Source organism: Patagioenas fasciata, chromosome 23 (genome assembly GCF_037038585.1).
Source record: "Patagioenas fasciata isolate bPatFas1 chromosome 23, bPatFas1.hap1, whole genome shotgun sequence".
In the NCBI taxonomy this organism is placed as follows: Eukaryota; Metazoa; Chordata; class Aves; order Columbiformes; family Columbidae; genus Patagioenas; species Patagioenas fasciata.
The window spans coordinates 8,061,586-8,133,431 of NC_092542.1; the positions used below are offsets into that span (position 1 = coordinate 8,061,586).

The 71,846-nt window shown below is 60.1% G+C and overlaps 2 long non-coding RNA genes across 2 annotated transcripts; both read right to left on the minus strand.

Moving 5' to 3' along the window:
* Positions 1-1,951: 1,951 nt before the first annotated feature.
* On the minus strand, positions 1,952-51,390 carry LOC139825514 (uncharacterized). Its single transcript, XR_011735601.1, has 3 exons — positions 51,226-51,390; positions 50,385-50,444; positions 1,952-2,059 (listed from the first exon to the last, which is right to left on the minus strand). It is a non-coding gene; the product is annotated as an uncharacterized lncRNA (long non-coding RNA).
* A 4,363-nt stretch (positions 51,391-55,753) lies between these two features.
* On the minus strand, positions 55,754-56,802 carry LOC139825488 (uncharacterized). The gene is made up of 3 exons (XR_011735550.1): positions 56,686-56,802; positions 56,278-56,418; positions 55,754-55,830 (listed from the first exon to the last, which is right to left on the minus strand). It is a non-coding gene; the product is annotated as an uncharacterized lncRNA (long non-coding RNA).
* Between the last annotated feature and the right edge of the window lie 15,044 nt (positions 56,803-71,846).

The following is a 71,846-nucleotide window of genomic DNA, read 5'->3' on the forward strand; positions in this document are numbered from 1 at the left end:
TGTCTCTATACTGACTCATGGATGGGAGCAAATGCCTTGTGGGGGTGGCTACGGCAATGGAAGAAAAGCAACTGGCAGCGCAGAGGTGAAACCATTGGGAACCACGCTGTGGGAAGACATTGCTGCTCGGCTGGAGAGCCTGCCTGGGGAAGTTGGTCATGTGGATGCTCATGTGCCTAAAAGTCGAGCCACCGAGGAACATCGAAACAACCAACAAGCAGATCAAGCTGCTAAGATTAAAGTAGCTGAGGTGGACTTGGGCTGGCAACATAAAGGTGAACTTTTCCTAGCTCGGTGGGCCCATGGTGCTTCAGGGCATCAAGGTAGAGATGCAACATGAAAATGGGCTCGTGATCGAGGGGTGGATTTAACTATGGACACTGTTTCACAGGTTATTCATGAATGTGAAACTTGCACCGAAATCAAACAAGCGAAACGGTTAAAGCCTGTATGGTATGGGGGGCGATGGTTAAAGTGTAAGTATGGAGAAGCTTGGCAGATTGATTATATTACACTTCCACAAACACGTCAAGGTAAGCGTTATGTACTTACAATGGTGGAAGCAACCACTGGATGGTTGGAAACATCTGCCGTACCTCCTGCTACAGCCCGAAATACCATCTTGGGCCTTGAGAAGCAAGTCCTTTGGAGGCCGGGTACGCCAGAAAGAATTGAATCAGACTATGGTACTCATTTCAAAACCAGTATTATAGACAATTGGGCCAAAGAACATGGTATTGAGTGGGTGTATCATATTCCATATCATGCACCAGCCTCTGGGAAAACTGAAAGGTACAATGGTTTGTTAAAAACTACACTAAAGGCACTGGGTGGTGGAGCCTTTAAAAACTGGGATTCACATTTAGCAAAAGCCACTTGGTTGGTCAACACCAGGGGATCAACCAATCGAGCCGGGCCTGCCCAATCAGAAATTCTATGGACTGTAGAAGGAGATAAAGTCCCTGTAGTACACATGGAAAATATGTTAGGAAAGGCAGTCTGGGTTCCTCCTGCATCGGGCACAGGCAAACCTATTCGTGGGATTGTTTTTGCCCAGGGACCTGGCAGCACCTGGTGGGTGATGCTTAAGGATGGAGAAGTTCGGTGTGCACCTCAAGGGGATTGGATTTTAGGTGAAAATATGCAATGCTGAACTGTACGATGTGAATTGCCGCACTAACAATGTTTAATAAGTGTCTTTCAGATCAAGACAATGGTGATGAAACCAGCGCTGGCTTCTTCGAGTGGCGCCCGACACCTTCTTGGAAGTTGGTGTCCTTAACCCACCAACAGGGGTCATGAGATGCACTTGGACCATTTTCCCTGCCCTGGGAGACTGTGGTGACAAAATGAACTTAATGAACTTTTCAAAGGATGGTCCACTGATTAATTACTCCTGTGTATATATGTACATATGTATATATATATAGTAGTAGTGATTAATTAGATTGTATTGATAGATTGTATTGATAAGGTTTAAGTATTCAGTGAATGTCATATGATAAGGGGTGGAATGTCCTGGTTTTGTTAAAAACAAGTTTCTCTTTTAGTGAATTTGCCTGTCAGCCAAAGCCTTCATGTCAGCTGCATTTTCCTGGAGAACCCGACACATGTTTTGGTTAAACCCAGCAAGGGAATGCAAACTTATTGACAAGCACGGATGGACATCTCGCGAGAGGGGCAACGAGAAACTGGTGATCGAGAGACTGACCAACGGTGAATAACATTCCATTCACGTGAATACTTCATATAAAAGTGGGAGATCACGAGGATCTCGCCCCTTTTCCCTTTCTCCCTTTTTTCCTCATGGCCGACATCAGGAGAGGACCTTGCTGGTCGTCCCTGCGAACGGAGGCCAGTGAGAGACTGAATCCAGCTCCGGTTGGCTGCAGAGTCTGATCCAGGACTTTGGGTGCCTGCCCTGCCGTTGCTCAGACTTACAAGATGGGTTTTGTATATTTGTATTATTTTCTCTGTTCTCATCAGTAGCATCGGTAAAACATCTTGAACTTTTCCAGCTCTCTCCCCTCTGTGCTTCTTCCCCTCCCGATCGCCTGTGCTGAGTGGGAAGGGGGGAGAGGGAGGGGCAAAAGGGGGAATTGGGGGGGGGAGAGGAGGTTGACAACACATCTGCCAGGGTTTGATTGTCACCCCGCAATCCTAACCCTCGACAGGGAGAAAGGGGGTCCTGGGATGTCACAATGGGCCCTGGGGACAAAGGGCGGTCGCCAGGATATCACAATGGGCTCTGGTGACAATGGGGTCCCCAGGATGTCACAATGGGCCCTGGGGACAAGTTGGGGTCCCCTGAATTTCACAATGGGCCCTGGGGACAAAGAGGGCTCCCCAGCATATCACAATGGGCCCTGGGGACAATGGGGGGTCCTGGGACGTCACAATGGGCCCTGGGGACAAGGGGGGGTCCCCAGGATGTCACAATGGGCCCTGGGGACAAAGAGCGTCCCCAGCATGTCACAATGGGCCCTGGGGACAAAGGGGGTCCCCACGGTATCAGAATGGGCCCTGGGGACAAAGGGGGGTCCCCTGAATGTCACAATGGGCCCTGGGGACAATGGGGGGTCCTGGGATGTCTCAATGAGCCCTGCGGAAAAGGGTGGTACCCACGGTGTCACAATGGGCCCTGGGCACAACGGGGGGTCCCCATAGTGTCACAATGGGTCCTGGGGACAATGGGGGGTCCTGGGACGTCACAATGGGCCCTGGGGACAAGGGGGGGTCCCCAGGATGTCACAATGGGCCCTGGGGAAAAAGAGGGGTCCCCTGAATGTCACAATGGGCCCTGGGGACAAGGGGGTGCAGAGGATGTCACAATGGGCCCTGGGGACAATGGGGGGTCCTGGGATGTCACAATGGGCCCTGGGAACAATGGGAGTCCCCAGGGTGTCACAATGGGCCTTGGGAACAAGGGGGTCCCCCAGATATCACAATGGGCCCTGGGGACAATGTAAGGTCCTGGGCTGTCACAATGAACCCTGAGGACAAGGGGGGTCCCCAGGATGTCACAATGAAGTCTTGGGACAAAGGGGGTCCCCAGGATGTCACAATGGGCCCTGGGGACAAAGCGGGGGTCCTGGAATCTCACAATGGGCCCCAGTGACAAAGGGGGTCCCTATGGTGCCACAATGGGCCCTGGGGACAAAGGGGGTCCCCTGGATGTCACAATGGGCTCTGGGGACAAGGAGGGTCCCCAGGATGTCACAATGGGCCCTGGGGACAAAGGGGGTCCCCACGGTATCAGAATGGGCCCTGGGGACAAGGGGGGTCCCCTGAATGTCACAATGGGCCCTGGGGACAATGGGGGGTCCTGGGATGTCACAATGAGCCCTGCAGACAAGGGTGGTACCCACAGTGTCACAATGGGCCCTGGGCACAAGGGGGGGTCCCCATAGTGTCACAATGGACCCTGGGGACAAGGGGGTGCCGAGGATGTCACAATGGGCCCTGGGGACAATGGGGGGTCCTGGGACCGCACAATGGGCCCTGAGGACAATGGTGGGTCCCCTGAATGTCAAAATGGGCCCTGGGGACAAAGGGGGGTCCGCAGGATGTCACAATGGGCACTGGGGACAAAGGGGGTTCCCCAGGATGTCACAATGGGCCCCAGGGACAATGTGGGGTCCTGGGATTTCACAATGGGCCCCAGTGACAAAGGGGGTCCCCTGAATGTCACAATGGGTCCTGGGGACAATGGGGGGTCCTGGGACGTCACAATGGGCCCTGGGGACAAGGGGGGGTCCCCAGGATGTCACAATGGGCCCTGGGGACAAAGAGGGGTCCCCTGAATGTCACAATGGGCCCTGGGGACAGGGGGGTGCAGTGGATGTCACAATGGGCCCTGGGGACAATGGGGGGCATCCAGGATGTCAGAATGAGTCATGAGGACAAGGGGGGGTCCCCATGGTGTCACAATGGGTCCCCAGTGGCAAGGAGGGGTCCCCATGGTGTCACAATAGGCCCTGGGGACAAAGTGGGGTCCAAGAATGTCACAATGGGCCCTGGGGACAAAAGGGGTTGCCATAGTGCCACAATGGGCCCTGGGGTCAAAGGGGGTCCCCATGGTGCTACAATGGGCCCTGGGGACAAAGGGGGGTCCTGGGATGTCACAATGAGCCCTGGGGACAAAGGGGGTGTCCCCATGGTGCCACAACGGGCCCTGGGAGGAAGGGGATGGCCAGGATGTCACAATGGGTCCTGGGGAAAATGGGGGGTGCCCAGGATGTCACAATGGACCCTGAGGACAAGCGGGGGTCTCCATGGTGTCACAATGGGCCCCAGTGACAAAGGGGGTCCCCTGAATGTCACAATAGGTCGTGGGGACAATAGGGGGTCCTGGGACGTCACAATGGGCCCTGGGGACAAGGAGGGATCCCCAGGATGTCACAATGGGCCCTGGGGACAATGGGGGGTCCTGGGACGTCACAATGGGTCCTGGGGACAAGGGGGGGTCGCCAGGATGTCACAATGGGCCCTGGGGACAAAGAGGGGTCCCCTGAATGTCACAATGGGCCCTGGGGACAAGGGGGTGCAGAGGATGTCACGATGGGCCCTGGAGACAATGGGGGGTCCTGGGACATCACAATGGGCCCTGGGGACAAGGAGGGATCCCCAGGATGTCACAATGAGCCCTGGGGACAATGGGGGGTCCTGGGACGTCACAATGGGCCCTGGGGACAAGGGGGGGGTCCCAGGATGTCACAATGGGCCCTGGGGACAAGGGCGTGCCGAGGATGTCACAATGGGCCCTGGGGACAATGGGGGGTCCTGGGATGTCACAATGGGCCCTGGGGACAAGGTGGGGTCCCCAGGATGTCACAATGGGCCCTGGGGACAAAGGGGGTCCCCAAGGTGTCAGAATGGGCCCTGGGGACAAGGGGGGTCCCCACGGTGTCACAATGGGCCCTGGGGACAATGGGGGGTCCTGGGATGTCACAATGAGCCCTGGGGACAAGGGTGGTACCCACGGTGTCACAATGGGCCCTGGGCACAAGGGGGGGTCCCCATAGTGTCACAATGGACCCTGGGGACAAGGGGGTGCCGAGGATGTCACAATGGGCCCTGGGGACAATGGGGGGTCCTGGGACCTCACAATGGGCCCTGAGGACAATGGTGGGTCCCCTGAATGTCAAAATGGGCCCTGGGGACAAAGGGGGGTCCGCAGGATGTCACAATGGGCACTGGGGATAAAGGGGGGGTCCCCATGGTGTCACAATGGGCCCAAGTGACAAGGAGGGTCCCCACGGTGCCACGATGGGTCCTGGGGACAAGGGCATCCCCCAGATGTCACAATGGGCCCTGGGGACAATGGGAGGCCCCAAGGTGTTCAGAACGAGCCCTGGGGACAAAGTGGAATCCTGGAATGTCACAATGGCCCCCAGTGACAAAGGGGTTCCCCATGGTGCCACAATGGGCCCTGGGGACAAAAGGGGTCCCCAGGATTTCACAATAGCACTGGGGACAAAGGGGGGTCGTGGGATGTCACAATGGGCCCTGGGGACAAGGGAGATCCCCATGGTGTCACAATAAGCCCTGGGGACAAAGGGTGGTCCTGGGACATTTCAATGGGCCCTGGGGACAAAGGGGGGACCCCAGGATGTCACAATGGGCCCTGGGGACAAAGGGGGGTCCCCATGGTGTCACAATGGGCCCTGGGGACAAGGGGGTCCCCCAGATATCGCAATGGGCCCTGGGGACAAAGTAAGGTCCTGGGCTGTCACAATGGACCCTGAGGACAAGGGGGGTCCCCCAGATGTCACAATGGGCCCTGGGGACCAGGGGGGGTCCTGGGATGTCACAATGGGCCCCAGTGACAAAGAGGGTCCTCATGGTGCCACAATGGGCCCCAGTGACAAAGGGGGTCCCCTGGATGTCACAATGGGCTCTGGGGACAATGGGGGGTCCTGGGACGTCACAATGGGCCCTGGGGACAAGGAGGGCACCCCAGGATGTCACACAGGGCCCTGGGGACAATGGCGGGTCCTGGGACGTCACAGTGGGCCCTGGGAACAAGGGGGGGTCCCCAGGATGTCACAATGGGCCCTGGGGACAAAGAGGGGTCCCCTGAATGTCACGATGGGCCCTGGGGACAAGGAGGGATTCCCAGGATGTCACAATGGGCCCTGGGGACAAGGGGGTGTCCCCAGGATGTCACAATGGGCCCTGCGGACAAGGGTGGTACCCACGGTGTCACAATGGTCACTGGGACAAGGGGGGGTCCCTATAGTGTCACAATGGGTCCTGGGGACAAGTGGGGTCCCCTGAAAGTCACAATGGGCCCTGGGGACAATGTGGGGTCCTGGGATGTCACAATGGGCCCCAGTGACAAACGGGGGCCCCTGAATGTCACAATGGGCCCTGGGGACAATGGGGGGTCCTGGGACGTCACAATGGGCCCTGGGGACAAGGAGGGATACCCAGGATGTCACAATGGGCCCTGGGGACAATGGCGGGTCCTGGGACGTCACAATGGGCCCTGGGGACAAGGGGGGGTCCCCAGGACGTCACAATGGGCCCTGGGGACAAAGAGGGGTCCCCTGAATGTCACAATGGGCCCTGGGCACAAGGGGGTGCCGAGGATGTCACAATGGGCCCTGGGGACAATGGGGGGTCCTGGGATGTCACAATGGGCCCTGAGGACAATGGTGGGTCCCATGAATGTCACAATGGGCCCTGGGGACAAAGGGGGGTCCGCAGGATGTCACAATGGGCACTGGGGACAAAGGGGGGCGTCCCCATGGTGTCACAATGGGCCCAAGTGACAAGGAGGGTCCCCACGGTGCCACGATGGGTCCTGGGGACAAGGGCGTCCCCAGGATGTCACAATGGGCCCTGAGGACAATGGGGTTGCCCAGGATGTCACAATGGGCCCTGGGGACAATGGGAGTCCCCAAGGTGTCAGAACGAGCCCTGGGGACAAAGTGGAATCCTGGAATGTCACAATGGCCCCCAGTGACAAAGGGGTTCCCCATGGTGTCACAATGGGCCGTGGGGACAAAAGGAGTCCCCAGGATTTCACAATAGCACTGGGGACAAAGGGGGGTCATGGGATGTCACAATGGGCTCCAGTGACAAAGAGGGTCCTCATGGTGCCACAATGGGCCCTGGGGACAATGGGGTCCCCTGGATGTCACAATGGGCCCTGGGGACAATGGGGGGTCCTGGGACGTCACAATGGGCCCTGGGGACAAGGAGGGCACCCCAGGATGTCACACCGGGCCCTGGGGACAATGGCGGGTCCTGGGACGTCACAGTGGGCCCTGGGAACAAGGGGGGGTCCCCAGGATGTCACAATGGGCCCTGGGGACAAGGAGGGATTCCCAGGATGTCACAATGGGCCCTGGGGACAAGGGGGTGTCCCCAGGATGTCACAATGGGCCCTGCGGACAAGGGTGGTACCCACGGTGTCACAATGGTCACTGGGACAAGGGGGGGTCCCTATAGTGTCACAATGGGTCCTGGGGACAAGTGGGGTCCCCTGAAAGTCACAATGGGCCCTGGGGACAATGTGGGGTCCTGGGATGTCACAATGGGCCCTGGGGACAAGGGGGTGCAGAGGATGTCACAATGGGCCCTGGGGACAATGTCGGGTCCTGGGACGTCACAATGGGCCCTGGGGACAAGGGGGGGTCTTCAGGATGTCACAATGGGCCCTGGGGACAAAGAGGGGTCCCCTGAATGTCACAATGGGCCCTGGGGACAAGGGGGTGCAGTGGATGTTACAATGGGCCCTGGGGACAATGGGGGGTGTCCAGGATGTGAGAATGAGTCCTGAGGACAAGGGGGGGTCCCCATGGTGTCACAATGGGTCCCCAGTGACAAGGAGGGGTCCCCATGGTGTCACAATAGGCCCTGGGGACAAAGTGGGGTCCAAGAATGTCACAATGGGCCCTGGGGACAAAAGGGGTTGCCATGGTGCCACAATGGGCCCTGGGGTCAAAGGGGGTCCCCATGGTGCTACAATGGGCCCTGGGGACAAAAGGGGGTCCTGGCATGTCACAATGGGCCCTGGGGACAAAGGGGGTGTCCCCATGGTGCCACAACGGGCCCTGGGAGCAAGGGGGTGCCCAGGATGTCACAATGGACCCTGAGGACAAGCGGGGGTCTCCATGGTGTCACAATGGGCCCCAGTGACAAAGGGGATCCCCTGAATGTCACAGTAGGCCCTGGGGACAATGGGGGGTCCTGGGACGTCACAATGGGCCCTGGGGACAAGGAGGGATCCCCAGGATGTCAGAATGGGCCCTGGGGACAAAGAGGGGTCCCCAGGATGTCACAATGGGCCCTGGGGACAAAGAGCGTCCCCAGGATGTCACAATGGGCCCTGGGGACTAGGGGGGGTCCTGGGATGTCACAATGGGCCCTAATGACAAAGGGGGTCCCTATGGTGCCACAATGGGCCCTGGGGACAAAGGGGGTCCCCTGGATGTCACAATGGGCTCTGGGGATAAGGAGGGTCCCCAGGATGTCACAATGGGCCCTGGGGACAAGGGAGTGCCGAGGATGTCACAATGGGTTCTGGGGACAATGGGGGGTCCTGGGATGTCACAATGGGCCCTGGGGACAATGTAAGGTCCTGGGCTGTCACAATGGACCCTGAGGACAAGGGGGGTCCCTAGGATGTCACAATGAAGTCTTGGGACAAAGGGGGTCCCCAGGATGTCACAATGGGCCCTGGGGACAAAGGGGGTCCCCACGGTATAAGAATGGGCCCTGGGGACAAGGGGGGTCCCCTGAATGTCACAATGGGCCCTGGGGACAATGGGGGGTCCTGGGATGTCACAATGAGCCCTGCAGACAAGGGTGGTACCCACAGTGTCACAATGGGCCCTGGGCACAAGGGGGGGTCCCCATAGTGTCACAATGGACCCTGGGGACAAGGGGGTGCCGAGGATGTCACAATGGGCCCTGGGGACAATGGGGGGTCCTGGGACCGCACAATGGGCCCTGAGGAAAATGGTGGGTCCCCTGAATGTCAAAATGGGCCCTGGGGACAAAGGGGGGTCCGCAGGATGTCACAATGGGCACTGGGGACAAAGGGGGGGTCCCCAGGATGTCACAATGGGCCCTGGGGACAATGTGGGGTCCTGGGATTTCACAATGGGCCCCAGTGACAAAGGGGGTCCCCTGAATGTCACAATGGGTCCTGGGGACAATGGGGGGTCCTGGGACGTCACAATGGGCCCTGGGGACAAGGGGGGGTCCTGGGACGTCACAATGGGCCCTGGGGACAAGGGGGTGTCCCCAGGATGTCACAATGGGCCCTGGGGACAATGTCGGGTCCTGGGACGTCACAATGGGCCCTGGGGACAAGGGGGGGTCCCCAGGATGTCACAATGGGCCCTGGGGACAAAGAGGGGTCCCCTGAATGTCACAATGGGCCCTGGGGACAAGGGGTTGCAGTGGATGTCACAATGAGCCCTGGGGACAATGGGGGGTGTCCAGGATGTGAGAATGAGTCCTGAGGACAAGGGGGGGTCCCCATGGTGTCACAATGGGTCCCCAGTGACAAGGAGGGGTCCCCATGGTGTCACAATGGGTCCCCAGTGACAAGGAGGGGTCCCCATGGTGTCACAATAGGCCCTGGGGACAAAGTGGGGTCCAAGAATGTCACAATGGGCCCTGGGGACAAAAGGGGTTGCCATGGTGCCACAATGGGCCCTGGGGTCAAAGGGGGTCCCCATGGTGCTACAATGGGCCCTGGGGACAAAGGGGGGTCCTGGGATGTCACAATGGGCCCTGGGGACAAAGGGGTGCAGAGGATGTCACAACGGGCCCTGGGAGCAAGGGGGTGGCCAGGATGTCACAATGGGTCCTGGGGAAAATGGGGGGTGCCCAGGATGTCACAATGGACCCTGAGGACAAGCGGGGGTCTCCATGGTGTCACAATGGGCCCCAGTGACAAAGGGGGTCCCCTGAATGTCACAATAGGTCCTGGGGACAATGGGGGGTCCTGGGACGTCACAATGGGCCCTGGGGACAAGGAGGGATCCCCAGGATGTTAGAATGGGCCCTGGGGACAAAGAGGGGTCCCCTGAATGTCACAAAGGGCCCTGGGGACAAGGGGGTGCAGAGGATGTCACAATGGGCCCTGGGGACAATGGGGGGTCCTGGGACATCACAATGGGTCCTGGAGACAAGGAGGGATCCCCAGGATGTCACAATGGGCCCTGGGGACAAGGAGGGATCCCCAGGATGTCACAATGGGCCCTGGGGACAAGGGTGGGTCCCCAGGATGTCACAATGGGCCTTGGGAACAAGGGGGTCCCCCAGATATCACAATGGGCCCTGGGGACAATGTAAGGTCCTGGGCTGTCACAATGGACCCTGAGGACAAGGGGGGTCCCTAGGATGTCACAATGAAGTCTTGGGACAAAGGGGGTCCCCAGGATGTCACAATGGGGCCTGGGGACCAGGGGGGGTCCCCAGGATGTCACAATGGGCCCCAGTGACAAAGGGGGTCCCTATGGTGCCACAATGGGCCCTGGGGACAAAGGGGGTCCCCTGGATGTCACAATGGGCTCTGGGGACAAGGAGGGTCCCCAGGATGTCACAATGGGCCCTGGGGACAAAGAGCGTCCCCAGGATGTCACAATGGGCCCTGGGGACTAGGGGGGGTCCTGGGATGTCACAATGGGCTCTGGGGATAAGGAGGGTCCCCAGGATGTCACAATGGGCCCTGGGGACAAAGGGGGTCCCCACGGTATCAGAATGGGCCCTGGGGACAATGGGGGGTCCTGGGATGTCACAATGAGCCCTGCAGACAAGTGTGGTACCCACGGTGTCACAATGGGCCCTGGGCACAAGGGGGGGTCCCCATAGTGTCACAATGGGTCCTGGGGACAAGTGGGGTCCCCAGGATGTCACAATGGGCCCTGGGGACAATGTGGGGTCCCCTGAATGTCACAATGGGCCCCAGTGACAAGGGGGTGCCGAGGATGTCACAATGGGCCCTGGGGACAATGGGGGGTCCCCTGAATGTCAAAATGGGCCCTGGGGACAAAGGGGGGTCCGCAGGATGTCACAATGGGCACTGGGGACAAAGGGGGTGTCCCCAGGATGTCACAATGGGCCCTGGGGACAATGTGGGGTCCTGGGATTTCACAATGGGCCCCAGTGACAAAGGGGGTCCCCTGAATGTCACAATGGGCCCTGGGGACAATGGGGGGTCCTGGGACGTCACAATGGGCCCTGGGGACAAGGAGGGATCCCCAGGATGTCACAATGGGCCCTGCGGACAAGGGTGGTACCCACGGTGTCACAATGGGCACTGGGCACAAGGGGGGGTCCCTATAGTGTCGCAATGGGTCCTGGGGACAAGTGGGGTCCCCTGAAAGTCACAATGGGCCCTGAGGACAATGGTGGGTCCCCTGAATGTCAAAATGGGCCCCAGTGACAAACGGGGGCCCCTGAATGTCACAATGGGCCCTGGGGACAATGGGGGGTCCTGGGACGTCACAATGGGCCCTGGGGACAAGGAGGGATCCCCAGGATGTCACAATGGGCCCTGGGGACAATGGCGGGTCCTGGGACGTCACAATGGGCCCTGGGGACAAGGGGGGGTCCCCTGGATGTCACAATGGGCCCTGGGGACAAGGAGGGATTCCCAGGACGTCACAATGGGCCCTGGGGACAAGGGGGTGTCCCCAGGATGTCACAATGGGCCCTGCGGACAAGGGTGGTACCCACGGTGTCACAATGGGCACTGGGCACAAGGTGGGGTCCCTATAGTGTCACAATGGGTCCTGGGGACAAGTGGGGTCCCCTGAAAGTCACAATGGGCCCTGGGGACAATGGGGGGTCCCGGGACGTCACAATGGGCCCTGGGGACAAGGAGGGATCCCCAGGATGTCACAATGGGCCCTGGGGACAAAGAGGCGTCCCCTGAATGTCACAATGGGCCCTGGGGACAAGGGGGTGCCGAGGATGTCACAATGGGCCCTGGGGACAAGGGAGATCCCCATGGTGTCACAATAAGCCCTGGGGACAAAGTGGGGTCCTGGGATGTCACAATGGGCCCTGGGGACAATGGGGGTCCTGGGACGTCACAATGGGCCCTGGGGACAATGGGGGTCCCCACGGTGCCACGATGGGTCCTGGGGACAAGGGCGTCCCCCTAGATGTCACAATGGGCCCTGGGGACAATGGGGTTGCCCAGGATGTCACAATGGACCCTGGGGACAAAGGGGGGTGGGCAGGATGTCACAATGGGCACTGGGGACAAAGCGGGGGTCCCCATGGTGTCACAATGGGTCCCCAGTGACAAGGAGGGTTCCCCATGGTGTCACAATAGGCCCTGGGGACAAAGTGGGGTCCTAGAATGTCACAATGAGCCCTGGGGACAAAGGGGGGTCCTGGGATGTCACAATGGGCCCTGGGGACAAGAGGGGATTCCTAGGATGTCACAATGGGTCCTGGGGACTAATGTGGTCCCCACGGTGTCACAATATGTCATGGAGACAAAGAGGGGTCCCCAGGATGTCACAATGGGCCCTTGGGACAATGGGGTTCCTGGGATGTCACAATGGGTCCCCAGTGACAAAGGGGGTCCCCAGGATGTCTCAATGGGCCCTGAGGACAATGGGAGGTCCCCATGGTGTCACAATGGGTCCCCAGTGACAAGGGAGGTCTCCACAGTGCCAGGATGGGTCCTGGGGACAAGGAGGTCCCCAGGATGTCACAATGGGCCGTGGGGACAAAGAGGCTCCCCAGGATGTCACAATGGGACCTGGGGACAAGGGGGTCTCCAGGAACTCACAATGGGCTCTGGGGACAATGGAGGTTCCCCAGGATGTTCACAATAGGCCCTGAGGACAAGGGGTGGTCCCCATGCTGTCACAATGGGTCCCCAGTGACAAGGAGGGGTCCCCATGGTGTCACAATAGGCCCTGGGGGCAAAGTGGGGTCCAAGAATGTCACAATGGGCCCTGGGGACAAAAGGGGTTGCCATGGTGCCACAATGGACCCTGGGGTCAAAGGGGGTCCCCATGGTGCTACAATGGGCCCTGGGGACAAAAGGGGGTCCTGGCATGTCACAATGGGCCCTGGGGACAAAGGGGGTGTCCCCATGGTGCCACAACGGGCCCTGGGAGCAAGGGGGTGCCCAGGATGTCACAATGGACCCTGAGGACAAGCGGGGGTCTCCATGGTGTCACAATGGGCCCCAGTGACAAAGGGGGTCCCCTGAATGTCACAATAGGCCCTGGGGACAATGGGGGGTCCTGGGACGTCACAATGGGCCCTGGGGACAAGGAGGGATCCCCAGGATGTCAGAATGGGCCCTGGGGACAAAGAGGGGTCCCCAGGATGTCACAATGGGCCCTGGGGACAATGGGGGTCCTGGGACGTCACAATGGGCCCTGGGGACACAGAGGGGCCCTAGGACGTCACAATCAGCCCTGGCGACAAGATGGGGTCCCCTGAGAGTCACAATGAGCCCTGGGAAGAGAGGGGGCTCCCAAGGACATCACAATGGGCCCTGGGAACAATGGGGGGTCCTGGGACGTCACAATGGGCCCCAGTGACAAAGGGGGTCCCCTGAATGTCACAATGGGCCCTGGGGACATTGGGGGGTCCTGGGACGTCACAATGGGCCCTGGGGACTAGGAGGGATCCCCAGGATGTCACAATGGGCCCTGGGGACAATGGGGGGTCCTGGGATGTCACAATGGGCCCTGGGGACAAGGAGGGATCCCCAGGATGTCACAATGGGCCCTGGGGACAAGGGGGGGTCGCCAGGATGTCACAATGGGCCCTGGGGACAAAGTAAGGTCCTGGGATGTCACAATGGGCCCTGGGGACAAGGGGGGGTCCCCAGGATGTCACAATGGGCCTTGGGAACAAGGGGGTCCCCCAGATATCACAATGGGCCCTGGGGACAATGTAAGGTCCTGGGCTGTCACAACGGACCCTGAGGACAAGGGGGGTCCCCAGGATGTCACAATGAAGTCTTGGGACAAAGGGGGTCCCCAGGATGTTCACAATGGGCCCTGGGGACCAGGGGGGGTCCTGGGATGTCACAATGGGCCCCAGAGACAAAGGGGGTCCCTATGGTGCCACAATGGGCCCTGGGGACAGAGGGGGTCCCCTGGATGTCACAATGGGCTCTGGGGACAAGGAGGGTCCCCAGGATGTCACAATGGGCCCTGGGGACAAAGAGGATCCCCAGCATGTCACAATGGGCCCTGGGGACAAAGGGGGTCCCCACGGTATCAGAATGGGCCCTGGGGACAAGGGGGGTCCCCTGAATGTCACAATGGGCCCTGGGGACAATGGGGGGTCCTGGGATGTCACAATGAGCCCTGCAGACAAGGGTGGTACCCACAGTGTCACAATGGGCCCTGGGCACAAGGGGGGGTCCCCATAGTGTCACAATGGACCCTGGGGACAAGGGGGTGCCGAGGATGTCACAATGGGCCCTGGGGACAATGGGGGGTCCTCGGACATCACAATGGGCCCTGAAGACAAGGAGGGATCCCCAGGATGTCACAATGGGCCCTGGGGACAAAGAGGAGTCCCCTGAATGTCACAATGGGCCCTGGGGACAGGGGGGTGCAGTGGATGTCACAATGGGCCCTGGGGACAATGGGGGGTGTCCAGGATGTCAGAATGACTCCTGAGGACAAGGGGGGGTCCCCATGGTGTCACAATGGGTCCCCAGTGGCAAGGAGGGGTCCCCATGGTGTCACAATAGGCCCTGGGGACAAAGTGGGGTCCAAGAATGTCACAATGGGCCCTGGGGACAAAAGGGGTTGCCATAGTACCACAATGGGCCCTGGGGTCAAAGGGGGTCCCCATGGTGCTACAATGGGCCCTGGGGACAAAGGGGGGTCCTGGGATGTCACAATGGGCCCTGGGGACAAAGGGGGTGTCCCCATGGTGCCACAACGGGCCCTGGAAGCAAGGGGGTGGCCAGGATGTCACAATGGGTCCTGGGGAAAATGGGGGGTGCCCAGGATGTCACAATGGAGCCTGAGGACAAGCGGGGGTCTCCATGGTGTCACAATGGGCCCCAGTGACAAAGGGGGTCCCCTGAATGTGACAATGGGCCCTGGGGACAATGGGGGGTCCTGGGACGTCACAACGGGCCCTGGGGACAAGGAGGGATCCCCAGGATGTCACAATGGGCCCTGGGGACAATGGGGGGTCCTGGGACGTCACAATGGGCCCCAGTGACAAGGGGGGGTCCCCTGAATGTCACAATGGGCCCTGGGGACAATGGGGGGTCCTGGGACGTCACAACGGGCCCTGGGGACAAGGAGGGATCCCCAGGATGTCACAATGGGCCCTGGGGACAATGGGGGGTCCTGGGACGTCACAATGGGCCCCAGTGACAAGGGGGGGTCCCCTGAATGTCACAATGGGCCCTGGGGACAAGGGGGTGCAGTGGATGTCACAATGGGCCCTGGGGACAATGGGGGGTCCTGGATTGTCACAATGGGCCCTGGGGACAATGGGGGTCCCCAGGATGTCACAATGGGCCCTGGGGACAATGGGGTTGCCCAGGATGTCACAATGGGCCCTGGGGACAATGGGAGTCCCCAAGGTGTCAGAACGAGCCCTGGGGACAAAGTGGAATCCTGGAATGTCACAATGGCCCCCAGTGACAAAGGGGTTCCTCATGGTGTCACAATGGGCCCTGGGGACAAAAGGGGTCCCCAGGATTTCACAATAGCACTGGGGACAAAGGGGGGTCATGGGATGTCACAATGGGCCCTGGGGACAATGGGAGTCCCCAAGGTGTCAGAACGAGCCCTGGGGACAAAGTGGAATCCTGGAATGTCACAATGGCCCCCAGTGACAAAGAGGGTCCTCATGGTGCCACAATGGGCCCTGGGGACAAAGGGGGTCCCCAGGATTTCACAATGGGCTCTGGGGACAAGGAGGGTCCCCAGGATGTCACAATGGGCCCTGGGGACAGTGGGGGGTCCTGGGACGTCACAATGGGCCCTGGGGACAAGGGGGGGTCCCCAGGATGTCACAATGGGCCCTGGGGACAAAGAGGGGTCCCCTGAATGTCACAATGGGACCTGGGGACAAGGGGGTGCAGTGGATGTCACAATGGGCCCTGGGGACAATGGGGGGTGTCCAGGATGTGAGAATGAGTCCTGAGGACAAGGCGGGGTCCCCATGGTGTCACAATAGGCCCTGGGGACAAAGTTGGGTCCAAGAATGTCACAATGGGCCCTGGGGACAAAAGGGGTTGCCATGGTGCCACAATGGGCCATGGGGTCAAAGGGGACCCCATGGTGCTACAATGGCCCTGGGTACAAAGGGGGGTCCTGGGATGTCACAATGGGCCCTGGGGACAAACGGGGTGTCCCCACAGTGACACAACGGGCCCTGGGAGCAAGGGGGTGGCCCCAGGATGTCACAACGGGCCCTGGGGACAATGTAAGGTCCTGGGCTGTCACAATGGACCCTGAGGACAAGGGGGGTCCCCAGGATGTCACAATGAAGTCTTGGGACAAAGGGGTCCCCAGGATGTCACAATGAGGCCTGGGGACCAGGGGGGGTCCTGGGATGTCACAATGGGCCCAAGTGACAAAGGGGGTCCCTATGGTGCCACAATGGGCCCTGGGGACAAAGGGGGTCCCCTGGATGTCACAATGGGCTCTGGGGACAAGGAGGGTCCCCAGGATGTCACAATGGGCCCTGGGGACTAGGGGGGGTCCTGGGATGTGACAATGGGCCCTAGTGACAAAGGGGGTCCCTATGGTGCCACAATGGGCCCTGGGGACAAAGGGGGTCCCCTGGATGTCACAATGGGCTCTGGGGACAAGGAGGGTCCCCAGGATGTCACAATGGGCCCTGGGGACAAAGAGCGTCCCCAGCATGTCACAATGGGCCCTGGGGACAAAGGGGGTCCCCATGGTATAAGAATGGGCCCTGGGGACAAAGGGGGGTCCCCTGAATGTCACAATGGGCCCTGGGGACAATGGGGGGTCCTGGGATGAAACAATGAGCCCTGCAGACAAGGGTGGTACCCACGGTGTCACAATGGGCACTGGGCACAAGGGGGGGTCCCCATAGTGTCACAATGGGTCCTGGGGACAAGTGGGGTCCCCAGGATGTCACAATGGGCCCTGGGGACTAAGAGGGGTCCCCTGAATGTCACAATGGGCCCTGGGGACAAGGGGGTGCAGAGGATGTCACAATGGGCCCTGGGGACAATGGGGGTCCTGGGACGTCCCAATTGGCCCTGGGGACAAGGAGGGATCCCCAGAATGTCACTATGGGCCCTGGGGACAATGGGGGTCCTGGGACGTCCCAATGGGCCCTGGGGACAAGCAGGGATCCCCAGGATGTCACAATGGGCCCTGGGGACAATGGCGGGTCCTGGGACGTCACAATGGGCCCTGGGGACAAGGGGGGGTCCCCAGGATGTCACAATGGGCCCTGGGGAAAAAGAGGGGTCCCCTGAATGTCACAATGGGCCCTGGGGACAAGGGGGTGCTGAGGATGTCACAATGGGCCCTGGGGACAATGGGGGGTCCTGGGACGTCACAATGGGCCCTGGGGACAATGGGGGGTCCTGGGATGTCATAATGGGCCCTGGGGACAAAGGGGCCCCCTGAATGTCACAATGGGTCCTGGGGACAATGGTGGGTCCTGGGACGTCACAATGGGCCCTGGGGACAAGGAGGGATCCCCAGGATGTCACAATGGGCCCTGGGGACAATGGGGGGTCCTGGGACGTCACAATGGGCCCCAGTGACAAGGGGGGGTCCCCAGGATGTCACAGTGTGCCCTGGGTACAAAGAGGCGTCCCCGGAATGTCACAATGGGCCCTGGGGACAAGGGGGTGCCCTGAATGTCACAATGGGGCCTGGGGAAAATGGGGGGTCCTAAGACGTCACAATGGGCCCTGGGGACAATGGGAGTCCCCAAGGTGTCAGAACGAGCCCTGGGGACAAAGTGGAATCCTGGAATGTCACAATGGCCCCCAGTGACAAAGGGGTTCCCCATGGTGTCACAATGGGCCCTGGGGACAAAAGGGGTCCCCAGGATTTCGCAATAGCACTGGGGACAAAGGGGGGTCATGGGATGTCACAATGGGCCTTGGCGACACAGAGGGGCCCTAGGACGTCACAATGAGCCCTGGGAACAAGGGGGGGTCCCCTGAAAGTCACAATGAGCCCTGGGAACAGAGGGGGCTCCCCAGGACATCACAATGGGCCCTGGGAACAATGGGGGGTCCTGGGACGTCACAATGGGCCCTGGGGACAAGGGGGGGTCTCCAGGATGTCACAATGGGCTCTGGGGACAAAGGGGGGTCCTGCGATGTCACAATGAGCCCTGCGGTCAAGGGTGGTACCCACGGTGTCACAATGGGCCCTGGGAACAAGGGGGGTTCCCCATAGTGTCACAATGGGTCCTGGGGAAAATGGGGTCCCCAGGATGTCACAATGGGCCCTGGGGACAATGTGGGGTCCTGGGATGTCACAATGGGCCCCAGTGACAAAGGGGTTCCCTGAATGTTACAATGGGTCCTAAGGACAATGGGGGTCCTGGGACGTCACAATGGGCCCTGGGGACAAGGAGGGATCCCCAGGATGTCACAATGGGCCCTGGGGACAAGGGGGGGTCATAAGATGTCACAATGGGCTCTGGGGCCAAGCAGGGATCCCCAGGATGTCACAATGAGCCCTGGAGACAATGGGGGGTCCTGGGACGTCACAATGGGTCCCGGTGACAAGGGGGCATCCCCAGGATGTCAAAATGCGCCCTGGGGCCCAGGGGGGTCCTGCGATGTCACAATGGGCTCTGGGGACAAAGGGGATCCCCACGGTATCAGAATGGGCCCTGGGGACAAAGGTGGGTCCTGGGATGTCACAATGAGCCCTGCGGACAAGGGTGGTACCCACGGTGTCACAATGGGCCCTGGGCACAAGGGGGGGTCCCCATAGTGTCACAATGGGTCCTGGGGACAAGTGGGGTCCCCAGGATGTCACAATGTGTCCTGGGGACAATGTGGGGTCCTGGGATGTCACAATGGGTCCCAGTGACAAAGGGGCCCCCTGAATGTCACAATGGGTCCTGGGGACAATGGGGGGTCCTGGGACGTCACAATGGGCCCTGGGGACAATGGGGGGTCCTGGGACGTCACAATGGGCCCCAGTGACAAGGGGGGGTCCACTGAATGTCACAGTGGGCCCTGGGGACAAGGGGGTGCAGTGGATGTCACAATGGGCCCTGGGGACAATGGGGGGTCCTGGAATGTCACAATGGGCCTTGGGGACAATGGGGGTCCCCAGGATGTCACAATGGGCCCTGGGGACAATGGGGTTGCCCAGGATGTCACAATGGGCCCTGGGGACAATGGGAGTCCCCAAGGTGTCAGAACGAGCCCTGGGGACAAAGTGGAATCCTGGAATGTCACAATGGCCCCCAGTGACAAAGGGGTTCCCCATGGTGCCACAATGGGCCCTGGGGACAAAAGGGGTCCCCAGGATTTCACAATAGCACTGGGGACTAAGGGGGGTCATGGGATGTCACAATGGGCCCTGGGGACAAGGGAGATTCCCATGGTGTCACAATAAGCCCTGGGGACAAAGTGGGGTCCTGGGATGTCACAATGGGCTCTGGGGACAAGGAGGGTCCCCCAGGATGTCACAATGGGCCCTGGGGACAAAGGGGGTCCCGGGATGTCACAATGGGCCCCAGTGATAAAGAGGGTCCTCAAGGTGCCACAATGGGCCCTGGGGACAAAGGGGGTCCCCTGGATGTCACAATGGGCTCTGGGGACAAGGAGGGTCCCCCAGGATGTCACAATGGGCCCTGGGGACAAAGGGGGTCCCGACGGTATCAGAATGGGCCCTGGGGACAAAGGGGGGTCCCCTGAATGTCACAATGGGCCCTGGGGACAGTGGGGGGTCCTGGGACGTCACAATTGGCCCTGGGGACAAGGGGGGGTCCCTTGGATGTCACAATGGGCCCTGGGGACAATGTGGGGTCCCCTGAATGTCACAATGGGCCCTGGGGACAAGGAGGTGCCGAGGATGTCACAATGGGCCCTGGGGACAATGGGGGGTCCCCTGAATGTCAAAATGGGCCCTGGGGACAAGGAGGGATTCCCAGGATGTCACAATGGGCCCTGGAGACAAGGGGGTGTCCCCAGGATGTCACAATGAGCCCTGCGGACAAGGGTGGTACCCACGGTGTCACAATGGTCACTGGGCACAAGGGGGGGTCCCTATAGTGTCACAATGGGTCCTGGGGACAAGTGGGGTCCCCAGGATGTCACAAGGGCCCTGGGGACAATGTGGGGTCCTGGGATGTCACAATGGGCCCCAGTGACAAAGGGGGTCCCCATGGTGCCACAATGGGCTGTGGGGACAAAAGGGGTGCCCAGGATGTCACAATGGGCCCAAGTGACAAGGAGGGTCCCCACGGTGCCACGATGGGTCCTGGGGACAAGGGCGTCCCCCAGATGTCACAATGGGCCCTGGGGACAATGGGAGTCCCCAAGGTGTCAGAACGAGCCCTGGGGACAAAGTGGAATCCTGGGATGTCACAATGGGCCCCAGTGACAAAGGGGGTCCCCATGGTGCCACAATGGGCTGTGGGGACAAAAGGGGTGCCCAGGATGTCACCATGGGCCCAAGTGACAAGGAGGGTCCCCACGGTGCCACGATGGGTCCTGGGGACAAGGGCGTCCCCCAGATGTCACAATGGGCCGTGGGGACAAATGGGGTCCCCAGGATGTCATAATGAACCCTGGGGACAAACGGTGGTCCTGGGACATTTCAATGGGCCCTGGGGACAAAGGGGGGACCCCAGGATGTCACAATGGGCCCTGGGGACAAAGGGGGTCCCCTGGATGTCACAATGGGCTCTGGGGACAAGGAGGGTCCCCAGGATGTCACAATGAGTCCTGAGGACAAAAAGGGGTCCCGTGAATGTCACAATGGGCCCTAGGGACAAGGGGGTGCCGAGGAGGTCACAATGGGCCCTGGGGACAATGGGGGGTCCTGGGACGTCACAATGGGCCCTGGGGACAAGAGGGGATCCCTAGGATATCACAATGGGCCCTGGGGACTAATGTGGTCCCCACGGTGTCACAATATGTCCTGGAGACAAAGGGGGGTCCCCAGGATGTCACAATGGGCCCTTGGGACAATGGGGTTCCTGGGATGTCACATTGGGTCCCCAGTGACAAAGGGGGTCCCCAGGATGTCTCAATGGGCCCTGAGGACAATGGGAGGTCCCCATGGTGTCACAATGGGTCCCCAGTAACAAGGGAGGTCTCCACGGTGCCAGGATGGGTCCTGGGGACAAGGAGGTCCCCAGGATGTCACAAGGGGCCCTGGGGACAAAGAGGCTGCCCAGGATGTCACAATGGGACCTGGGGACAAGGGGGTCTCCAGGAACTCACAATGGGCCCTGGGGACAATGTGGGGTCCTGGGATGTCACAATGGGCCCCAGTGACAAAGGGGGTCCCCTGAATGTCACAATGGGCCCTGGGGACAATGGGGGGTCCTGGGACGTAACAATAGGCCCTGAGGACAAGGGGTGGTCCCCATGATGTCACAACGGGTCTCCAGTGACAAGGGGGTCCCCAAGGTGTCACAATGGGCCCTGGGGACAATGCGAGGTCCTGGGACGTCACAATGGGCCCCAGTGGCATGGGGGTCCCCAGGATGTCACAATGGGCCCTGGGGACAATGTGGGGTCCTGGGATGTCACAATGGGCCCCAGTGACAAAGGGGGTCCCCTGAATGTCACAATGGGTCCTGGGGACAATGGGGGTTCCTGGGACGTCACAATGGGCCCTGGGGACAAGGAGGGATCCCCAGGATGTCACAATGGGCCCTGGGGACAATGGGGGGTCCTGGGACGTCACAATGGGCCCTGGGGACAAGAGGGGGTCCCCAGGATGTCACAATGGGCCCTGGGGACAAAGAGGGGTCCCCTGAATGTCACAATGGGCCCTGGGGACAAGGGGGTGCCGAGGATGTCACAATGGGCCCTGGGGACAATGGGGGTCCTGGGACGTCACAATGGGCCCTGGGGACACAGAGGGGCCCTAGGACGTCACAAGCAGTCCTGGGGACAAGGTGGGGTCCCCTGAGAGTCACAATGAGCCCTGGGAAGAGAGGGGGCTCCCAAGGACATCACAATGGGCCCGGGGAACAATGGGGGGTCCTGGGACGTCACAATTGGCCCTGGGGACAAGGGGGGGTACCCATAGTGTCACAATGGGTCCTGGGGAAAATGGGGTCCCCAGGATGTCACAATGGGCCCTGGGGACAATGTGGGGTCCTGGGATGTCACAATGGGCCCCAGTGACAAAGGGGGTCCCCTGAATGTTACAATAGGTCCTGAGGACAGTGGGGAGTCCTGGGACGTCACAATGGGCCCTGGGGACAAGGAGGGATCCCCAGGATGTCACAATGGGCCCTGGGGACAACGGGGGGTCCTAAGACGTCACAATGGGCCCTGGGGACAAGCAGGGATCCCCAGGATGTCACAATGGGCCCTGGACACAATGGGGGGTCCTGGGACGTCACAATGGGCCCCGTTGACAAGGGGGCATCCCCAGGATGTCAAAATGCGCCCTGGGGCCCAGGGGGGTCCTGCGATGTCACAATGGGCCCTGGGGACAAAGGGGGTCCCCTGGATGTCACAATGGACTCTGGGGACAAAGGGGATCCCCACGGTATCAGAATGGGCCCTGGGGACAAAGGGGGGTCCTGCGATGTCACAATGAGCCCTGCGGACAAGGGTGGTACCCACGGTGTCACAATGGGCCCTGGGAACAAGGGTGGTACCCACGGTGTCACAATGGATCCTGGGGACAAGTGGGGTCCCCAGGATGTCACAATAGGTCCTGGAGACAATGGGGGGTCCTGGGACGTCACAATGGGCCCTGGGGACAAGAAGGGATCCCCAGGATGTCACAATGGGCCCTGGCGACAATGGGGGGTCCTGGGACGTCACAATGGGCCCCAGTGACTAGAGGGGGTCCCCAGGATGTCACAGTGTGCCCTGGGTACAAAGAGGCGTCCCCGGAATGTCACAATGGGCCCTGGGGACAAGGGGGTGCCCTGAATGTCACAATGGGCCCTGGGGACAATGGGGGGTCCTGGGATGTCACAATGGGCCCCAGTGACAAGTGGGGGTCCCCAGGATGTCACAATGGGCCCTGGGGACAAAGAGGGGTGCCCTGAATGTCACAATGGGCCCTGGGGACAAGGGGGTGCAGTGGATGTCACAATGGGCCTTGGGGACAATGGGGGGTCCTGGAATGTCACAATGGGCCCTGGGGACAATGGGGGTCCCCAGGATGTCACAATGGGCCCTGGGGACAATGGGAGTCCCCAAGGTGTCAGAACGAGCCCTGGGGACAAAGTGGAATCCTGGAATGTCACAATTGCCCCCAGTGACAAAGGGGTTCCCCATGGTGTCATAATGGGCCCTGGGGACATAAGGGGTCCCCAGGATTTCACAATAGCACTGGGGACAAAGGGGGGTCCTGGGATGTCACAATGGGCCCTGGGGACAAAGGGGGGTCCTGGGATGTCACAATGGGGCCCAGTGACAAAGAGGGTCCTCATGGTGCCACAATGGGCCCTGGGGACAAAGGGGGTCCCCTGGATGTCACAATGGGCTCTGGGGACAAGGAGGGTCCCCAGGATGTCACAATGGGCCCTGGGGACAAAGAGCGTCCCCAGCATGTCACAATGGGCCCTGGGGACAAAGAGGGGTCCCCTGAATGTCACAATGGGCCCTGGGGACAATGGGGTGCAGTGGATGTCACAATGGGCCCTGGGGACAATGGGGGGTGTCCAGGATGTGAGAATGAGTCCTGAGGACAAGGGGGGGTCCCCATGGTGTCACAATAGGTCCTGGGGACAAAGTGGGGTCCAAGAATGTCACAATGGGCCCTGGGGACAAAAGGGGTTGCCATGGTGCCACAATGGGCCCTGGGGTCAAAGGGGGTCCCCATGGTGCTACAATGGGCCCTGGGGACAAAGGGGGGTCCTGGGATGTCACAATGGGCCCTGGGGACAAGCGGGGGTCTCCATGGTGTCACAATGGGCCCCAGTGACAAAGGGGGTCCCCTGAATGTCACAATAGGTCCTGGGGACAATGGGGATCCTGGGACGTCACAATGGGTCCTGGGGACAAGGAGGGATCCCCAGGATGTCACAATGGGCCCTAGGGACAAAGAGGGGTCCCCTGAATGTCACAATGGGCCCTGGGGACAAGGAGGGATCCCTAGGTTGTCACAATGGCCCCTGGGGACAATGGGGGGTCCTGGGACGTCACAATGGGCCCTGGGGACAAGGGGGGGTCCCCAGGATGTCACAATGGGCCCGGGGGACAAAGGGGTGCCGAGGATGTCACAATGGGCCCTGGGGACAATGGGGGGTCCTGGGATGTCACAATGGGCCCTGGGGACAATGGGGGGTCCTGGGATGTCACAATGGGCCCTGGGAACAAGGGGGTCCCCCAGATATCACAATGGGCCCTGGGGACAATGTAAGGTCCTGGGCTGTCACAATGGACCCTGAGGACAAGGGGGGTCCCCAGGATGTCACAATGAAGTCCTGGGACAAAGGGGGTCCCCAGGATGTCACAATGGGGCCTGGGGACCAGGGGGTGTCCTGGGATGTCACAATGGGCCCCAGTGACAAAGGGGGTCCCTATGGTGCCACAATGGGCCATGGGGACAAAGGGGGTCCCCAGGATGTCACAATGGGCCCTGGGGACAAAGAGCGTCCCCAGCATGTCACAATGTGTCCTGGGGACAATGTGGGGTCCTGGGATATCACAATGGGCCCCAGTGACAAAGGGGCCCCCTGAATGTCACAATGGGTCCTGGGGACAATGGGGGGTCCTGGGATGTCACAATGGGCCCTGGGGACTAGAAGGGATCGCCAGGATGTCACAATGGGCTCTGGGGACAAGGGGGTGCAGTGGATGTCACAATGGGCCCTGGGGACAATGGGGGGTCCTGGAATGTCACAATGGGCCTTGGGCACAATGGGGGTCCCCAGGATGTCACAATGGGCCCTGGGGACAATGGGGTTGCCCAGGATGTCACAATGGGCCCTGGGGACAATGGGAGTCCCCAAGGTGTCAGAACGAGCCCTGGGGACAAAGTGAAATCCTGGAATGTCACAATGGGCTCTGGGGACAAGGAGGGTCCCCAGGATGTCACAATGGGCCCTGGGGACAAAGGGGGGTCCTGGGATGTCACAATGGGCCCCAGTGACAAAGAGGGTCCTCATGGTGCCACAATGGGCCCTGGGGACAAAGGGGGTCCCCTGGATGTCACAATGGGCTCTGGGGACAAGGAGGGTCCCCAGGATGTCACAATGGGCCCTGTGGACAAAGAGCGTCCCCAGCATGTCACAATGGGCCCTGGGGACAATGGGGGGTCCCCACGGTATCAGAATGGGCCCTGGGGACAAAGGGGGTCCCCAGGATGTCACAATGGGCCCTGGGGACAAAGAGGGGTCCCCTGAATGTCACAATGGGCCCTGGGGACAAGGGGGTGCAGTGGATGTCACAATGGGCCCTGGGGACAATGGGGGGTGTCCAGGATGTGAGAATGAGTCCTGAGGACAAGGCGGGGTCCCCATGGTGTCACAATGGGTCCCCAGTGACAAGGAGGGGTCCCCATGGTGTCACAATAGGCCCTGGGGACAAAGTGGGGTCCAAGAATGTCACAATGGGCCCTGGGGACAAAAGGGGTTGCCATGGTGCCACAATGGGCCCTGGGGTCAAAGGGGGTCCCCATGGTGCTACAATGGCCCTGGGGACAAAGGGGGGTCCTGGGATGTCACAATGGGCCCTGGGGACAAAGGGGGTATCCCCATGGTGCCACAACGGGCCCTGGGAGCAAGGGGGTGGCCAGGATGTCACAATGGGTCCTGGGGAAAATGGGGGGTGCCCAGGATGTCACAATGGACCCTGAGGACAAGCGGGGGTCTCCATGGTGTCACAATGGGCCCCAGTGACAAAGGGGCTCCCCTGAATGTCACAGTAGGTCCTGGGGACAACGGGAGGTCCTGGGACGTCACAATGGGCCCTGGGGACAATGGGGGGTCCTTAGACTTCACAACGGGCCCTGGGGACAAAGAGGGGTCCCCTGAATGTCACAATCGGCCCTGGGGACAATAGCGGGTCCTGGGACGTCACAATGGGCCCCAGTGACAAGAGGGGGTCCCCAGGATGTCACAATGGGCCCTGGGAACAAACAGGGGTCCCCGGAATGTCACAATGGGCCCTGGGGACAAGGGGGTGCAGAGGATGTCACAATGGGCCCTGGGGACAATGGGGGGTCCTGGGACGTCACAATGAGCCCTGCGGACAAGGGTGGTACCCAGGATGTCACAATGGGCCCTGGGAACAAGGGGGGGTCCCCATAGTGTCACAATGGGCCCTGGGGACAAGGAGGGATCCCCAGGATGTCACAAAGGGCCCTGGGAACAATGGGGGGTCCTGGGACGTCACAATGGGCTGTGGGGACAAGGGGGGGTCCCCAGGATGTCACAATGTGCCCTGGGTTTCAAAGAGGCGTCCCCTGAATGTCACAATGGGCCCTGGGGACAATGGGGGGCCCTACAACGTCACAATCAGCCCTGGGTACATGGGGGGATCCCCTGAAAGTCACAATGAGCCTTGGGAGCAGAGGGGGCTCCCCAGGACGTCACAATGGGCCCTGGGAACAATGGGGGTCCCTTGAAGGTCACAATGGGCCCTGGGGACAATGGTGGGTCCCCTGAATGTCAAAATGGGCCCTGGGGACAAAGGGGGGTCCGCAGGATGTCACAATGGGCACTGGGGACAAAGGGGAGGTCCGCATGGTGTCACAATGGGCCCAAGTGACAAGGAGGGTCCCCACGGTGCCACGATGGGTCCTGGGGACAAGGGGGTCCCCCAGATGTAACAATGGGCCCTGGGGACAATGGGGTTGCCCAGGATGTCACAATGGACCCTGGGGACAAAGGGGGATCCCCAGGATGTCACAATGGGCCCTGGGGACCAGGGGTGTCCTGCGATGTCACAATGGGCCCTGGGGAGAAAGTGGGAACCCTGGATGTCACAATGGGCTCTGGGGACAAGGAGTGTCCCCAGGATGTCACAATGGGCCCTGGGGATAAACGGGGATGTCGACGGTGTCAAAATGGGTCCTGGAAACAAAGGGCGTCCCCAGGATGTCACAATATGCCCTGGGGACAAAGGGGGTCCCCACGGTATCAGAATGGGCCCTGGGGACAAAGGGGGGTCCCCTGAATGTCACAATGGGCCCTGGGGACAATGGGGGTCCTGGGATGTCACAATGAGCCCTGCAGACAAGGGTGGTACCCACAGTGTCACAATGGGCCCTGGGCACAAGGGGTGGTCCCCATAGTGTCACAATGGGTCCTGGGGACAAGTGGGGTCCCCAGGATGTCACAATAGGTCCTGGGGACAATGTGGGGTCCTGGGATGTCACAATGGGCCCCAGTGACAAAGGGGGTCCCCTGAATGTCACAATGGGTCCTGGGTACAATGTGGGGTCCTGGGACGTCACAATGGGCCCTGGGGACAAGGAGGGATCCCCAGGATGTCACAATGGGCCCTGGGGACAATGGGGGGTCCTGGGACGTCACAATGGGCCCCAGTGACAAGGGGGGGTCCCCAGGATGTCACAATGGGCCCTGAGGACAAAGAGGGGTCCCCTGAATGTCACAATGGGCCCTGGGGAGAAGGGCGTGCCGAGGATGTCACAATGGGCCCTGGGGACAATGGGGGGTCCTGGAATGTCACAATGGGCACTGGGGACTATGGGGGTCCCCAGGATGTCACAATGGGCCTTGGGGACAATAGGAGGTTCTGGGATGTCACAATGGGCCCTGGGGACAATGGGGGGTGCCCAGGATGTGAAAATGAGTCCTGAGGACATGGGGGGGTCCCCATGGTGTCACAATAGGCCCTGGGGACAATGGGGTCCCCTGAATGTCACAATGGGCCCTGGGAACAAAAGTGGTTGCCATGGTGCCACAATGAGCCCTGGGGACAAAGGGAGGTCCCTACAATGTCACAATGGGCCCTGGGGACTAATGAGGTCCCCACGGTGTCACAATGCGTCCTGGAGAAAAAGGGGGGTCCCCAGGATGTTACAATCTGCTCTTGGCACAATGGGGTTCCTGGGATGTCACAATGGGCCCTGGGGACAATGGGGGTCCCCACGGTGCCACGATGGGTCCTGGGGACAAGGGCGTCCCCCTAGATGTTACAATGGGCCCTGGGGACAATGGGGTTGCCCAGGATGTCACAATGGACCCTGGGGACAAAGGGGGGTGGGCAGGATGTCACAATGGGCACTGGGGACAAAGGGGGGGTCCCCATGGTGTCACAATGGGTCCCCAGTGACAAGGAGGGTTCCCCATGGTGTCACAATAGGCCCTGGGGACAAAGTGGGGTCCTAGAATGTCACAATGAGCCCTGGGGACAAAGGGGGGTCCTGGGATGTCACAATGGGCCCTGGGGACAAGAGGGGATTCCTAGGATGTCACAATGGGCCCTGGGGACTAATGTGGTCCCCACGGTGTCACAATATGTCCTGGAGACAAAGAGGGGTCCCCAGGATGTCACAATGGGCCCTTGGGACAATGGGGTTCCTGGGATGTCACAATGGGTCCCCAGTGACAAAGGGGGTCACCAGGATGTCTCAATGGGCCCTGAGAACAATGGGAGGTCGCCATGGTGTCACAAAGGGTCCCCAGTGACAAGGGAGGTCCCCACGGTGCCACGATGGGTCCTGGGGACAAGGAGGTCCCCAGGATGCCACAATGGGCCCTGGGGACAATGGGGGGTCCTGGGACGACACAATGGGTCCCGGTGACAAGGGGGCATCCCCAGGATGTCAAAATGCGCCCTGGGGCCCAGGGGGGTCCTGCGATGTCACAATGGGCCCTGGGGACAAAGGGGGTCCCCTGGATGTCACAATGGGCTCTGGGGACAAAGGGGATCCCCACGGTATCAGAATGGGCCCTGGGGACAATGGGGGGTCCTGGGATGTCACAATGAGGCCTGCGGACAACGGTGGTACCCACAGTGTCACAATGGGCCCTGGGAACAAGGGGGGGTCCCCATAGTGTCACAATGGGTCCTGGGGACAAGTGGGGTCCCCAGGATGTCACAATGTGTCCTGGGGACAATGTGGGGTCCTGGGATGTCACAATTGGCCCCAGTGACAAAGGGGCCCCCTGAATGTCACAATGGGTCCTGGGGACAATGGGGGGTCCTGGGACGTCACAATGGGCCCTGGGGACAAGGGGGTGCAGAGGATGTCACAATGGGCCCTGGGGACAAAGAGGGGTCCCCTGAATGTCACAATGGGCCTTGGGGACAATGGGGGTCCCCAGGATGTCACAATGGGCCCTTGGGACAATGGGGTTGCCCAGGATGTCACAATGGGCCCTGGGGACAATGGGGTTGCCCAGGATGTCACAATGGGCCCTGGGGACAATGGGAGTCCCCAAGGTGTCAGAACGAGCCCTCGGGACAAAGTGGAATCCTGGAATGTCACAATGGCCCCCAGTGACAAAGGGGTTCCCCATGGTGTCACAATGGGCCCTGGGGACAAAAGGGGTCCCCAGGATTTCACAATAGCACTGGGGACAAAGGGGGGTCATGGGATGTCACAATGGGCCATGGGGACAAGGGAGATCCCCATGGTGTCACAATAAGCCCTGGGGACAAAGTGGGGTCCTGGGATGTCACAATGGGCTCTGGGGACAAGGAGGGTCCCCAGGATGTCACAATGGGCCCTGGGGACAAAGGGGGGTCCTGGGATGTCACAATGGGCCCCAGTGACAAAGAGGGTCCTCATGGTGCCACAATGGGCCCTGGGGACAAAGGGGGTCCCCTGGATGTCACAATGGGTTCTGGGGACAAGGAGGGTCCCCAGGATGTCACAATGGGCCCTGGGGACAATGGGGAGTGTCCAGGATGTGAGAATGAGTCCTGAGGACAAGGGGGGGTCCCCATGGTGTCACAATGGGTCCCCAGTGACAAGGAGGGGTCCCCATGGTGTCACAATAGGCCCTGGGGACAAAGTGGGGTCCAAGAATGTCACAATGGGCCCTGGGGACAAAAGGGGTTGCCATGGTGCCACAATGGGCCCTGAGGTCAAAGGGGGTCCCCATGGTGCTACAATGGCCCTGGGGACAAAGGGGGGTCCTGGGATGTCACAATGGGCCCTGGGGACAAAGTGGGTGTCCCCATGGTGCCACAACGGGCCCTGGGAGCAAGGGGGTGGCCAGGATGTCACAATGGGTCCTGGGGAAAATGGGGGGTGCCCAGGATGTCACAATGGACCCTGAGGACAAGCGGGGGTCTCCATGGTGTCACAATGGGCCCCAGTGACAAAGGGGCACCCCTGAATGTCACAATAGGTCCTGGGGACAATGGGGGGTCCTGGGACGTCACAATGGGCCCTAGGGACAAGGAGGGATCCCCAGGATGTCAGAATGGGCCCTGGGGACAAAGAGGGGTCCCCTGAATGTCACAATGGGCCCTGGGGACAAGGGGGTGCAGAGGATGTCACAATGGGCCCTGGGGACAATGGGGGGTCCTGGGATGTCACAATGAGCCCTGCAGACAAGGGTGGTACCCACAGTGTCACAATGGGCCCTGGGCACAAGGGGGGGTCCCCATAGTGTCACAATGGGTCCTGGGGACAAGTGGGGTCCACAGGATGTCACAATGGGCCCTGGGGACAATGTGGGGTCCCCTGAATGTCACAATGGGCCCTGTGGACAAGGGGGTGCCGAGGATGTCACAATGGGCCCTGGGGACAATGGGGGGTCCCCTGAATGTCAAAATGGGCCCTGGGGACAAGGAGGGATTCCCAGGATGTCACAATGGGCCCTGGAGACAAGGGGGTGTCCCCAGGATGTCACAATGGGCCCTGCGGACAAGGGTGGTACCCACGGTGTCACAATGGTCACTGGGCACAAGGTGGGGTCCCTATAGTGTCACAATGGGTCCTGGGGACAAGTGGGGTCCCCAAGTGGGGTCCCCAGGATGTCACAAGGGCCCTGGGGACAATGTGGGGTCCTGGGATTTCACAATGGGCCCCAGTGACAAAGGGGGTCCCCTGAATGTCACAATGGGTCCTGGGGACAATGGGGGGTCCTGGGACGTCACAATGGGCCCTGGGGACAAGGAGGGATCCCCAGGATGTCACAATGGGCACTGGGGATAAAGGGGGGGTCCCCATGGTGCCACAATGGGCCCTGGGGACAAAAGGGGTCCCCAGGATTTCACAATAGCACTGGGGACAAAGGGGGGTCATGGGATGTCACAATGGGCTCCAGTGACAAAGAGGGTCCTCATGGTGCCACAATGGGCCCTGGGGACAAAGGGGGTCCCCTGGATGTCACAATGGGCCCTGGGGACAAGGAGGGTCCCCAGCATGTCACAATGGGCCCTGGGGACAAAGGGGGTCCCCACGGTATCAGTATGGGCCCTGGGGACAAAGGGGGGTCCTGGGACGTCACAATGGGCCCTGGGGACAAGGGGGGGTCCTGGGACGTCACAATGGGCCCTGGGGACAAAGAGGCTGCCCAGGATGTCACAATAGGACCTGGGGACAAGGGGGTCTCCAGGAACTCACAATGGGCTCTGGGGACAATGGAGGTTCCCCAGGATGTTCACAATAGGCCCTGAGGACAAGGGGTGGTCCCCATGCTGTCACAAGGGGTCTCCAGTGACAAGGGGGGTCCCCAAGGTGTCACAATGGGCCCTGGGGACAATGCGGGGTCCTGGGACGTCACAATGGGCCCCAGTGACATGGGGGTCCCCAGGATGTCACAATGGGCCCTGGGGACAATGTGGGGTCCTGGGATGTCACAATGGGCCCCAGTGACAAAGGGGGTGCCCTGAATGTCTACAATGGGTCCTGGGGACAATGGGGGTTCCTGGGACGTCACAATGGGCCCTGGGGACAAGGAGGGATCCCCAGGATGTCACAATGGGCCCTGGGGACAATGAGGGGTCCTGGGACGTCACAATGGGCCCTGGGGACAAGAGGGGGTCCCCAGGATGTCACAATGGGCCCTGGGGACAAAGAGGGGTCCCCTGAATGTCACAATGGGCCCTGGGGACAAGGGGGTGCCGAGGATGTCACAATGGGCCCTGGGGACAATGGGGGTCCTGGGACGTCACAATGGGCCCTGGGGACACAGAGGGGCCCTAGGACGTCACAATCAGTCCTGGGGACAAGGTGGGGTCCCCTGAGAGTCACAATGAGCCCTGGGAAGAGAGGGGGCTCCCAAGGACATCACAATGGGCCCGGGGAACAATGGGGGGTCCTGGGACGTCACAATTGGCCCTGGGGACAAGGGGGGGTACCCATAGTGTCACAATGGGTCCTGGGGAAAATGGGGTCCCCAGGATGTCACAATGGGCCCTGGGGACAATGTGGGGTCCTGGGATGTCACAATGGGCCCCAGTGACAAAGGGGGTCCCCTGAATGTTACAATAGGTCCTGAGGACAGTGGGGAGTCCTGGGACGTCACAATGGGCCCTGGGGACAAGGAGGGATCCCCAGGATGTCACAATGGGCCCTGGACACAATGGGGGGTCCTGGGACGTCACAATGGGCCCCGTTGACAAGGGGGCATCCCCAGGATGTCAAAATGCGCCCTGGGGCCCAGGGGGGTCCTGCGATGTCACAATGGGCCCTGGGGACAAAGGGGGTCCCCTGGATGTCACAATGGACTCTGGGGACAAAGGGGATCCCCACGGTATCAGAATGGGCCCTGGGGACAAAGGGGGGTCCTGCGATGTCACAATGAGCCCTGCGGAAAAGGGTGGTACCCACGGTGTCACAATGGGCCCTGGGAACAAGGGGGGGTCCCCATAGTGTCACAATGGGTCCTGGGGACAAGTGGGGTCCCCAGGATGTGACAATGTGTCCTGGAGACAATGTGGGGTCCTGGGATGTCACAATGGGCCCCAGTGACAAAGGGGCCACCTGAATGTCACAATGGGTCCTGGGGACAATGGGGGGTCCTGGGACGTCACAATGGGCCCCAGTGACAAGGGGGGGTCCCCAGGATGTCACAGTGTGCCCTGGGTACAAAGAGGCATCCCCGGAATGTCACAATGGGCCCTGGGGACAAGGGGGTGCCCTGAATGTCACAATGGGCCCTGGGGACAATGGGGGGTCCTGGGATGTCACAATGGGCCCCAGTGACAAGTGGGGGTCCCCAGGATGTCACAATGGGCCCTGGGGACAAAGAGGGGTGCCCTGAATGTCACAATGGGCCCTGGGGACAAGGGGTGCAGTGGATGTCACAATGGGCCTTGGGGACAAAGTGGAATCCTGGAATGTCACAATGGCCCCCAGTGACAAGGGGGTTCCCCATGGTGTCATAATGGGCCCTGGGGACATAAGGGGTCCCCAGGATTTCACAATAGCACTGGGGACAAAGGGGGGTCATGGGATGTCACAATGGGCCCTGGGGACAAGGGAGATCCCCATGGTGTCACAATAAGCCCTGGGGACAAAGTGAGGTCCTGGGATGTCACAATGGGCCCTGGGGACAAAGGGGGGTCCTGGGATGTCACAATGGGGCCCAGTGACAAAGAGGGTCCTCATGGTGCCACAATGGGCCCTGGGGACAAAGGGGGTCCCCTGGATGTCACAATGGGCTCTGGGGACAAGGAGGGTCCCCAGCATGTCACAATGGGCCCTGGGGACAAAGAGCGTCCCCAGCATGTCACAATGGGCCCTGGGGACAAAGAGGGGTCCCCTGAATGTCACAATGGGCCCTGGGGACAATGGGGTGCAGTGGATGTCACAATGGGCCCTGGGGACAATGGGGGGTGTCCAGGATGTGAGAATGAGTCCTGAGGACAAGGGGGGGTCCCCATGGTGTCACAATGGGTCCCCAGTGACAAGGAGGGGTCCCCATGGTGTCAAAATAGGTCCTGGGGACAAAGTGGGGTCCAAGAATGTCACAATGGGCCCTGGGGACAAAAGGGGTTGCCATGGTGCCACAATGGGCCCTGGGGTCAAAGGGGGTCCCCATGGTGCTACAATGGGCCCTGGGGACAAAGGGGGGTCCTGGGATGTCACAATGGGCCCTGGGGACAAGCGGGGGTCTCCATGGTGTCACAATGGGCCCCAGTGACAAAGGGGGTCCCCTGAATGTCACAATAGGTCCTGGGGACAATGGGGATCCTGGGACGTCACAATGGGTCCTGGGGACAAGGAGGGATCCCCAGGATGTCACAATGGGCCCTAGGGACAAAGAGGGGTCCCCTGAATGTCACAATGGGCCCTGGGGACAAAGAGGGATCCCTAGGATGTCACAATGGCCCCTGGGGACAATGGGGGGTCCTGGGACGTCACAATGGGCCCTGGGGACAAGGGGGGGTCCCCAGGATGTCACAATGGGCCCTGGGGACAAAGGGGTGCCGAGGATGTCACAATGGGCCCTGGGGACAATGGGGGGTCCTGGGATGTCACAATGGGCCCTGGGGACAAGGGGGTCCCCCAGATATCACAATGGGCCCTGGGGACAATGTAAGGTCCTGGGCTGTCACAATGGACCCTGAGGACAAGGGGGGTCCCCAGGATGTCACAATGAAGTCCTGGGACAAAGGGGGTCCCCAGGATGTCACAATGGGGCCTGGGGACCAGGGGGTGTCCTGGGATGTCACAATGGGCCCTGGGGACAAAGAGCGTCCCCAGCATGTCACAATGTGTCCTGGGGACAATGTGGGGTCCTGGGATGTCACAATGGGCCCCAGTGACAAAGGGGTCCCCTGAATGTCACAATGGGCCCTGAGGACAATGGGGTTGCCCAGGATGTCACAATGGGCCCTGGGGACAATGGGAGTCCCCAAGGTGTCAGAACAAGCCCTGGGGACAAAGTGGAATCTTGGGATGTCACAATGGCCCCCAGTGACAAAGGGGTTCCCCATGGTGCCACAATGGGCCCTGGGGACAAAAGGGGTCCCCAGGATTTCACAATAGCACTGGGGATAAAGGGGGGTCATGGGATGTCACAATGGGCCCTGGGGACAAGGGAGATCCCCATGGTGTCACAATAAGCCCTGGGGACAAAGTGGGGTCCTGGGATGTCACAATGGGCCCCAGTGACAAAGGGGGTCCCCACGGTGCCACAATGGGCCGTGGGGACAAATGGGGTCCCCAGGATGTCACAATAGGACCTGGGGACAAGGGGGTCTCCAGGAACTCACAATGGGCTCTGGGGACAATGGAGGTTCCCCAGGATGTTCACAATAGGCCCTGAGGACAAGGGGTGGTCCCCATGCTGTCACAAGGGGTCTCCAGTGACAAGGGGGTCCCCAAGGTGTCACAATGGGCCCTGGGGACAATGGGGGGTCCTGGGACGTAACAATAGGCCCTGAGGACAAGGGGTGGTCCCCATGATGTCACAACGGGTCTCCAGTGACAAGGGGGTCCCCAAGGTGTCACAATGGGCCCTGGGGACAATGCGGGGTCCTGGGACGTCACAATGGGCCCCAGTGACATGGGGGTCCCCAGGATGTCACAATGGGCCCTGGGGACAATGTGGGGTCCTGGGATGTCACAATGGGCCCCAGTGACAAAGGGGGTCCCCTGAATGTCACAATGGGTCCTGGGGACAATGGGGGTTCCTGGGACGTCACAATGGGCCCTGGGGACAAGGAGGGATCCCCAGGATGTCACAATGGGCCCTGGGGACAATGGGGGGTCCTGGGACGTCACAATGGGCCCTGGGGACAAGAGGGGGTCCCCAGGATGTCACAATGGGCCCTGGGGACAATGGCGGGTTCTGGGACGTCACAATGGGCCCTGGGGACAAGGGGGGGTCCCCAGGATGTCACAATGGGCCCTGGGGAAAAAGAGGGGTCCCCTGAATGTCACAATGGGCCCTGGGGACAAGGGGGTGCTGAGGATGTCACAATGGGCCCTGGGGACAATGGGGGGTCCTGGGACGTCACAATGGGCCCTGAGGACAGTGGTGGGTCCCCTGAATGTCACAATGGGCCCTGGGGACAACGGGGGGTCCGCAGGATGTCACAACGGGCACTGGGGACAAAGGGTGGGTCCCCATGGTGTCACAATGGGCCCTGGTGACAAGGAGGGTCCCCACGGTGCCAGGATGGGTCCTGGGGACAAGGGCGTCCCCCAGATGTCACAATAAGCCCTGGGGACAAAGTGGGGTCCTGGGATGTCACAATGGGCCCTGGGGACAATGGGAGTCCCCAAGGTGTCAGAACGAGCCCTGGGGACAAAGTGGAATCCTGGAATGTCACAATGGTCCCCAGTGACAAAGGGGTTCCCCATGGTGCCACAATGGGCCCTGGGGACAAAAGGGGTCCCCAGGATTTCACAATGGCCCTGGGGACAAAGGGGGGTCCTGGGATGTCACAATGGGCCCTGGGGACAAAGAGGTATCCCCATGGTGCCACAACGGGCCCTGGGAGCAAGGGGGTGGCCAGGATGTCACAATGGGTCCTGGGGAAAATGGGGGGTGCCCAGGATGTCACAATGGACCCTGAGGACAAGCGGGGGTCTCCATGGTGTCACAATGGGCCCCAGTGACAAAGGGGCTCCCCTGAATGTCACAGTAGGTCCTGGGGACAATGGGGGGTGCTGGGACGTCACAATGGGCCCTGGGGACAACGAGGGATCCCCAGGATGTCACAATGGGCCCTGGGGACAAAGAGGGGTCCCCTGAATGTCACAATGGGCCCTGGGGACAAGGGGGTGCAGAGGATGTCACAATGGGGCCTGGGGACAATGTGGGGTCCTGGGATGTCACAATGGGCCCCAGTGACAAAGGGTGTCCCCTGAATGTCACAATGGGTCCTGGGGACAATGGGGGGTCCTGGGACGTCACAATGGGCCCTGGGGACAAGGAGGGATCCCCAGGATGTCACAATGGGCCCTGGGGACAATGGGGGGTCGTTAGCCGTCACAATGGCCCCTGGGGACAAAGAGGGGTCCCCTGAATGTCACAATGGGCCCTGGGGAAAATGGGGGGTCCTGGGACGTCACAATGGGCCCCAGTGACAAGAGGGGGTCCCCAGGATGTCACAATGGGCCCTGGGGACAAACAGGGGTCCCCTGAATGTCACAATGGGCCCTGGGGACAAGGGGGTGCCGAGGATGTCACAATGGGCCCTGGGGACAATGGGGGGTCCTGGGACGTCACAATGGGCCCTGCGGACAAGGGTGGTACCCAGGACGTCACAATGGGCCCTGGGGACAAGGGGGGGTCCCCATAGTGTCACAATGGGTCCTGGGGACAAGTGGGGTCCCCAGGATGTCGCAATGGGCCCTGGTGACAATGTGGGGTCCTGGGATGTCACAATGGGCCCCAGTGACAAAGGGGGTCCCCTGAATGTCACAATGGGTCCTGGGGACAATGGGGGGTCCTGGGACGTCACAATGGGCCCTGGGGACAAGGAGGGATCCCCAGGATGTCACAATGGGCCCTGGGGACAATGGAGGGTCCTGGGACGTCACAATGGGCCCTGGGGACAAGAGGGGGTCCCCTGGATGTCACAATGGGCTCTGGGGACAAGGGGGGTCCCCAGGACGTCACAATGGGCCCTGGGGACAAAGGGGGGTGTCGACGGTGTCACAATGGGCCCCAGTGTCAAAGGGGGTCCCCATGGTGCCACAATGGGCCCTGGAGACAAAGGGGGTCCCTTGGATGTCACAATGGGCTCTGGGGACAAGGAGGGTCCCCAGGATGTCACAATGGGTCGTGGGGACAAGGAGGGATCCCCAGGATGTCACAATGGGCCCTGGGGACAATGGGGGGTCCTTAGACTTCACAATGGGCCCTGGGGACAAAGAGGGGTCCCCTGAATGTCACAATGGGCCCTGGGGACAATGGGGGGTCCTGGGACATCACAATGGGCCCCAGTGACAAGAGGGGGTCCCCAGGATGTCACAATGGGCCCTGGGAACAAACAGGGGTCCCCGGAATGTCACAATGGGCCCTGGGGACAAGGGGGTGCAGAGGATGTCACAATGGGCCCTGGGGACAATGGGGGGTCCTGGGACGTCACAATGAGCCCTGCGGACAAGGGTGGTACCCAGGATGTCACAATGGGCCCTGGGAACAAGGGGGGGTCCCCATAGTGTCACAATGGGCCCTGGGGACAAGGAGGGATCCACAGGATGTCACAATGGGCCCTGGGAACAATGGGGGGTCCTGGAACGTCACAATGGGCCCTGGGGACAAAGAGGGGTCCCCTGAATGTCACAATGGGCCCTGGGGACAAGGGGGTGCAGTGGATGTCACAATGGGCCCTGGGGACAATGGGGGGTCCTGGAATGTCTCAATGGGCCCTGGGGACAAAGGGGATGTCCACATGGTGCCACAATGGGCCCTGGGAGCAAGGGGGTCCCCAGGATGTCACAGTGGGTCCTGGGGACAATGGGAGGTGCCCAAGATGTCACAATGGACCCTGAGGACAAGCAGGGGTCTCCATGGTGTCACAATGGGTCCCCAGTGACAAGGGGGGGTCCCCATGGTGTCACAATGGGCCCTGGGGACAAACGTGGTTCCCCTCAATATCAAAATGGGTCCTGGGGACAAAGTGGGCTCCTCGGATGTCACAATGGACACTGGGGACAACGGGAGGTCCTGGGGCGTCACAATGGGCCCTGGGGACAAAGTTGGTCCCCACGATGTCTCAATGAGCCCCAGTGACAAAGGGGGGTCCCCAGGATGTCACAATGGGCCGTGGGGACAATGAGGCTCCTGGGACATCACAATGGGTCCTGGGGACAAGGGGGGGACCCCTGAATGTCACAATGGGCCGTGGGGACAATGTGGGGTCCTGGGATGTCACAATGGGCCCCAGTGCCAAAGGGGGTCCCCTGAATGTCACAATGGGCCCTGGGGACAATGGGGGATCCTGGGACGTCACAATGGGCCCTGGGGACAAGGGGGGTGTCCCCTGAATGTCACAATGGGCCCTGGGGACAATGTGGGGTCCTGGGATGTCACAATGGGCCCCAGTGACAAAGGGGGTCCCCTGAATGTCACAATGGGCTCTAGGGACAATGGGGGGTCCTGGGAAGTCACAATGGGCCCTGGGGACAAGGGGGGTGTCCCCTGAATGTCACAATGGGCCCTGGGGAGAAAGGGGGTCCCCAGGATGTCAAAATGGGCCTTGGGGACAAAGTGGGGTTCTTGGATATCACAATGTGACACAGTGCAAAGGGGGTCCCCATGGTGCCACAATGAACCCTGGAGACAAAGGGAGGTCCCTAGGATGTCACAATGGGCCCTTGGGACAATGGCTTCCTGGGATGTCACAACGGGTCCGCAGTGACAAAGGGGGTCCCCAGGATGTCTCAATGGGCCCTGAGGACAATGGGAGGTCCCCGTGGTGTCACAAAGGGTCCCCAGTGACAAGGGAGGTCCCCACAGTGCCAGGATGGGTCCTGCGGACAAGGAGGTCCCCAGGATGTCACCATGGGCCCTGGGGACAAAGGGGGTCCCCAGGATGTCACAATGGGCCCTGGGGACAAAGAGACTCCCCAGGATGTCACAATGGGACCTGGGGACAAGGGGGTCCCCAGGAACTCACAATGGGCTCTGGGGACAATGGAGGTTCCCCAGGATGTTCACAATAGGCCCTGAGGACAAGGGGTGGTCCCCATGGTGTCAAAATGGGTCCCCAGTGACAAGGGGGTCCCCAAGGTGTCACAATGGGCCCTGGGAACAACGGGGGGTCCTGGGACGTAACAATAGGCCCTAGGGACAAAGGGGGTCCCCACGGTGTTACAATGGTCCCGGGGGACAGGGGGGATGCCCAGGATGTCACAATGGGTCCCCAGTGACAAGGAGGGTCCCCATGGTGTCACGATGGGTCCTGGGGACAAGGGGGTCCCCAGGATGTAAGAATGAACCCTGGGGACAATGGGGGGTCCTGGGACGTCACAATGGGTCCTGGGGACAAAGGGTGTCTCCAGGATGTCACAATGGGCTCTGGGGACAATGCAGGGTCCTGGGACGTCACAATGGGTCCTTAGGACAAAGAGGGGTCCCCAGGATGTCACAATGGGCCCTGGGGACAATGTGGGGTCCTGGGATGTCACAATGGGCCCCAGTGACAAAGGGGGTCCCCTGAATGTCACAATGGGTCCTGGGGACAATGGGGGTTCCTGGGACGTCACAATGGGCCCTGGGGACAAGGAGGGATCCCCAGGATGTCACAATGGGCCCTGGGGACAATGGGGGGTCCTGGGACGTCACAATGGGCCCTGGGGACAAGAGGGGGTCCCCAGGATGTCACAATGGGCCCTGGGGACAATGGCGGGTTCTGGGACGTCACAATGGGCCCTGGGGACAAGGGGGGGTCCCCAGGATGTCACAATGGGCCCTGGGGAAAAAGAGGGGTCCCCTGAATGTCACAATGGGCCCTGGGGACAAGGGGGTGCTGAGGATGTCACAATGGGCCCTGGGGACAATGGGGGGTCCTGGGACGTCACAATGGGCCCTGAGGACAGTGGTGGGTCCCCTGAATGTCACAATGGGCCCTGGGGACAACGGGGGGTCCGCAGGATGTCACAACGGGCACTGGGGACAAAGGGTGGGTCCCCATGGTGTCACAATGGGCCCTGGTGACAAGGAGGGTCCCCACGGTGCCAGGATGGGTCCTGGGGACAAGGGCGTCCCCCAGATGTCACAATAAGCCCTGGGGACAAAGTGGGGTCCTGGGATGTCACAATGGGCCCTGGGGACAATGGGAGTCCCCAAGGTGTCAGAACGAGCCCTGGGGACAAAGTGGAATCCTGGAATGTCACAATGGTCCCCAGTGACAAAGGGGTTCCCCATGGTGCCACAATGGGCCCTGGGGACAAAAGGGGTCCCCAGGATTTCACAATGGCCCTGGGGACAAAGGGGGGTCCTGGGATGTCACAATGGGCCCTGGGGACAAAGAGGTATCCCCATGGTGCCACAACGGGCCCTGGGAGCAAGGGGGTGGCCAGGATGTCACAATGGGTCCTGGGGAAAATGGGGGGTGCCCAGGATGTCACAATGGACCCTGAGGACAAGCGGGGGTCTCCATGGTGTCACAATGGGCCCCAGTGACAAAGGGGCTCCCCTGAATGTCACAGTAGGTCCTGGGGACAATGGGGGGTGCTGGGACGTCACAATGGGCCCTGGGGACAACGAGGGATCCCCAGGATGTCACAATGGGCCCTGGGGACAAAGAGGGGTCCCCTGAATGTCACAATGGGCCCTGGGGACAAGGGGGTGCAGAGGATGTCACAATGGGGCCTGGGGACAATGTGGGGTCCTGGGATGTCACAATGGGCCCCAGTGACAAAGGGTGTCCCCTGAATGTCACAATGGGTCCTGGGGACAATGGGGGGTCCTGGGACGTCACAATGGGCCCTGGGGACAAGGAGGGATCCCCAGGATGTCACAATGGGTCCTGGGGACAATGGGCGGTCCTGGGACGTCACAATGGGCCCTGAGGACAAGGAGGGATCCCCAGGATGTCACAATGGGCCCTGGGGACAATGGGGGGTCGTTAGCCGTCACAATGGCCCCTGGGGACAAAGAGGGGTCCCCTGAATGTCACAATGGGCCCTGGGGAAAATGGGGGGTCCTGGGACGTCACAATGGGCCCCAGTGACAAGAGGGGGTCCCCAGGATGTCACAATGGGCCCTGGGGACAAACAGGGGTCCCCTGAATGTCACAATGGGCCCTGGGGACAAGGGGGTGCCGAGGATGTCACAATGGGCCCTGGGGACAATGGGGGGTCCTGGGACGTCACAATGGGCCCTGCGGACAAGGGTGGTACCCAGGACGTCACAATGGGCCCTGGGGACAAGGGGGGGTCCCCATAGTGTCACAATGGGTCCTGGGGACAAGTGGGGTCCCCAGGATGTCGCAATGGGCCCTGGTGACAATGTGGGGTCCTGGGATGTCACAATGGGCCCCAGTGACAAAGGGGGTCCCCTGAATGTCACAATGGGTCCTGGGGACAATGGGGGGTCCTGGGACGTCACAATGGGCCCTGGGGACAAGGAGGGATCCCCAGGATGTCACAATGGGCCCTGGGGACAATGGAGGGTCCTGGGACGTCACAATGGGCCCTGGGGACAAGAGGGGGTCCCCTGGATGTCACAATGGGCTCTGGGGACAAGGGGGGTCCCCAGGACGTCACAATGGGCCCTGGGGACAAAGGGGGGTGTCGACGGTGTCACAATGGGCCCCAGTGTCAAAGGGGGTCCCCATGGTGCCACAATGGGCCCTGGAGACAAAGGGGGTCCCTTGGATGTCACAATGGGCTCTGGGGACAAGGAGGGTCCCCAGGATGTCACAATGGGTCGTGGGGACAAGGAGGGATCCCCAGGATGTCACAATGGGCCCTGGGGACAATGGGGGGTCCTTAGACTTCACAATGGGCCCTGGGGACAAAGAGGGGTCCCCTGAATGTCACAATGGGCCCTGGGGACAATGGGGGGTCCTGGGACATCACAATGGGCCCCAGTGACAAGAGGGGGTCCCCAGGATGTCACAATGGGCCCTGGGAACAAACAGGGGTCCCCGGAATGTCACAATGGGCCCTGGGGACAAGGGGGTGCAGAGGATGTCACAATGGGCCCTGGGGACAATGGGGGGTCCTGGGACGTCACAATGGGCCCTGCGGACAAGGAGGGATCCCCAGGATGTCACAATGGGCCCTGGGGACAATGGGGGGTCCTGGGACGTCACAATGAGCCCTGCGGACAAGGGTGGTACCCAGGATGTCACAATGGGCCCTGGGAACAAGGGGGGGTCCCCATAGTGTCACAATGGGCCCTGGGGACAAGGAGGGATCCACAGGATGTCACAATGGGCCCTGGGAACAATGGGGGGTCCTGGAACGTCACAATGGGCCCTGGGGACAAAGAGGGGTCCCCTGAATGTCACAATGGGCCCTGGGGACAAGGGGGTGCAGTGGATGTCACAATGGGCCCTGGGGACAATGGGGGGTCCTGGAATGTCTCAATGGGCCCTGGGGACAAAGGGGATGTCCACATGGTGCCACAATGGGCCCTGGGAGCAAGGGGGTCCCCAGGATGTCACAGTGGGTCCTGGGGACAATGGGAGGTGCCCAAGATGTCACAATGGACCCTGAGGACAAGCAGGGGTCTCCATGGTGTCACAATGGGTCCCCAGTGACAAGGGGGGGTCCCCATGGTGTCACAATGGGCCCTGGGGACAAACGTGGTTCCCCTCAATATCAAAATGGGTCCTGGGGACAAAGTGGGCTCCTCGGATGTCACAATGGACACTGGGGACAACGGGAGGTCCTGGGGCGTCACAATGGGCCCTGGGGACAAAGTTGGTCCCCACGATGTCTCAATGAGCCCCAGTGACAAAGGGGGGTCCCCAGGATGTCACAATGGGCCGTGGGGACAATGAGGCTCCTGGGACATCACAATGGGTCCTGGGGACAAGGGGGGGACCCCTGAATGTCACAATGGGCCGTGGGGACAATGTGGGGTCCTGGGATGTCACAATGGGCCCCAGTGCCAAAGGGGGTCCCCTGAATGTCACAATGGGCCCTGGGGACAATGGGGGATCCTGGGACGTCACAATGGGCCCTGGGGACAAGGGGGGTGTCCCCTGAATGTCACAATGGGCCCTGGGGACAATGTGGGGTCCTGGGATGTCACAATGGGCCCCAGTGACAAAGGGGGTCCCCTGAATGTCACAATGGGCTCTAGGGACAATGGGGGGTCCTGGGAAGTCACAATGGGCCCTGGGGACAAGGGGGGTGTCCCCTGAATGTCACAATGGGCCCTGGGGAGAAAGGGGGTCCCCAGGATGTCAAAATGGGCCTTGGGGACAAAGTGGGGTTCTTGGATATCACAATGTGACACAGTGCAAAGGGGGTCCCCATGGTGCCACAATGAACCCTGGAGACAAAGGGAGGTCCCTAGGATGTCACAATGGGCCCTTGGGACAATGGCTTCCTGGGATGTCACAACGGGTCCGCAGTGACAAAGGGGGTCCCCAGGATGTCTCAATGGGCCCTGAGGACAATGGGAGGTCCCCGTGGTGTCACAAAGGGTCCCCAGTGACAAGGGAGGTCCCCACAGTGCCAGGATGGGTCCTGCGGACAAGGAGGTCCCCAGGATGTCACCATGGGCCCTGGGGACAAAGGGGGTCCCCAGGATGTCACAATGGGCCCTGGGGACAAAGAGACTCCCCAGGATGTCACAATGGGACCTGGGGACAAGGGGGTCCCCAGGAACTCACAATGGGCTCTGGGGACAATGGAGGTTCCCCAGGATGTTCACAATAGGCCCTGAGGACAAGGGGTGGTCCCCATGGTGTCAAAATGGGTCCCCAGTGACAAGGGGGTCCCCAAGGTGTCACAATGGGCCCTGGGAACAACGGGGGGTCCTGGGACGTAACAATAGGCCCTAGGGACAAAGGGGGTCCCCACGGTGTTACAATGGTCCCGGGGGACAGGGGGGATGCCCAGGATGTCACAATGGGTCCCCAGTGACAAGGAGGGTCCCCATGGTGTCACGATGGGTCCTGGGGACAAGGGGGTCCCCAGGATGTAAGAATGAACCCTGGGGACAATGGGGGGTCCTGGGACGTCACAATGGGTCCTGGGGACAAAGGGTGTCTCCAGGATGTCACAATGGGCTCTGGGGACAATGCAGGGTCCTGGGACGTCACAATGGGTCCTTAGGACAAAGAGGGGTCCCCAGGATGTCACAATGGGCCCTGGGGACAATGTGGGATCCTGGGATGTCACAATGGGCCCCAGTGACAAAGGGGGTGCCCTGAATGTCACAATGGGCCCTGGGGACAATGGGGGGGTCTTGGGACGTCACAATGGGCCCTGGGGACAAGGAGGGATCGCCAGGATGTCACAATGGGCCCTGGGGACAATGGGGGGTCCTGGGACGTCACAATGGGCCCTGGGGACAAGAGGGGGTCCCCAGGATGTCACAATGGGCCCTGGGGACAAAGAGGTGTCCCCTGAATGTCACAATGGGCCCTGGGGACAAGGGGGTGCAGAGGATGTCACAATAGGCCCTGGGGACAATGGGGGGTCCTGGGACGTCACAATGGGCCCGGGGAACAAGGGGGTTCCCCAGGATGTCACAATGGGCCCTGGGGACAAAGAGGGGCCCTACAACGTCACAATCAGCCCTGGGTACATTGGGGGTCCCCTGAAAGTCACAATGAGCCTTGGGAGCAGAGGGGGCTCCCCAGGACGTCACAATGGGCCCTGGGAACAATGGGGGTCCCTTGAAGGTCACAATGGGCCCTGGGGACAATGGTGGGTCCCCTGAATGTCAAAATGGGCCCTGGGGACAAAGGGGGGTCCGCAGGATGTCACAATGGGCACTGGGGACAAAGGGGAGGTCCCCATTGTGTCACAATGGGCCCAAGTGACAAGGAGGGTCCCCACGGTGCCACGATGGGTCCTGGGGACAAGGGGGTCCCCCAGATGTCACAATGGGCCCTGGGGACAATGGGGTTGCCCAGGATGTCACAATGGACCCTGGGGACAAAGGGGGATCCCCAGGATGTCACAATGGGCCCTGGGGACCAGGGGTGTCCTGCGATGTCACAATGGGCCCTGGGGAGAAAGGGGGTCCCCTGGATGTCACAATGGGCTCTGGGGACAAGGAGGGTCCCCAGGATGTCACAATGACCCCTGCGGACAAGGGGGGTGTCGATGGTTTCACAATGGGCCCTGGGAACAAGGTGGGGTCCCCATAGTGTCACAATGGGTCCTGGGGACAAGTGGAGTCCCCAGGATGTCACAATGGGTCCTGGGGACAATGTGGGGTCCTGGGATGTCACAATGGGCCCCAGTGACAAAGGGGTTCCCCATGGTGCCACAATGGTCCCTGGGGACAAAGGGGGTCCCCAGGATTTGACAATAGCACTGGGGACAAATGGGGGTCATGGGATGTCACAGTGGGCCCTGGGGACAAGGGAGGTCCCCATGGTGTCACAATAAGCCCTGGGGACAAAGTGGGGTGTTGGGATATCACAATGGGCCCCAGTGACAAAAGGGGGTCCCCATGGTGCCACAATGGGCCGTGGGGACCAGGGGGGGTACTGCAATGTCACAATGGGCCCTGGGGACAATGGTGGGTCCCCTGAATGTCAAAATGGGCCCTGGGGACAAAGGGGGGTAGCAGGATGTCACAATGGGTACTGGGGACAAAGGGGGCGTCCCCATGGTGTCACAATGGGCCCTGGGGACAAAGGGGGATCCCCAGGATGTCACAATGGGCCCTGGGGACAATGGGAGTCCCCAAGGTGTCAGAACGAGCCCTGGGGACAAAGTGGAATCCTGGGATGTCACAATGGCCCCCAGTGACAAAGGGGTTCCCCATGGTGCCAAAATGGGCCCTGGGCACAAAGGGGGTCCCCAAGATTTCACAATAGCACTGGGGACAAAGGGGGGTCATGGGATGTCACAATGGGCCCTGGGGACAAGGGAGGTCCCCATGGTGTCACAATAAGCCCTGGGGACAAAGTGGGGTCCTGGGATGTCACAATGGGCCCCAGTGACAAAGGGGGTCCCCATGGTGCCACAATGGGCCGTGGGGACAAAAGGGGTCCGCAGGATGTCACAATGGGCCCTGGGGACCAGGGCGGGTCCTGCGATGTCACAATGGGCCCCAGTGACAAAGGGGGTGCCCTGAATGTCACAATGGGTCCTGAAGACAATGGGGGGTCCTGGGACGTCACAATGGGCCCTGGGGACAAGGAGGGATCCCCAGGATGTCACAATGGGCCCTGGGGACAAGGAGGGATCCCCAGGATGTCACAATGTGCCCTGGGTACAAAGAGGCGTCCCCTGAATGTCGCAATGGGCCCTGGGGACAAGGGGGGGTCCCCAGGATGTCACAATGTGCCCTGGGTACAAAGAGGCGTCCCCTGAATGTCGCAATGGGCCCTGGGGACAAACAGGGATCCCCAGGATGTCACAATGGGCCCTGAGGACAATGGGGGGTCCTGGGACGTCACAATGGGCCCCAGTAATAAGGGGGTATCCCCAGGATGTCATAATGGGCCCTGGGGACCAGGGGGGTCCTTCGATGTCACAATGGGCCCTGGGGACAAAGGGGGTCCCCTGGATGTCACAATGGGCCCTGGGGACAAAGGGGGGTCCTGGGATGTCTCAATGAGCCCTGCGGACAAGGGTGGTACCCACGGTGTCACAATGGGCCCTGGGAACAAGGGGGGGACCCCATAGTGTCACAATGGGTCCTGGGGACAATGTGGGGTCCTGGGATGTCACAATGGGCCCCAGTGACAAAGGGGCCCCCTGAATGTCACAATGGGTCCTGGGGAAAATGGGGGGTCCTGGGACGTCACAATGGGCCCTGGGGACAAGGAGGGATCCCCAGGATGTCACAATGGGCCCTGGGGACAAAGAGGCGTCCCCGGAATGTCACAATGGGCCCTGGGGACAAAGAGGAGTCCCCTGAATGTCGCAATGGGCCCTGGGGACAATGGGGGGTCCTAAGACGTCACAATGGGCCCTGGGGACAAGGAAGGATCCTGGGACGTCACAATGGGCCCCAGTGACAAGGGGGGGTCCCCAGGATGTCACAATGGGCCCTGGGGACAAAGAGGGGTCCCCTGAATGTCACAATGGGCCCTGGGGACAAGGGGGTGCAGTGGATGTTACAATGGGCCCTGGGGACAATGGGGGGTGTCCAGGATGTGAGAATGAGTCCTGAGGACAAGGGGGGGTCCCCATGGTGTCACAATGGGTCCCCAGTGACAAGGAGGGGTCCCCATGGTGTCACAATAGGCCCTGGGGACAAAGTGGGGTCCAAGAATGTCACAATGGGCCCTGGGGACAAAAGGGGTTGCCATGGTGCCACAATGGGCCCTGGGGTCAAAGGGGGGTCCTGGGATGTCACAATGGGCCCTGGGGACAAAGGGGGTGTCCCCATGGTGCCACAACGGGCCCTGGGAGCAAGGGGGTGGCCAGGATGTCACAATGGGTCCTGGGGAAAATGGGGGGTGCCCAGGATGTCACAATGGACCCTGAGGACAAGCGGGGGTCTCCATGGTGTCACAATGGGCCCCAGTGACAAAGGGGGTCCCCTGAATGTCACAATAGGTCCTGGGGACAATGGGGGGTCCTGGGACGTCACAATGGGCCCTGGGGACAAGGAGGGATCCCCAGGATGTCAGAATGGGCCCTGGGGACAATGGGGGGTCCTGGGACGTCACAATGGGCCCTGGGAAGAAGGGGGGGTCCCCAGGATGTCACAATGGGCCCTGGGGACAAGGGGGTGCCGAGGATGTCACAATGGGCTCTGGGGACAATGGGGGGTCCTGGGCTGTCACAATGGACCCTGAGGACAAGGGGGGTCCCCAGGATGTCACAATGGGCCCTGGGGACAAAGGGGGTCCCCACGGTATCAGAATGGGCCCTGGGGACAAGGGGGGTCCCCTGAATGTCACAATGGGCCCTGGGGACAATGGGGGGTCCTGGGATGTCACAATGAGCCCTGCAGACAAGGGTGGTACCCACAGTGTCACAATGGGCCCTGGGCACAAGCGGGGGTCCCCATAGTGTCACAATGGACCCTGGGGACAAGGGGGTGCCGAGGATGTCACAATGGGCCCTGGGGACAATGGGGGGTCCTGGGACCGCACAATGGGCCCTGAGGACAATGGTGGGTCCCCTGAATGTCAAAATGGGCCCTGGGGACAAAGGGGGGTCCGCAGGATGTCACAATGGGCACTGGGGACAAAGGGGGGGTCCCCAGGATGTCACAATGGGCCCTGGGGACAATGTGGGGTCCTGGGATTTCACAATGGGCCCCAGTGACAAAGGGGGTCCCCTGAATGTCACAATGGGTCCTGGGGACAATGGGGGGTCCTGGGACGTCACAATGGGCCCTGGGGACAAGGGGGGGTCCCCAGGATGTCACAATGGGCCCTGGTGACAAAGAGGGGTCCCCTGAATGTCACAATGGGCCCTGGGGACAGGGGGGTGCAGTGGATGTCACAATGGGCCCTGGGGACAATGGGGGGTCCTAAGACGTCACAATGAACCCTGGGGACAACGGGGGGTCCTGGGACGTCACAATGGGCCCCAGTGACAAGGGGCGGTCCCCAGGATGTCACAATGGGCCCTGGGGACAAAGAGGAGTCCCCTGAATGTCACAATGGGCCCTGGGGACAATGGGGGTCCCCAGGATGTCACAATGGGCCCTGGGGACAATAGGAGGTTCTGGGATGTCACAATGGGCCCTTGGGGTTTAGAAGTCAGGTCTAAGAGTGCAGCGTTTGGGGTGCAGGGGCTTGGGGGGAAATTTAAGGTTGCAGAGTGTGGGGTGCACAGGACTGGGGCACAGGATTTGGGGGTGCGGGGTTTCAGGGTTCAGGATTTGGAGGTGTGGAGTTTTGGGGTGCAGGGGTTGGGAGTGCAGGGTGGTGGGGGTGAGAGATTTGGGTGCAGGATTTGGGGGTGCAGAGTCTTGGGAGGCAAGGATCCGGGTCTTCAGGATTTGGGGGTTCAGTGTTTAGGGCAGCACAATCTTGGGGTGCAGGGGTTTGCAGTGAAAGGTTTGGTAGGCAGGATTTGGGGTGCAGGATTCTGGGGTGCTGGGTTTGGGGTACAGGATTTGGTGTTGCAGGGATGGGGTTGAAGGGCTTGGGTTGCCAGGCCTTTGAGGTGCAGGATTTGGAGGTGCAGGGTTTGGGAGGGAATTCTTTGGGGTACAGGGTTTGGGGGCAGGTTTAGGGGTGTAGGGTATAGGACGGAAAGATTTGGGAATGCAGGGTTTGGGGTGCAGGTTTCGGGGTTCAGGAAGGTAGGGAGGGCAGGATTAGGGGGTGCAAGGTTTCAGTTGTAGGGTTTAGGGGTGCAGAGTTTGGTAGGGCCGAATTTGGGGGTGCAGGATCTGGGGTGCAGGGTTTGGGAAGACAGGATCGGGGGTGGAGGATTTGGGGGTGCAGGATTGAGGGGCAGGGTTTTGGTGCAGGGCTTGGGGTCAGGATCTGGGGTGCAGGTTTGGGAAGAGTATTTTGGGGTGCAGGATTTTGGGTGCCGTGTCTGCGGGGCAGGTTTGGGGTGATCACTGCTGATCCGCACACACTCGCTCTCTCTGTCCCCATTGTCCCCAATGCCCCCTTACCTGTCTCACCTCCCTCTCCAGCTCCGCTCCCACCCCCCCAATCCCCCTCAGCGGGGCCAGCCCGGGGTGCAGCTCCTGCAACGGCTCCTCCTCTGCATTCATTAACAATTAACACCCTCAGCAGCGCTAATTAACACCCCCCCCACCCCCCCGTATCCCCGCCGCCCCCTAACTACCCCCTAATTCGCGCTAATCACCCCTAATTCCCCCTCATTACTCACCCAGCAGCCCCTCGATGTCCGGAGCCGCCATCTTGCCCCGCCGGGAGGGCCACAAACCACCTCAAAATTGACCCAAAATAGCGCTTTTTCAACCCAAAACCCTCCCGCTGAGGCTCCCCGAGCTGTGTCCCCAAAGCCCCCGCTGTTGTCACCTCGGGAAAAGCGCGAAAAAAGCGGCCCCGGGGGTCCCCGCGCTTCGCTTCGCGCTCTGAGGGAAAGCGCGGGAAAACGAGCGGAGACGGAAAGAGCCGAGCGGAGCCGAATGGGCCCGAGCGGAGCCGAATGGGCCCGAGCGGAGCCGAACGGCGCCCGAGCGGAGCCGAACGGCGCCCGAGCGGAGCCGAACGGCGCCCGAGCGGAGCCGAGCGGCGCCCGAGTCCCGGCCGGGGCCGAACGCACCCGAAGTCTTCCCGAAGGGGTCCGAGTGGAGCCGACCGCACCCGAAGGGACCCGAACCCACCCGAAGGGGCCCGAGTGGAGCCGAACAAACCCGAAGGGACCCGAACCCACCCGAAGGGACCCGAACGACCCGAAGGGACCCGAACGCACCCGAAGGGACCCGAACGCACCCGAAGGGACCCGAACGCACCCGAAGGGACCCGAAGTCTCCCCGAAGGGGCCCGAACCCACCCGAAGGGGCCCGAACCCACCCGAAGGGGCCCGAAGTCTCCCCGAAGGGGCCCGAAGTCTCCCCGAAGGGACCCGAACCCACCCGAAAGTGCCCCAAAAGGCGCCAAACTCCCAAATCCCCCCCTTTTTACCCCAAAACCCGTGTTCCGCTCCCCCCCCGGCCCCTCCTCTTCCTCCCCCCGCCCCCTTTCTTCCCCTTTTCCCGCCTCACGATCGTTTCCCGCCGCGGCGGTGGCTGCGAGCGAGGCCACGCCCCCTTCCTCAGGCGGCGGCCAATGGGAAGCGGGGGGGGGTGCGTGGCCACGCCCACTGTGCGTGGCGTGCGCGGAGGCGGCTCCGAGAGGAGCCGAAGATACACGAAGGGAGCCGAAGGGACCCGAGGGGACCCGAAGGGACCCGAACGCACCCGAAGGGACCCGAGTGGGGCCCGAACGCACCCGAGGGGACCCGAAGGCACCCAAAGGGACCCGAACGCACCCGAAGGGACCCGAGTGGGACCCGAACACACCCGAAGGGACCCGAAGGGACCCGAGTGGGGCCCGCACTCACCCGAAGGGACCCGAAGGGACCCGAACACACTTAGGGGGCTCCATGAGTCACTTATGGGTCACTATGGGGCACTCCTGGGTCCCTAAGGGGGAAATTATGGGGGTCTATGGGGAGTTCAGGAGGGACCCAGGAGTACCCCAAGGGACCCAGGAGTGCCCCAAAGGACCCAGGAGTTCAGGAGGGACCCAGGAGTGCCCCAAAGGACCCAGGAGTTCAGGAGGGACCCAGGAGTGCCCCAAAGGACCCAGGAGTACCCAAATGTGTTGTGTTTTGTTTTTTCTCTCTTGTTTATGTCCTCTTTTACCTGAAATGGGACAATGGGGGCAATGGGGGGCAATGGGGTCAATGGGGGGCAATGGGGTCAGTGGGGGGCAATGGGGACAGTGGGGGGCAATGGGGGACAATGGGGGACAATGGGGGCAGTGGGTACAATGGGGGCAATGGGGGGCAATGGGGGGCAATGGGGGCAGTGGGGGGCAATGGGGGGCAATGGGACAATGGGGGGCAATGGGACAATGGGGGGCAATGGGAGTCAATGCGGTCAATGGGTCAATGGGTCAATGGGGTCAATGGGGGCAATGGGAGTCAATGGGAGTCAATGGGGATCAATGGGTCAACGGGGTCAATGGGGGTCAATGGGGGTCAATGGGTCAATGGGGGCAATGGGGGCAATGGGGATCAATGGGGGGCAATGGGGGCAATGGGGATCAATGGTGATCAATGGGGGGCAATGGGGGTCAATGGGGGGTCAATGAAGTCAATGACTCAATGACTCAATGGGGGTCAATGGGGATCAATGGGTCAATGGGTCAATGGGAATCAATGGGGTCAATGGGGGTCAATGGGGTCAATGGGGATCAATGGGTCAATGGGGGTCAATGGGGATCAATGGGTCAATGGGGTCAATGGGGTCAATGGGTCAATGGGGATCAATGGGGGGCAATGGGGATCAATGGGTCAATGGGGTCAATGGGTCAATGGGGGTCAATCGGTCAATGGGGATCAATGGGGGTCAATGGGGTCAGTCAATGGGGTCAATGGGGTCAATGGGAGTCAATGGGGTCAATGGGTCCCAGGGTCGCATTCCCGCTGTCCCTGTCCCCGCTGTCCCAGGGCTCAGTGCTCACTCCTCATTGGTTCCTGGCCTTTTGCATTCATTAATATTCGGTTAATTATTCGTTAAGGTTTTCTTGCCATAGTTGAGCCCAGCAGGAACCCCCGGGGTCCTAAAACCCTCCCTCTCTATGGGTCCCTATGGGGCTCTATGGGTCCCTATGGAGCTCTATGGGTCCCTATGGGTCCCTATGGAGCTCTCTAGGTCCCTATGGGGTTCCATGGGGCTCTGTGGTTTCCTATGGGCCTCTATGGGGCTCTATGGGTCCCTATGGGTCCCTATGGGTCTTAATGGGTCTCTATGGGGCTCCTTGGGTCTCTATGGGTCCCTATGGGTCTCTATGGGTCTCTACGGGTCCCTATGGGTCTCTATGGGTCTCTACAGGCTCTATGGGTCCCTATGGGGCTCCTTGATGCTCTATGGGTCTCTATGGAACCCCCAGGGTCCTAAAACCCTCCCTCTCTATGGGTCCCTTTGGGTCTCTATGGGTCCCTATGGGTCTCTATGGGGTTCCATGGGGCTCTGTGGCTCCCTATGGGCCTCTATGGTCTCTATGGGTCCCTATGGGGTCCTATGGAGGTGGGTGCTTTTTTCCAACCAAAGTGATTAATGAGTTTTTAGGGTTTATCCCAAATGATGGGAACCCCCGGTTCCTTCCTTCCTTCCTTCCCTCCTTCCCTCCTTCCTTCCTTCCTTCCCTCCTTCCTTCCCTCCCTCCTTCCTTCCTTCCCTCCTTCCTTCCTTCCCTCCTTCCTTCCTTCCTTCCCTCCTTCCTTCCTTCCCTCCTTCCTTCCTTCCTTCCTTCCCTCCTTCCTTCCTTCCTTCCCTCCTTCCCTCCTTCCCTCCTTCCCTCCCTCCTTCCCTCCTTCCTTCCCTCCTTCCCTCCTTCCCTCCCTCCTTCCCTCCCTCCCTCCTTCCTTCCCTCCTTGCCCTCTCATAACCGCACGCGAGCCCCGATGCTGAGGGCCCTTGAGCTCCTCCTCGCCTTTGAAAACAACATGGACGACCTCACCTTGTTGATGATGGGGATCTTCTGGAGCAGGCCAGGGATCCTCTGGAGATCCTCGCAACGTGGTGCTTTCCTTTGAGCCCACGACTTCTCTGCCTGGGGCCTCTTCCCATTGGACGCTCTTGGAGGAGCCACTGAGTTTTTGGAGCTCGCCACCTCTTTTGGATGAAGCTGGAGCAGCTGGGGATGGGCCTGGGATGCTGGGCAGGAAGAGCCAGGGCCGGTGCTGGACCCTCCCCAGCCCATTTCTCTCTGTTCGCTCCTCCACAATCCTCGGAATCTGATGGCGAAGATGACGAAGATGACGAAGATGACGAAGATGACGAAGATGACGAGCGTGTCCCCACGCGGGAAGACATCAAGAAGCTGATGGAAAGCAAGAAGAAGCAGCAGTCGCTCCAGGAGAGCTTTGGATACCCCAGACCACCCCTTGTGCTTCGGATGCCCACACCACCCCTTGTGTTTTGGATACCCCAGACCACCCCTTGTGCTTCGGATGCCCACACCACCCCTTGTGTTTTGGATACCCCAGACCACCCCTTTGGGGAAGACCCTCCGTATGCTGAGGTGTTGCCTCTCCTTCCTCTTCATCCTCTAAAAGGTGTTTGGTGAAGAGCAGAGCTGGAAGCGGGGGTTCCCATCATTTGGGATAAACCCTAAAAACTCATTTTGGTTGGAAAAGACCCTCGAGGTCATGGAGGCCAAGCATAACCCACCCCTGGCACTGACCCGTATCCCTGAGGACGGTGTTTTGTGACACCATGGGGACCCCGCCTTGTCCCCAGAGCCCATTGTGACATCCTGGGGACCCCCTTTGTCCCCAGGGCCCATTGGACGTCCCATGACTCCCCCTTGTCCCCAGGGCCCATTGTGACATCCAGAGGACCCCGCTTTCTCCCCTGGGCGCATTGTGACTTCCTAGGACCCCCCATTGTCCCCAGGGATCATTGGGACACCGTGGGGACCCCCTTTGTCCCCAGGGCCCATTGTGATATTCGGGGGACCCCCTTGTCCCCAGGGCCCATTGTGACATCCCAGGACCCCCCATTGTCCCCAGAGCCCATTGTGACATCCTAGGGACCCCCTTTGTCCCCAGGGCCCATTTTCGCACCATGGGGACCCCCTTTGTTACTGGGTCCCATTGTGACATTCCAGGACCTTACTTTGTCCCCAGGGCCCATTGTGACACCATCGGGACCCCCATTTGTCCCCAGGGCCCATTGTGACATTCAGAGGACCCCTCTTTGTCCCCAGGGCCCATTGTGAATTCCCAGGGCCCCATGTTGTCCCCAGGGCCCATTGTGACATCCTGGGGACCCCCTTTGTCCCTGTCGAGGGTTAAGATTCCTAACCCCAACTCCTAACCCCAACTCCTAACCCAGACCATAACGCTAATCCTAATCCTAAACCTAAGCCTAATTCCTAACCCTAAACCCAATCCTAACCCAATCCCTTAACCCTAACCCAATCTCTTAACCCTTATCCCAATCCCTTAACCCTAACCCAAACTCCTAACTCTAAGCCTAAGCCCAACCCAGACGCCTAAGCCCAACCCAGACGCCTAAGCCAAACTCCTAACACTAAGCCTAACCCTAACGGAAACTCCTAACCCTAACCCAAACTCCTAGCCTTAAGACTAACCCTAAATCCTAACTCAAACTCCTAACCCTAAGTCTAAGCCTAAACCAAACTCCTAAGCTTAAGACTAAGCCTAACCCAAACTCCTAAGCCTAACCCTAACCCAAACTCCAAAACCTAAGCCTAACCCTAACCCAAACCCAAACTCAGTGGCCACTAAGCAGGCCTGGAGCTGTCAGGAGAAAGGACTCCCTGGAGCTCACCCAGCTCTAAACTCAGCCCCAACCTGCTGCTGCCTCGGCAGCGGCACTGCGAGCGGCGCAGAGATGGAGCAGTTGGCAAAGAGCTTTGCAAGGCAGAGCCCTCTGGGGCACAGCACTGAGCTGGACCCACTTCCCCTCTGCGTGACCGAGCGTCAGCCAAGCAAGCAGCAAGCTAAATTTCACAGGAACGGAAAATTAACATGGAAACGCTCATTTGTTCCCAGGTTGTACCTGTGGGATCGCCCCGAGGCTCACGGACACACTCAGGTGAAGCAGTCAAGGAGCCGCTGCCTACAGGGACGGCTGGAATCGAGCAGAAAGGAAAAGCGTTTCCATTTCACGTTGTGAAATGACCTGCAGCGCCTGGACGGGGGTCAGGCAACAACACGGGACCCAGACGCATGCTGAAATTGCCAAAGCTGCAGAGGGGCTGCAGAGCCCTTGTCTGGGACCTGGCAGCTTCCAAACTACTGTGTCCAGGCCACATGCAACACCCCTCAAGGACCAGATGGACCAACACGGGGCCTCTCAGGGCCTTCTGACCAGGAGACCTCTCACACACACAAAAGGAAACCCACACTAACGTGGGAGCATGGAGCACCAGGGCAAAAAATGATCATCCATGTTTCTCCTAAATCAGAGCCTGCTGGCTACTGCAAGGCTCAACTATTGCAAGAAAACGTTCACAAATAATAAACCAAATACTAACAAACGCAAAAGGCCAGTAACCAATGAACACTGAACACTTACCCCTGCGATTCCCCTCAGGCTCAGGAACAGGATTACACCAAGAGGCTTGATCAGCATGGACTGCAGGAACCAAACAGGGAGTCAAACACGGGTGGGGAGCTTCCATGGCACGTTGTGATCTCCTGCTTCCTCAGTCACCTGCTGTGATGGGAGAGGGTGAGATAATGACACGAGACACATACAGAGGTGTGTGTTCCCACAGCTAGAAACAGAGCACGGGTGACCTTTTTGCTGAGACCTAGCAGGTTTTCAGGCAAATTGAACATTCATGACTTGTCTGTGTAATACCACCAAGGCACAAAAAGCTTTTGGAAAGCCTCTGAGAGGATCTTGGGTACAATCACACACGAATAACCTATTAAAACACGAGTGTTTATTCGCTCAAGCAGACAGACAGTGACAACTCACCTCTGGGACAGCCCAAGGCTCCTAACCAGGACCCAGCTGAGAAGCTCGATCAACTCTGCCAAGGCCATGTCCTGGAGTCAAGCACAGATCAGAGAGGTTTCCAGGCTCACCGAGCAACACTCCTGCATTCCAGGTAAAAGAGGACATAGACAAGAGAGAAAAAACAAAACACAACACAACATATTTAGGACAACAGTGCCCATATCTTGCAGAAAAATAGCCGTATTTGGGGAAAAAACTGGCAAAACGACAAAATATTCCAAATATTTGGGGGCTAAATTGGTCAACACAGGCAAAACAATCTGAGTATTTGGGCAAAAAGTGGCCCAAAGAGGCAAAAACATCCACACTTGGGTGCAAAGCTGTCGGCAAACATGAAAACATCCCATATTTGGGATCACAGTGCCCATATCAGGGGAAAAAATGGGCAAAAGCACCTGAGTATATCGGGTCAAGAGAGGCAGAAAAAACCAAAGCACCACTAGATTTGAGCAAAACTGGCCAAAAAGGGGTATAACATCCCCAGATTCAGGGTGAAACTGGACCAAAGAGTCGAAGTATGCCCAGATTTGGGTAAAAAAATGGCCAAAAATGGCCCAAACACCCCCAGATTTGGGTATAAACAAAACTGGAAAACCAAAGAACTCCCAGATATAGGCAGAAACGATCCCGAAGGGCACAAATGTGCCCAGGCTTAGCTCTAAAGTGGCCCAAAGTGCCAAAGCAATCCCAGCTTTGATTTGCAACGGGCCCAAAGGCTCAAAGCGCGCCCTGGGATGGGGCCGTGTGGCACGAGGCTGGGGGGCAGGGAGGGCCCCACAGGGACTCAGTGCTGGTTTCTGCCCTGTGCCAGCACTCCCAGCCCCTGCTTGCCCAGAACCTGCCCCTGAAGCAGCCGCAGCCCCTCTCCCCTCCCTGCGGGTGTCTGCCCCCTGCCCACACCCTGGTGCTGCCTGGCTCGCCCTGCCCGGCCCAGCCCGGCTGCTCTCCCGGCCCCAGCCCCAGCCCTGGCCCCACTGCTGCCCTGCTGAGCTGCTCGGGGCTGGGTGCTGCCCCTGCTCGCCCACCTGCTCCCTGCGCTCGGCTGGAGCAGCCTGGGCGTCCCGGGCTGGCAGGGACACCAGGAGGAGGAACAGGGTGAGGACCATGGCCCCCACGCTCGCCCCATGATGCTGCTGCTGCCAAGACACAGCACAGCACGTCACCGAGGGGCTCTGACCTCACAGTCACATTGGAATCACCACATCTGCACACTGCTGCATGGCCTTGTGCTACACCAGCATGGAAGGAACAGAAGTGGAGAAGGGGGCACCTATTTTGGGAGGCAGCTCTGCCTGTGGGAGTGCACAGGCTCTCACTTCTTGCTTCCCAGAAATCAATCAATCAATCAATCCCAAAAGCTACATATTAATAGTAAATTTAAATAAAAAAAGCCAACTTCAAGGGTCTTTACTTGTAGCTATATTTGTCAGGCAGCTCTCTGGGAAGAAACCAGCTTTTCCTGCTAGTTTGACCACAGCTTCAACGCCTTTAAAGCCACCACTTCTGAGCTCTGCTGCTCCAACACAGCCTCACAGCCCAGCAAAATCATAGTGCAGGCAGAAAGCTTCACCATACAGAGATGGAGACAGTCAGGAATACGTTCCTCTCAAAAGCAGACACTGCAAGCCACTCTTCCTCTTGCTTACCAAATTCAGACAGCGTTAGAAAACAACAACAACAAGGAAGCGAGATTCTTCTTTTATGCACCCCATTGTATGGACCATTCAACATCAAGTCCAACCGAAGTCTGAACCTCCGAATGAGAAATGCCATCTTCAAATTTCTAGGAAAATGAAGGGCTTTGAAGTGGCAAGACCATAAAATGTTCATTAAAGCACTGCCATGCAAGTCCGCACCCCTGATCACAGACCACCTGCCCTGGTACCAAAGGCAGTGATGTTCTCAGCTGACATCTGGAAAGCAGCACAAAGTCTCATGTTCTCCAGTGCCAAGCATGTAGTTTGGAACTGAAACAGGGCAGTAAACCATCTCCAGTGAGTCTGTTTTCATTCGAGTACATCAGGACAAGCTCAGTTCACGTTCACCAGGAATCACAGCAGGTCCCACCCGTCCCTGCAGACCCCAACACCGCTCCTGTGCAGGGTCCCCAGGAGCAGTAAGCACAGAACAAGAAACCTCCCTTCCAAAGAAGGCCCACAGCTGCTCTTCCAACGAGCTGCATAAGCAGCAGCTGAGAACAACCTCTGCTGTAGCTGCACCAGGCTCTGCTGTCTGCAGAAGGAGAGCAGCTCCTAAATGATCCCCGGCCCTACAGACACAGCCCAGGGCAGTGATGAGGAACCACCAGAGTGCAGGGACACCTGGCCATTCAGTTGAAGCTGCTGGGGAGAAGGACAGAGGACTAGCAAGAGACAAATCAGACAAGAGAGAAGAAAGAGGAGCTGAGAGAGAAAGAAACACACAGGGAAAAGGACGGAGAGATGAAGGCAAAAAGGCACAATGAGCTGGGATGAGACAGGGAGGAAGAACCAGCAGGGCTGATGAGCAGGACAGAGGGATGGGGAGGGGGGAGGAGGAGAAGCAGGAAGGGGCTGGAGAAAGACAGGGAGGGGGATGCACAGATGGAGAGACAAAAAGAAAGACAGGGAACAGAACAAAGGGAGTGAGAAATAAAGCAAAGTTGGGATCCAAATGAAGACACTGGAAAGGGGAAACATGCAACAAGGAGCTGGAGAAAGAGGAAAAGAGGGCTGAAGAGCAGGAAAGAGGAAGAGAAGACAAAGAAAAGGCAGAGCCAGCTGGACAGGGGTGATATAGTGAGAAGGGATGGCACTGGGAACAGGGATGGGAGACAGAAGGAAAACCAGGACAGAAAGACATCAAAAGGAAGAGGGGCAGTAATCTGGACAGAGCTGGAGAAAGAAGCAGCCGGGAAAGGGAAGACAGGCAGAAAGACAGAAGGGGAGCAGGAGAGAGAAAGAACAACAAGGGTTGGGGGCAGGACAGAGATTGGGGAAAAAATCCTGGGGCGGGCAGCAAGATGGAGAGGGAGTGAAAAAGAAGAGGGGCAGGAACAGGTGCAGGGAGCAGGACAGAGGGATACAGTGAGAAATGATGGGGCAGGGAGCAGGACACAGCAACAGAGCAGAATGGTGACAAAGAGAAACCAGGGATGATGAGAAGCACAGAGCAGCGGAGACAGAGAGGGAGATACGAGAAACCCTGCACAGAGGTGGAGACGGGTGGAGGAAACGGTGAGGAAGAAGCAGAGAGGGGCAGAGAGAGAAGAGATGAAGAGGGAGAAGGACACGGTAGGAAAGAGGAGGGAGCAGGGAGGGACTGGAGCACAAAACAGGATGAAATGAGCCCAAGGCCCCAGCACTCACCACAGTTCCTGCTCTCTGCACTGCCAGGCAAGCTGTGCAGTTCAGGCCCTTCTGTCTGCCTGTCTTTCCCTCCCCTCCTATTCTGTAGCTCCAGCCGTTTGTCCATCCTGCACCTAAGAGAACACATGGGTGTCTGACAGCTCTCACAGCACGAGGCTCCCCAGACGCACCCCACACACACACACACTATACGGCCCGACAGTGATTTTCCCCACTTACACAGGCCCTGTGGTGCACGTTTGTGATCTGCTCTGCTGAGGCTGCTCACAGGGACTCTTCCTCACCCAGAGGGGCAGCTGTCTCTGGTGCAGCTGCAGCAGCAGCTGTGGGGATCCCCTGCACTCCACCCTCCAGCTGCTTCCCCTTCTCCTGCTCTCTCCAGCCCCAGCCCCAGCTGCTCCTCTCCAGCAAGTGCCCCCTGCCCCCTCCCCCGCCCAGGAGAACAAGGCCAGAGCAGCCCACACACACCTGGGCCAGAGGCAGCAAGACATCTCCAGGGCCCCAGAGGGAGGATAAAGGGCCCCAGGGCTGGGCCGGGCGCTGCTCGGCCTCGGGCAGCTCCACGGGCGCCATGGCAAAGCTCACGCTGGCCGCCTGCAGAGCAACCGCCTGCTCAGCCTGGGCTGCGCCACCATTGGTCGGGAGGGCTGTCAGTCTCCTCCCCTGAGCTGATCCTGCAGCTGATTGGCTGCCTGGGCAGTGATTCTGTCCTGCTTTGGGGCTCGCCCTGCCCTGAGGTGATACTCTCTCTGATTGGCGGCCTGAGGGGTTACTCCCCCCACAGTGTCCGCCTTCCCTGAGCCGCTCTTTTCTCTGATTGGTTGTCTGGGATTTCCCACTGGCTCCCCCCACCAAATGATTGGTCAGGTTATTTGTCAATCATCCCTCTGCTGCACTCCCACCAGGTGTGATTGGTGCAGCCAGCACTGCCCGCCCCTGAGCGCTGCCCAGTTTGTCCAACTGTCGCCAACTGTCCTGCAGGTCTCAAAGCTCGATTGGCTGCTTACATTTCAATCACATGACTTGCCCCGCCTCCTCAAATGTGATTGGCTGCATTTCATCCCCTGGCTGTCCACAGACTTCCGGGCGGTTGTTGCCAGACAGTGGCTCCACCTGAAAATGAAGCTGTGGGCCCTGACCAAAGGCCGTGGGTGATGAAAGACGCGTTGGGACCCTAAACATGAGGATTTGGCCCCAAGAGGGAGGCTCTGGGCGCTCAGAAGGACGGGCAGATGCTACAGATGGCGCTTTGGACCCTGCACACAAGGGGACCCTCTTGGCTCCACCCGAGCTGGGTTTGGTGCCCGTGACCCCACGTTCCAGCTCTGCTGTGCTTTCTGACCTCATGGGCCCTCTTGTCCTGCCCACCTTCTGCTGCCAAACCCTGCTGTGGGAAACAATCCCCTTGCCAAGAGAACAGCCCCGGGCAGGATCTCTCAGCAAAGCGTATTTTATAAACGATTTGGCAAGACCAGGTGTTCTACCCAAAGACAGCACAGGGAATGGGACAAAAAGCCCCCGCTTACACATCCGCCAACCCCAGCTGCACATTCCCTGCCCTGCTCCCCAGCGCTTGGCACTGCAGGGGTTACAGACTCCCCAGGGCTGGCCTCAGTTTACCTGTCTCATTCATCTAATTAACAACCCTCTCACCTTATTGATTTATTTGAAATATGGATTCCTGGCTCTTTGGTTGCCCTTCCCCCTCGATTATCTTTTTAAACACAGTGATCAGTTTGGACTGTGAGCACCTCGGTGCCACCCTCGCCACCCTTGGCCACCGCCACCGCCACCCCAGTGACCCCCACGGCTCCACCAATGAACTGGAATGATGGCACGGGGCGTGCGTGTGTCTCTGGGGTCCCTGTGGCCAGCTGTGTGTCCCACGGGTGTGTGTCTGTGCTGGGGCACGTATCCCATGGCTGGCATGGCCAGGACAAGCACGTCTGCAGGATGGAGCTGCCCCAGCCTCCCTGCTCCTGTGCTGGCTCTGACTCGTGCCCATGACCCAGCCCGTCTGCACATCCCAGCAGTCTCTGTGACCCAGGCCATCCATGTCCCAGCCTATCTCTATGTCCCAGCCCACCCCCGTGTCCCAGTCCATCTCCATGTCTCAGCAGCCTCTGCGTCCCCAGGTGTCCTGGTTTTGTTAAAAACAAGTTTCTCTTTTAGTGAATTTTGCCTGTCAGCCAAAGCCTTCATGTCAGCTGCATTTTCCTGGAGAACCAGACACATGTTTTGGCAAACCCAGCAATGCAATGGAAACTTATTGACAAGCACGGGTGGACATCTCGCGAGAGGGGCAACGAGAAACCGGTGACCAACTGTGTATAACATTCCGTTCACGTGAATACTTCATATAAAAGCGGGAGATCACGAGAATCTCGTCCCTTTCCCTTCCCTTTTGCCTTTTTCCTTCCCTTCTGCTCATGGCCGACATCAGGAGAGGACCTTGCTGGTCGTCCCTGCGAACGGAGGCCAGTGAGAGACTGAATCCAGCTCCGGTTGGCTGCAGAGTCCAGTCCAGGACTTTGGGTGCTGGCTCCGCAGTTGCTGAGACTTACAAGATGGGTTTTGTATATTTGTATTATTTTCTCTGTTCTCATCAGTAGCATCAGTAAAACATCTTGAACTTTTCCAACTCTCTCCCCTCTGTGCTTCTTCCCCTCCCGATCGCCTGTGCTGAGTGGGAAGGGGGGAGAGGGAGGAGAAAAAGGGGGAAGTGGGGGGGAGAGGAGGTTGACAACACATCTGCCAGGGTTTGATTGTCACCCCGCAATCCTAACCCTCGACAGGGACAAAGGGGGACCCAGGATGTCACAATGGGCCCTGGGGACACCGGGGGGTCCTGGGATGTCACAATGAGCCCCAGTGACAAAGGGGTTCACCATGGTGCCACAATGGGCCCTGGGGACAAAGGGGGTCCCCATGGTACAACAATGGGCCCTGGGGACAAACGAGGTCCCAAGGATGTCACAATTGGCCCTGGAGACAAAGAGAGGGTCCCCTGAATGTCACAATGGGCTCTGGGGACAAGGGGGGTCCCCATGGTACAACAATGGGCCCTGGGGACAAACGAGGTCCCAAGGATGTCACAATTGGCCCTGGAGACAAAGAGAGGGTCCCCAGGATGTCACAATGGCCCCTGGGGACAAAGGGGGTCCCCAGGATGTAACAATGGGCCCTGGGGACAAACGGGATCCCCAGGATGTCACAATGGGCCCTGGGGACAAAGGGGGGACCCCATGATGTCACAATGGGCCTTGGAGACAAGGGGTGTCCCACCCTGTCACAATGGTCCCTGGGGACAAAGGGGTCCCCAGGATGTCACAATGGGCCCTGGGGACAAGGGGGGGTCATGGGATGTCACAATGGGTCCTGGGGACAAAGGGGTCCCCACGGTGTCACAATGGGCCCTGGGGACAAAGTGGAGTCCTGGTATGCCACAATGGGACCCAGTGACAAAAGGGGTCCCCACGGTGTCACAATGGGCCCTTTTGACAACAGGGTCCCCAGGATGTCACAATGGGGTCTGGAGACAAGGGGGGTCCTGGGATGTCACAATGGGCCCTGGGGACAAAGGGGGCTGCCCAGGATGTCACAATGGACTCTGGGGACAATGGGGGTCCCCAGGATGTCACAAAGGGCCCTGGGGACAAGGGTGGGTCCTGGTATGTCACAATGGCCCCTGGGGACAAAGGGGGTCCCCAGGATGTCACAATGCGCCCTGGGGAAAATGGGGGGTCCTGGGACGTCACAATGGGCCCTGGGGACAAAGGGGGTCCCCATGGTGCCACAATGGCCCCTAGGGACAAACGGGGTCTCCAGGATGTCACAATCGGCCCTGGGGACAAAGGGGGCTCCCCAGGATGTCACAATGGGATCTGAGGACAAGAGGGGTCCCAAGGATGTCACAATTGGCACTGGAGAAAAAGGGGAGGGTCCCCACGGTGCCACGACGGGCCCTGGGGACAAGGGGGTACCCAGGATGTAACAATGGGCCATGGGGACAATGGGGGGTCCTGGGATGTCACAATGGGCCCTGGGGACAAAGGGAGTCCCCAGGATGTCACAATGGGCCCTGGGGACAAAGGGGGTTCCCCTGAACGTCACAATGGGCCCTGGAGACAAAGGGGGGTCCCCAGGATGTCACAATAGGCCCTGGGGACAAAGAGGAGTCCCCTGAATGTCATAATGGGCCCTGAGGACAAGGAGGGTCTCCACGGTGTCACAATGGGCCCTGGGGACAAAGGGAGTCCCCAGGATATCACAATGGGCCCTGGGGACAAAGGGGGTCCCCATGGTGTCAGAATGGGCCCTGGGGACAATGGGGGGTCCTGGGATGTCACAACAGGCCCTGGGGATAAAGGGGGTCCCCATGATTTCACAATGGGCCCAGGGGACAATGGGGCATCCTGGGACGTCACAATGGGCCCTGGGGACAAAGTGGGTCCCCATGGTGTCACAATGGCCCTGGGGATAAAGGGGGACCCCAGGATGTGTATAATGGGGCCTGGGGACAATGGGGGGTCCTGGGATGTCACAATGGGCTCTGGGGACAATAGGGGGTCCTGGGACATCACAATGGGCCCTGGAGAAAAGGGGGGCTCCTGGGATGTCACAATAGGCCCTGGGGACAAAGGGGATCTTCAGGATGTCACAATGAGCCCGGGGGACAAAGGAGGTCCCCAGGATGTCACAATAGGCCCTGGGGAAAAAGAGGGGTCCACAGGATGTGCACAATGGGCCCTGGGGACAAAGGGGGCTCCCCAGGATATCACAATGGGCTCTGGTGACATAGGGGTCCCCAAGATGTCACAACGGGTCCTGGGGACAAGGGGGTCCCCAGGATGTAACAATGTGCCCTTGGGACAATGGGGGCTCCTGCGATGTCACAATGGGCCCAGGGGACAACGAAGCATCCTGGGACGCCACAATGGGCCCGGGGAAAATGGGGGGTCCCCAGGTTGTTCACAATGGGCCCTGGGGACAATGGGGGTCCTGGGATGTCACAATGAACCCTAGGGACAAAGGGGGTCCCCAGGATGTCACAATGGGCCCTGGGGATAAAGGGGACTCCCCAGGATGTCACAATAGGCCCTGGGGACAAAGGGGGTCCCCAGGATGTCACAATGGGCCCTGGGTACAAGGGGGGTCCCACCCTGTCACAATGAGCACTGGGGACAAAGGGGGTCCCCAGGATGTCACAATGGGCCCTGGGGACAAGGGGGATCCCCGCCCTGTCACAATGGGCCCTGGGGACAACAGGGATCCCCAAAATGTCACAATGGACCCTGGGGACTGCGGGGGGTACTAGGATGTCACAATGGGTCTTGGGGACAAAGGGGGTACCCAGGATATCACAATGGGCTCTGGGGACAATGGGGGGTCCCTTGAAGGTCACAATGGGCCCATGGGACAAAGAGGGTGCCCACGGTGTCACAGTGGTCCCTGGCGACAAAGGGGGATCCCCAGGATGTCACAATGGGCCCTGGGGACAAAGTAAAATCCTGGAATGTCACAATGGTCCCCAGTGACAAAGGCGCTCCCCATGGTGCCACAATGGGCCCTGGGGACAAAGTGGGTCCCCAGGATTTCACAATGAGCACTGGGGACAAAGGGGGGTCCCAGGATGTCACAATGGGCCCTGGGGACAAGGGGGGTTTCCCATGGAGTCACAATGGGTCCTGGGGACAACGAGGCGTCCTGGGACGTCACAATGGGACTTGGGGACAAAGGGGGTCTGCCACAGTCTCACAATGGGCCCTAGAGACAAGGGGAGATCCCCAGGATGACACAATAGGCCCTGGGGACAAAGAGGAGTCCCCCTGAATGTCACAATGGGCCCTGGGGACAAGGGGGGTCCCCATGGTATCACAATAAGCCCTGGGGACAAAGTGGGGTCCTGGGATGTCACAACTGGCCCCAGTGACAAAGGGTGTCCCCATGGTGCCACAATGGGCCCTGGGGACAAAGAGGGTCCCCAGGATGTCACAATGGGCTTTGGGGACAAGGCGGGGTCCCCAGGATGTCACAATGGGGTCTTGGGACAAAGGGGGTCCCCAGGATGAAACAATGGTCCCTGGGGACAATGGGGGGTCCTGGGACGTCACAATGGGCCCTGGGGACAAAGGGGGTCCCAGGGTGTCACAATAAGCCATGGGGACAAGGGGGGTCCCCAGGATGTCACAATGGGCCCATGGGACAAAGGGGGTACCCATGGTGTCACAATGGGCCCTGGGGACAACGGGGGGTCCTGGGATGTCAGAATGGGCCCTGGGGACAACGCGGGGTCCTGGGATGTCACAATGGGCCACGGGGACAAAGGCGATCCCCATGGTGTCACAATGGGCCCTGGGGACAAGGGGGTCCCCAGGATGTCACAATGGGCTCATGGGATAAAGGGGGTACCCACGGTGTCACTATAGGCCCTGGGGACAACGGGGGGTCCCCACGGTGCCACGATGGGTCGCGTGGACAAGGGGGTCCCCAGGATGTTCACAACGGGCCCTGAGGACAAAGGGGGTCCCCACGGTGTCACAATGGTCCCTGGGGACAACTTGGGGTCCTGGGATGTCACAATGGGCCCTGGGGACAAAGGCGGTCCCCAGGATGTCACAATAAGCCCTGGGGACAAGGGGGGTCCCCAGGATGTCGCAATGGGCCTTGGGGACAATGGGGGGTCCTAGGAGTCACAATGGGCCCGAGTGACAAATGGGGTCTCCATGGTGTCACAATGGGCCCTGAAGACAAAGGGGGTCCCCTGAATGTCACAATGGGCCCTGAGGACAATGGGGGTTCCTGGAACGTCACAATGGGCCCTGGGGAGAAAGGGAGGTCCCCAGGATGTCACAATGGGCCCTGGAGACAATTGGGGGTTTTGGGATGTCACGATGGGCTCTGACGACAAGGGGAGGTGCCCATGGTGTCACAATGGGTCCTCAGTGACAAGGGGGGTCCCTATAGTGTCACAATGGGCTCTGCAGACAATGGGGGGTCCTGGGATGTCACAATGGGCACCAGTGACAAAGGGGGTCCTCATGGTGCCACAATGGGCCCTGGGGAGTAAGTGGGGTCCTGGGATGTCACAATGGGTCCTGGGGACAAAGGGTGATCCTTTGATGTCACAAGGGGCCCTGGAGGCAAGGGGGTCCCCAGGATGTTACAATGGGCCCTGGGCACAAAGGGGGGTCCCCATAGTGTCACAATGGGTCCCCAGTGACAAGGGGGTCCCCACGGTGCCACGATGGGCCCTGGGGACAAGAGGGGGTCCCCATGGTGTCACAATGGACCCTGGGGTCAAAGGGGGTTCCCAGGACATCACAATGGGCTCTGGGGACAATGGGGATCCTGGGACATCACAATGAGCCCTGGGGACAAGGGGAGGTCCTGGGACGTCACAATGGGTCCTGGGGACAAAGCGGTTCCCCAGGATGTCACAATGGGCCCCGGGGACAAAGCAGGGTCCTGGGACGTCACAATGGGCCCTGGAGACAAAGGGATTCCCCAGGATGTCACAATGGGCCCTGGGGACAAAGGCGGTCCCCACAGTGTCACAATAAGCCATGGGGACAAGGGGGGTCCCCAGGATGTCACAATGGGCACTGGGGACAAAGGGGGGTCCCCACGGTGCCATGATGGGCCCTGGCGACAAGGGGGTCCCCAGGATGTCACAAGTGGCCCTGGGGATAAAGGGGGTCCCCATGGTGCCACAATGTGCCCCTGGGACAAAGGGGTCCCCAGGATGTCACAATAAGCCCTGGGGACAAGGGGGGTCCCCAGGATGTCAGAATGGGCCCTGGGGACAACGCGGGGTCCTGGGATGTCACAATGGGCCACGGGGACAAAGGCGATCCCCATGGTGTCACAATGGGCCCTGGGGACAAGGGGGTCCCCAGGATGTCACAATGGGCTCATGGGATAAAGGGGGTACCCACGGTGTCACTATAGGCCCTGGGGACAACGGGGGGTCCCCACGGTGCCACGATGGGTCGTGTGGACAAGGGGGTCCCCAGGATGTTCACAACGGGCCCTGAGGACAAAGGGGGTCCCCACGGTGTCACAATGGTCCCTGGGGACAACTTGGGGTCCTGGGATGTCACAATGGGCCCTGGGGACAAGGCGGTCCCCAGGATGTCACAATAAGCCCTGGGGACAAGGGGGGTCCCCAGGATGTCACAATGGGCACTGGGGACAAAGGGGGTACCCACGGTGTCACTATAGGCCCTGGGGACAACGGGGGGTCCCCACGGTGCCACGATGGGCCCTGGGGACAAGGGGGTCCGCAGGATGTTCACAATGGGCCCTGGAGACAATGGGGTGTCCCCAGGATGTCACAATGGGCCCTGGGGACAAAGAGGGTCCCCAGGATGTCACAATCGGCCCTGGGCACAAAGGGGGGTGCACATGGTGTCAAAATGGGCCCTGGGGACAAAGGGCGTCCCCAGGATGTCACAGTGGGCCCTGGGGACAAAGTGGTCCCCATGGTATCAGAATGGGCCCTGGGGACAAAGAGGGGTGCCCTGAATGTCACAATGGGCCCTGAGGACAAAGGGGGATCCCCAGGATGTCGCAATGGGCCTTGGGGACAATGGGGGGTCCTAGGATGTCACAATGGGCCCGAGTGACAAATGGGGTCTCCATGGTGTCACAATGGGCCCTGAAGACAAAGGGGGTCCCCTGAATGTCACAATAGGCCCTGAGGACAATGGGGGTTCCTGGAACGTCACAATGGGCCCTGGGGAGAAAGGGAGGTCCCCAGGATGTCACAATGGGCCCTGGAGACAATTGGGGGTTTTGGGATGTCACGATGGGCTCTGACGACAAGGGGAGGTGCCCATGGTGTCACAATGGGTCCTCAGTGACAAGGGGGGTCCCTATCGTGTCACAATGGGCTCTGCAGTCAATGGGGGGTCCTGGGATGTCACAATGGGCACCAGTGACAAAGGGGCTCCTCATGGTGCCACAATGGGCCCTGGGGAGTAAGTGGGGTCCTGGGATGTCACAATGGGTCCTGGGGACAAAGGGTGATCCTTTGATGTCACAAGGGGCCCTGGAGGCAAGGGGGTCCCCAGGATGTTACAATGGGCCCTGGGCACAAAGGGGGGTCCCCATAGTGTCACAATGGGTCCCCAGTGACAAGGGGGTCCCCACGGTGCCACGATGGGCCCTGGGGACAAGAGGGGGTCCCCATGGTGTCACAATGGACCCTGGGGTCAAAGGGGGTTCCCAGGACATCACAATGGGCTCTGGGGACAATGGGGATCCTGGGACATCACAATGAGCCCTGGGGACAAGGGGGGGTCCTGGGACGTCACAATGGGTCCCGGGGACAAAGCGGTTCCCCAGGATGTCACAATGGGCCCCAGGGACAAAGCAGGGTCCTGGGACGTCACAATGGGCCCTGGAGACAAAGGGATTCCCCAGGATGTCACAATGGGCCCTGGGGACAAAGGGGGTCCCCACAGTGTCACAATGGTCCCTGGGGACAAAGGAGATCCCCACAGTGTCACAATGGGCCCAGGGGACAAAAGGGGGACCCCAGGATGTCACAATGGGCCCAGGGGACAATGGGGGGTCCTGGGACGTTATAATGGGCCCTCGGGAAAAAGGGGGTCCACATGGTGCCACAATGGGCCCTGGGGACAACGGGGGTCCCAGGATGCCACAATGGACACTGGGGACAAGGGGGTCCCCAGGATGTCACAATGGGCCCTGGAGACAACGGTGGCTCCTGGGATGTCACAATGGGCCCTGGAGACAACGGTGGCTCCTAGGATGTCACAATGGGCCCTGGGGACACAGGTGGTCCCCAGGATGTCACAATGGGCCCTGGGGACAAAGTGGGGTCCTAAGATGTCACAATGGGCCTTGGGGACAAAGGGGTGTCCCTTGAATGTGCATAATGGGCCCTGGGGACAAAGGGTGGTCGCTGGGATGTCTCAGTGGGCCCTGGGGACAATGGGGTGTCCTGGGATGTCACAATGGGCCCCAGTGACAAATGGGGTCTCCACGGTGTCACAATGGGCCCTGGGGATAAAGGGGGGTCTCCAGGATGTCACAATGGGCCCAAGTGATGAGTCCCCACAGTGCCACTATGGGCCCTGGAGACAAGGGGGGTCCCCAGGATGTCACGATGGGGCCTGGGGACAACGAGGGGTCCTGGGACGTCACAATGAGCCCTGGGGAAAAAGGGTGGTCCCCATGATGTCACAATGGGCACTGGAGACAGTGGGGGGTCCTGGGATGTCACAATGGGACCTGGGGACAAAGTAAGGTCCTCGGCTGTCACAATGAGCCCTGAGGACAAGGGGGGTCCCCAGAATTTCACAATGAGCACTGGGGACAAAGTGGGGTCCTGGGATGTCAAAATGGGCCCTGGGGACAAAGGGGGTCCCTTAATTGTCACAATGGGCCCTGGGGACAAAGTGGGGTCCTGGAATGTCACAATGGGCCCAGAGGACAAAGGGGGTCCCCATGGTGCCACAGTGGGCCCTGGGGACAAAGGGGGTCCTGAGACGTCACAATGGGCCCTGGGGAAAAGGCGGGGTCCCCACGGTGTCACAATGGGCCCTGGGGACAATGGGGGGTCCTGGGATGTCACAATGGGCCCCAGTGACAAAGGGGGTCCCCATGGTGCGACAACGAGCTCTGGGGATAAAGGGGGTCTCCAGGATGTCACAATGGGCCCTGGGGACAAAGGAAGTCCCCAGAATGCCACAATGGGTCCTGGAAAGAAGTGGGGTCCCCACGGTGTCACAATGGGTCTTGGGGACAAAGGGGGGTCCCCAGGATGTCACAATGGGCCCCGGGGACAAAGGGGTCCCCAGGATGTCACAATGGGTACTGGGGACAAAGGCGGGGTCCCCATGGTGTCACAATGGACCCAAGTGACAGGACGAGTTCCCACGGTACCACTATGGGCCCTGGAGACCAGGGGGTTCCCCGGATTTCACAATGGGCCCTGGGGACAAGGGGGGTCCCCAGGATGTCACAATGGGCACTGGGGACAACGAGGGGTCCTGGGACGTCACAATGAGCCCTGGGGAGAAAGGGGGGTCCCCACCCTGTCAGAAGGGACCCTGGGGACAAGGTGGGGTCCTGGGATGTCACAATGGGCCCTGGGGACAAAGGGGGTGTCCATGGTGCCACAATGGGCCCTGGGGACTAGGGGGGGGGGGGGTCCCCTCGGTGCCACGATGGGCCCTGGGGACAAAGGGGGTCCCCAGAATGTCACAATGGGCCCTGGGGACATTTGGGGTCCCCAGAATGTCACAATGGGCCCTGGGGACAATGGGGGATCCTGAGACGTCACAATGGGCCCTGGGGACAAAGTGGGTCCCCATGGTGTCACAACACCCTGGGGACAATGCAGGGTCCCCAGGATGTCACAATGGCCCCTGGGGACATGAGGGGTCCCCACGGTTTCACGATCTTAACCCTTGACACCCCCCAACTACTGGGTCCTTAGGGTTACTCCCGGGTCCCTCCTGAACCGAATCCCCGCCCGAACTCCTGGGTCTGATAGAGGGCACGAACATTTTAAGGGTTAACAAAACATAATTGGGTGCCCACTAACGAGCCAACACTTTAGGGCTGAGCCACACGAGTGCTCAGTTCAGAGCTTTAGGTGGACTCATGGTAAGGAAACCAGAACCCAGCAGTGCCAGGATCAGGAGTTTTACGGCACCAGCTGTGAACTCGAGGGGACGAGAGAACCGAGATTTACAGCAAAAAGGGGGTGCCAGGCTGGGTTCAACCGACCTGGAGCTT